The sequence below is a fragment of the Ixodes scapularis genome, unplaced genomic scaffold (assembly GCF_016920785.2).
Source record: "Ixodes scapularis isolate PalLabHiFi unplaced genomic scaffold, ASM1692078v2 PGA_scaffold4__175_contigs__length_147842914, whole genome shotgun sequence".
Lineage (NCBI taxonomy): Eukaryota > Metazoa > Arthropoda > Arachnida > Ixodida > Ixodidae > Ixodes > Ixodes scapularis.
Window position 1 is genome coordinate 112,260,145 of NW_024609879.1, and position 71,736 is coordinate 112,331,880.

General features: G+C 44.0%; 2 protein-coding genes and 1 pseudogene across 6 annotated transcripts; all 3 read right to left on the reverse strand.

Moving 5' to 3' along the window:
* Positions 1-544, reverse strand: part of LOC121837843 — a 7,701-nt pseudogene extending 7,157 nt beyond the window's left edge.
* Positions 545-11,179: 10,635 nt separating this feature from the next.
* LOC115324176 lies at positions 11,180-21,440 on the reverse strand. The gene is made up of 7 exons (XM_042293356.1): positions 21,322-21,440; positions 20,085-20,172; positions 18,192-18,350; positions 16,816-16,960; positions 14,828-15,045; positions 12,691-12,974; positions 11,180-11,490 (listed from the first exon to the last, which is right to left on the reverse strand). Exons 3-7 carry the CDS (start codon positions 18,321-18,323, stop codon positions 11,214-11,216), a joined length of 1,056 nt encoding a protein of 351 aa, XP_042149290.1. The 5' UTR covers positions 18,324-18,350; positions 20,085-20,172; positions 21,322-21,440; the 3' UTR covers positions 11,180-11,213.
* Positions 21,441-27,824: 6,384 nt separating this feature from the next.
* LOC8035031 lies at positions 27,825-55,480 on the reverse strand. 5 transcript variants are annotated; one of them, XM_040209218.2, is made up of 16 exons: positions 55,322-55,480; positions 52,849-52,866; positions 51,916-51,957; positions 49,375-49,486; positions 47,257-47,619; positions 45,998-46,363; positions 43,544-43,647; positions 41,492-41,603; positions 39,114-39,476; positions 37,906-38,271; positions 34,010-34,074; positions 32,225-32,288; positions 31,231-31,331; positions 29,062-29,174; positions 28,185-28,244; positions 27,825-28,004 (listed from the first exon to the last, which is right to left on the reverse strand). In XM_040209218.2, exons 1-15 carry the CDS (start codon positions 55,385-55,387, stop codon positions 28,232-28,234), a joined length of 2,268 nt encoding a protein of 755 aa, XP_040065152.2. In that variant the 5' UTR covers positions 55,388-55,480; the 3' UTR covers positions 27,825-28,004; positions 28,185-28,231. The 5 variants fall into 5 exon arrangements, with proteins under 5 accessions (XP_040065152.2, XP_029835566.3, XP_040065150.2 ...); XM_029979706.3 differs by having other exon boundaries at positions 27,825-28,080; XM_040209216.2 differs by lacking the exon at positions 28,185-28,244.
* Positions 55,481-71,736: the final 16,256 nt, after the last annotated feature.

The window sequence follows — 71,736 nt, forward strand, 5'->3', positions numbered from 1 at the left end:
GGCGGTCGGGTCTGGTCTTGATGTCTTCTATCGTGTAGAAGAGTGGGATGTCGTATATCACCCCCTTGCCACAATCCTCCGGGGTGGCCACGTAGGCAGAGATTTCGACACACTCCCCGTCGAGCATTATCTGCTTGATGCAGGCGTACTTAAGCTTTCGCTTCTCGCACGTGGTCCCGACGAGAATGGACTGTTGTTTCAAGTTCGGCGAGAATATATCGTCGCCCTCTTCCTTGAGATCGATCCCGGCTGCGGCTTTGATGACGTCGCCCAGGTGGGCCGTCCCATATTGGATCAGCTTCGTCAGGCCTCCGCGCGGCCTGAGCACGATCTTCGCCGCCTCCGTCGGTATGCGCATCTGCCTGCGCTCTATGGACTTCAGCGCCATCTTTCTACCCATTGCCTTTGTCGGGGCGTGGCTTTGGTCACTTTCCCGCGTAATACTTTCCAACGGGACAATCTTCGATTTTCGGCTGGTAAACCATTGGTTTGGCACTTCCAGCTCCTCGGGTCGGATGAGCTCACCCTCAACAGTGACCTCCATGTTTAAATTCTTCGACGGCGAGCGCCGATTGACCCCGGGTAGGGCCGCCGCGGACTCAGTCGACTCAGTCGGCTTAGCGCGGTGAGGCGCCCGTTAGGCTTAGATGCTCCACATGCGATGCGGATCTCGAAAAGCTGAAAAATGGCGAAGAAGTGGTCCACTTGCAAAATATTTTGGGCCTCCGTGGTCCTTGCGTACTCCACCGCTCGATTCACCGAAAATCTGGGGTGAAAACTTCGAAAAGCTACGGAAATCGACGAAAAATCGCAGAGCCCGTGTGAAATGCATCCACTCACTCGTACTTCGTCGTCGTCTCCCCCAACCACAAGAAAAAATCATTCAAACGAATGCCAAACATTATGACTACACTCCGTGTCACTTGAAGTTAGACCGCAGTCGTCACTACTAGTTGATAGAGCCAATGAAGCAGCACAAATACTGCATCGTCATGGCGCTCGTTGTTTTTCCGGGTATGCTTTCACCAACTGAACCAATCACGAAGGAAAAACAAAAGGCCAGGACCGCGAAAAAAAAAAATTGGGGTTAGGGGGATATTTATACAGTGTGTAGTTGGTCAGCCATTTAAAGTTGCGACGAGTCACACGCTGTCGATGAGCAATTGAGCGAGTGCAGTACAACCGCTAGCCTGGGGTCTTTAACGTGCACCACGCAGTAGTGATACACGACCGCACGCCGGTACGATTCTCTGGGTTCTGCAGCGCGAGCTTTTGCTCCACGCGCGTCGAGCTGGGTGTGCGCTTCAGCCCACTCGGCCACCGATCCCCCGCCAGGACCGCGACGCGACGTATCCACTGCGCGTGACTGGTTCAGTCGGCCATAGCAAACCCACATGCATGGATGGATGAATGGTGTGGGTTTCCCCTTTTATGGGGGTACCACTTAGAAACACAGAAGGTTCCTTGGGTCCGGATAAAGACGTGTTTATTGACTGCAATGCCAACACGCTTGCCCGAAGGCCAACAATGTTGGAGATGACGGCGCTGTCTCTTTTGACAGGATCACTAGTCGGAGTCCGCGCTGCCGCTATTTACAGTATCACGGAGGGGAAGGATCAGATAAGGATATGAAGGCTCCGTCAAGCAGAGCCTCCCCCAGCGAGAGTCCCGCCCGTTGGATTAGGGCCGTCTTATATACACCAACTCAACTCTCCTACGTCACGCCGCGGTGGTGGCGCGTCGGTCGCACTTCCGGTCTGGGGTGGTGGGCAGAAGTCGCGATGCAAGACATGCATTCCCGCGTTCTTTAGGGATAACCCAGACAATAAACCTGCCTTCTTGTCGAAATGCTGCGACGGGGGCTGTACCAAGAGAGGGAAAGGTTAGAAGATCAGTTTTCATGTGTTTCTGCCCCCTCCGTTCGTCCGAGTACGTGAATAAAACGTGGATAGACAAGGGCAAACCAGACGCTGTCGAACTACGATTGATTGTGCGGGCAACACTTTGTGGTCGCCAGATGTATTTGTTTTGTTCCAACATGAACGAGACAAAACCGCCAAGGTGTTCGGACCACCCGCGGGTTCAGTGCGTCTTCAAATACACACGGCCGCCTGATCGTCTGCTCTTTTGAACTTGTCTGCTTTTTGTCGTCTGCTCGTTCAAACAAAAGCGGCCCGTAGACCAAACTTTGACCCGGTGATTGCAATAAGCTGTAATCGCAGGCCTCAAAAGACTTAAGTTGGCTCGGTGTAAACAGTAGATACAAGATATTGATCATAGGTACCAATGGCCATCACCGACTTGTTAGGCTTGGTCTGTTCCCGCTTCCGATTTTCAGTATCGACGTCGATCATCGCCGCTACCTTCTACACTTTTGCAGCACGAGCGACGTTGGGACCGAAAATAGCTAGAAGAATCTTATCGTGGCTTTGGCGTCCATTCTGCGTTGCTCATGCGAATGAATTGCGTTCATGCGAATGAATCGCCGCACGTCAAATTATTTACGCAATGTTTAGTGGCGTAACGAACATTTATAATTTCGCTCAGGCGATTAAAGTGGTAAGCCATTGCTACGAGGACGTAAAATCGACAATTCCAACGCAAGAAAGACTATGCAGACTCACACAGACGCCGACAGCGTGACATTCCAATGGTTTGTTGTCGCGGGACGCGGTGCTTCTTGCCCGCACTCCATTGCGCATCCGTTTGAACTGTCGTCTGCTCTTTCAAACTTGTCTGCTTTTTGTCCTCAGCTCGTTCAAACGACAGCGGCCCGTAAACCAAACGTTGACCCGGTAATTGCGATAAAAAGTAAGTGCAGGCCTCAAAACACTTTTGAAGGGTGGTTGGGGTAAGTAGGCTAATTATAAACAGTAGATACAATATGTTGATCATTGTTACAAGTGGCAGTGGCCGTCACCGACTTTTAATGCCCGATTTTACTTGTGGTTTTCAGTATCGACGTCCACCATCTCAGCTACGGTCCACACTTTTGCAGCCCGAGCGACTTCGCGACTGAAAATAGCGAGATAAATTTCGTCGTGGGAGTCAGGCTTTAGCGCCCATTCTGCGGCGTCCACGTGAAATGAATCGCCGCACGTCACATTATTCACGCAAAGTTTCGCGGTGTAACGAGCCTCGTTAATTTTGCTGAAGCCGCTCAAGTAGTTAAACATGGTTAAGAAGATGTAGAATCAACGATTCGAACGCGAAAAAGTGCACGGGGACTCACACCGAGGCCGACAACAACGCAATTCAATGGTTTGCTTATGGGCGACGGCGAGCTTCTTGCCCACCGTCCACCACGCATGCGCGGCGCCGGTGGCGTCCGCTAGGGGCGCTCCGGTTTGTTTGTAAACATGAGTTGGTGTATAGACCTTTTCCACAAGGGCGCCGCCATCTTGGATTGTCGTCACTTCCAGTATGGGCGACGACAAAATAGTAAAACGTTTCAACCTGTAACTAGTAAAAAAATAGAGGCGAGCCAAAACGAGAATGTGTGACGGTTAGGCTTATATCCTAAATGTCTTCTATTGGCGTGGTGACGGCAAGTAATGTTTTCACCCATACTGGAAGTGACGACAATCCAAGATGGCGGCGCCCTCGTGGAAAAGGTCTATAGCCTGCGGGAATGGACGCGCCCGGGGTTGGTCGGATGTAGGTGGCTCCCCGGAGGGGCGGACGCGTCCAAGTCGTGATCCCGAGGGGTGTGCCTTAGGAAAATCACCCGAGAAGGACGAGGGAAAGTCGTCCACCAGGGAATACGGCTTCGCCCTCGCATCCGGGACGCGCCCCCACGTGGCAACGCCCCACGGACTGTCTGAGCTAGGCCTAGATAGAGATGCGGAGAACACGTGGTTCCCACAATGAATAGATGTCAGAGCCATGTGTAGAGAAAGTTTGGTCAATGGGAGGCGCGGACAGAGCCAGGGCGTGCACCAGACGCAGAAAGAGGGCTTGGCATTCTCTTTTAGCCAACTAGAACCCGAAAGGAATCCCCTTGCGGTGGTAGCGACAAACAGTTTTGGTCGTTTTAATAAGCGCATAAGAGTTAAATGTAGTAACCCTTTACGGTTGAAAATAGTGTGCACGTGATGTTTCGATCATGATCATGCAGAAATATGTAAAAAGCGAATGCGCCGCTCAACTCTGTTTTGCTCGGACAGAGTGTGACCGCTCGGGCGGCAGATTCCCTGCCCTCGGCGCATGGCGTACGGGTTGTGCCAATCGCTCCTCTAGTCGCACTCTTCCACCATGATTTTGGATGACCATAATTAAAACTTCACGTGCACCATATCTCAGTCACCGAGAGTTACTCCGATGCACTTATGAAGTTTGTTTCTCGTGACCACCGCCATGGCATTATTTCCGGCTTCTGGTTGGCCATATTCGAATTTCAGAAAACGCCCTAAAACACGACAGGGCCGCTTTCGGTCAATGGTGCCTCCTCATTTGTCTCCTATACTTCCCAACAAATGGCCTCTACTTATACACCAGAGACGTAAAGTCTCTACTTATACGTCTCTGGTGGATGTTACAGGCTATGCCATTTGGAACGGGCGGTAGCTTGCGCCACCTAGCCTAAGTGTAAAAAGGCAAACACGCAACAAAGGTGATGGACGCCATGACGATGCGCTTTTGTCGTTGGTTGATGGCCTCCGTCAGATCGACTCTGGTAGGACCTAAAGTGAAATGGAGTATGGATCCCTGTATAATGTGCGATTTCCGCAGAAACAACGAAAAAATTATACGTCATACTCCTCGTTCGTCCTGTCCACATTGCGTACTTTTTATTATTCAGTTTTTTTTTTGTTTTTTTTTACAAATTGTATTGCAAGCTTGGACATTCGCTGGGATTCTGGTATTGTTATTGTTTGACGGGATTCTTTGTGCCGTGTTCAAAGATAAAAAATGGCTCGCGGGCCTTTTTTTATTTTTTAAGGCGAAAGCTTCATGTTTTATTATGCGAAAATGCGTCGGCGTTGTGCCCGAAAGATGGCCATAAAAATATGTCATCAAGCACGCGCCGCTCAAGTCAAAGCGGGCGCGCCTCAGAGATAAAACAGAAAGAAAAGCCCAGCAACGCAGATGCTTTGTCACGGAAGCCATGAAGCCGGAGGAGGCACCGCGCCTGCGCAGTGGGGGAGCGTGACGTCAGCACCGGAGCGCCGTGTGCGAAAGGAAGACGTGCCCCACTGCTTGTAGGAATACGCTGCGTGTAGGAATGCTTTCGCATTCCTACACGTAACCAGTTTTAAACGTGTCCACAGAATCGTTTCTAGGATGCGTCTCGAACAAATGGTAAATCTAAATCTACCGAGTCGCTGCGAGATCCGTGCATCGAATGCCGCATGGCAAATGAGTTCAAGGAGAAAAACCCTGGCACGCGATATTCGTGTACCACGGACGTTGCGGTGACTCGTGTTTGCAGACTCTCCTTAACGTTGTGTATGAGCAGTGTGTGACCCCGGCTTAAAGAGATCGTCCGGTAAAATGTGGTCTTTCGGGACACAATTACTTTACGTTGTCCCTGCTTAGAAGAATATCATTCCCACAATATCCGAATTTTTAATCCTCCGCCGTACAACGAGTAATTTAATTTTAAGCATAGCCCAAACCACTAAGATTGCTCCTGCAAAACACACGGCGTTTGCGTTGGCAGCAACGGAAGCTCTCACGTAACATCAAGTCAAAGAGAGCCACCTCAGCTTTTGACCTCTGTCTCAGTAAAATAAATTTGTTCTAAGAAAAACGAGACTTACGGTGTTGAGGAGAGCTCAGTTTTTTGACAGTGATCTTTGCACGCACCGTTCTACCATGTTGACCTAAACCGGGAATAAGTCAACGCCCCCGAATCTAACGTTACTATGTCTGATGTGACGTTGCGACACGACCAGCCACGCACACTTTCGAAATTTGGCGTGAAGTTTCGTATTGATGTTCATAATTGATTTCAAGAATATTGTCGCGTCTCTTAATGAATCGAAAATCACGTACGACCGTAGTTAGGCCCTCTCCATGTGACCAGCGCAAAACTTAGTAACTTCCGGATGTCGCTGGACAATCCCTTTAAAGGCCTGTTCACACATGCAGCGGAGCGCTACAAGCATAGCGCTGACCTCGCGCTAAGCACGTGCCGATGGTAGCGTTCACCAGCTTTGTATCGCACCGTCAAAACTGTTGCTCATGGCAGACGATAAGTAGCTGACGGCACGTGAGCAGCGCTACATCAGCGCTTCGCTGCATCTGAAAACCGGCCTTAAGAGTCAAGGCCGGTTCACACAGCCCCGTTTTCTTGTGGTACGATACTTTACGAAAGCTTACGTCTGCCAACGTCATGAGTCATCGCGGGACATCTGTGCGTCATGTTTCGGCACGGGTACCAGTTCAAGGAGATAGCCAGGCACGCGGCGGTCGGAGACACGAATGTTTCGTTGACTTACACAGGTAACGAAGGAAAACTACCGGTGCCGCGTGAACCAGACTTTTCGCTCAAGATGCACGTGTTCCACAGTTTGGTACAAAGGCTATACGGAGAGCAAGTCGTCTGTTTCTTGTGCAGGGGTTGTGGTGACGCCAGAACAACGCAGAGCTCTGATTTACTTTGATTGGAAGGATAGTGGGTAGACCTCAATGCTAGATGCCTCGAGGTCTACCCACCAGTATTGCGGAGTTGCCACTCCGGAGTTGGAATGATTCCGGAATCATTCCGCATTTTCACGACCCCGGAATGGAATGGGAATGGAATGGGAATGGAATGCCGGCAACGTTGAGGGGAATGGAAGGGGAATGGAGTTAGGTGCCTTTTGCCCGGAACGGAATGGGAAGGGGATGGGCACGGTTCGTTTTTTTGTCGTGTTTACGGTCAGCGAAACCGAGCCAGTCAGCGAGTCAGTTGCTCAGAAATAAAATGAGCGGGAAACTGCTAGATCGCGTGGAGCACTAACAGACTTATATGCCAAAAAAAATATGCAATACAAAAAACAAACGTCAAAGCAAAAAGCAAAAAGGGAAAGGGGAGCAATGTGGCGCCTTTCACGGACGCGCAGGCTTTGAGCTTCGATGGCGTTACACGAGAGCGAAACACGAAACCAAGCACCAAGCAAAAGAAAAGGGAGCGGCAAAGAAAGAAACCGCCATGCACAACTCCTCAACGTCCTTCTTGTCATGCTTTTTTTGTTGTTGCGACGGTTTGTAGAATGCACGCTCGCGCACAGACTGAAATCTGGGAGCGGAAGCGACTCATAACTGGCAGAGCACTGATAACTCGTTGACTCGGGCGCCGTCGAAAGATGATCAGGTATTGTTTTCTTATAGCTCGAGGCGCGTTGTTTAGCAGGCAGCCAACCCCGCTGCCTTCCACGTTCATTCGTGCGCACTCCTTTGAAGTGCGAAATGTGGGTTTGCTTCGGCATTAAAACAAAGCGAGATTCACTTCCCTCTTCTCCTCTTGCGCTTTGCTCCGAGGCTTGTTTTTTTATACTACATTTGTAGTGTAAGTCCGCCTATTACTTGGTTTTTGTTCCGATGCTTGTTTTCTGTGTCATATGTATTAGTGGGTTGGGGTTACCAGCAAGCTAGCGGATTCCCGCTCATTTCCCTTGACTTTAGTCTCTGCATACTTCGTTTCACCTTGCGATGGACCGCTGCGGACGCTGCGAGTCACCCTAAGTAATCCAGCACCTTAAGCGGGACTGCAGGGTCACGCGAAACTCAGAAAGCACTGGATTGGTTTGGATGGCTCTCGTGCTCTCTGTTGAGGTCCATCGTAAGGCGAAGTAGACTATCGTCACCGCTCTTAGTGTGACGAACTGACTAGACCTGCAGAAAGATCGTCCTGCGCCAGACGAGGCGCGACCGTTGCTGCGAGGGCAACTGAGAAGGAGAGCTGGGTGCTAGCTGCCACTGAGGTTTTGGCTTCCGCGCGTCCCGGCTGTCCGGTCTGCATTCGTGCTCCTTGTCCCGGCCCCTATTTGAGGCGGTGAGAAGTCAGTTGAACGGTGTTGTTGAGAAAACACGGGGAATGTCAATTCAAACGGTGCGGTATTACCCCGTTAATTGTATCTTGATGTGAAGAGCTTTGTCAACGCTGACTTCCCAACCCGTCGCCACAACGCGAACAACCAACACCGAGGTAGAAGAATGAATCGATTGGTACCGTCTGCTGCCTGAACCCGCCACTCGATCAGCGCGAAGAGGAACATCACAATTTGGACGAGAAGACAAGATAAATAGAGATCGAGTCATGGCATCGTAGAAGACATTTTTCTACATTAGTCGCGAAGGAAATAAACAAGCTGCACGCTGAAAGTTGTGCAACGAAACTATACATGGTGCAGTCGGCGCATATCATCGAACTTTATTCGCTATCTGAAGAGAAAACACGAGAAGGAGTATGCGAAGGGTGGAAAAGGGCAGACGAACCAGCCAAAAATTGGATTGAATATGATGAGAAATATCGAGATTCGTAAAGCAAGCGTGAACTTATGCGTTTTAAAACAGGTTTCGTGACATGGTCTGTATGGTCACTCGTGCTGCGCCGCAGAGGTTGCATTTTCTGAGAGGATGTGGTCTTGCCGCTGTGCATGGAGTCGCTTCCAGCAGTGTACTAGCCGTGTTGCTGTATTTGAAGAATCTTATACAGTAATATAGCTTATTCCTGCGCCACGCACGAACTGGATATGCTGATGGTCTTATCAAACAAACACGCTGGCCGCGTATGTCTTAAAAGTCAAATGCAAAAAAGTTAAAAAAAGAAAAGAAAATGAGTAGATTTAAGTTTTGCTGTTTGTTGCGAGCCACGTGGTCGCGAGACCGATGTCTTAAACAAGCATCGACATATCAAGGGGCTTTCTCAATGTTTGCAGTACATTGTAAATAAACACTTTCTGCCACCAGCGGTCCACTTAGTAAAAATCAGTGCTTTTTTTTTAGGAATTTAGCTTTTTTTTTATTTGCAATTGTCTCTGCATTTGATAATGTCAGCTTTATGCTGCTTATGCCGGCAACAAAATGTAGCTGTCGAGTGCCAATTTTTACGTTTAGGAATTAGAGGAATGGAATGGAACGATTCAGCCATTCCAGGAGTGGGAATGGGCTCAGTGTCTCCATTCCTAGAAACTGAAAAAAATTTAATTATCGAAAACTCTAATTCCCCGGAATGGAATTGGAATGGAATGGGGGTGCCCATTCCGCAACACTGCTACCCACTATTCTGTTTTTTTTATTTTTTTTTATTTAGTCAGTTAATCCGAGCTCGGCGTTTTGACATCATCTGAACCCTTGTGCAAGAAGCAGACAAACTTCCGCTCAGCATAGTTCACTTATTTCCGTCGGTGGCGTGGCAAGTAACCGAGACGGCGATAGGAAATAGGGCCAGCGACAACAAATAGTGTCGCCAAGACAAACCGGGTTTTGTTGTATGCCGCCCATGCGGAGTGCAAGTTTGTCTGCTTCTTGCCGCGGTTGCGATGATGTCAAACCGCCGGGTTCTTATTGGCTGATTGAAAGAAAATAGTGGGTAGACCTCAACGCGTCTAGCATTGAGGTCTACCCACTATCCTTCCAATCAGAGCCAATCAGAGATTGGCGTCGTTTTGACGTCGTCACCGCAACTCCTGCGCAAAAAGCAGCTGCCATAGTTTTTGACAGCCTAAGAACTTCTGGGCGTGCTGTGTTCTGAGAATGTCATTAGCGCTCGGCAGTGAATCAGATTGCGGCATGGGCAAAGTAAAACGCCAAAGAAGCCAATCACGAAGCGAGGTGCATTAACATAATGAGCCGCGTCTTGTGTTTTCCTAAGTTGGTGCGCCTAACCGGCTGAAGAAAAGGGACTAGTGGTGGTGGAAATGGCCGTCCTTTTGCGACCTTCAATCTCAAAGAGTGAAAAAAAAAAGAAAAATTAATGGCGCTAGTTTTTTCAATATGGTCCGCTTCTCGCTGCTATGCCTTGATTCGGTTGTCCCAACTTGATGGGCCAACGACTGTTTCGGTGATTATGCCGTCGCTGTTATTTCAACCGCATTCGAAGTAATCCATGGAGACGTGAAAGCCTGACTTAGCTGACTGCATTCAGCGTAATCTATGTAGACGTAAAAGCCTGACTCATTTTTAGCTGGCTTAAGCGCTTTGTTTTCTTCTTTTTTACGATGAGCAGAAGGAATATGTTTATTTTGGAGAAAACATTGAGCGCGCACTTGTGTGCTTTCCCATTTCGCATGCAAGTCTGTGGTGGATATGAAATTCCTAATCTTCAAACCGTTGCTGCATAAAAAAAAATAGTTATATATATATATATATATATTCATGATAGCAACGTCTTTCCACGAAGTAATACAAAGGCTCTTATATAAGAATATTGCTTTAGCTTGCCTGCCCCGTACTTATTTCCCCTAATCTGGGCAAGCGTAGTAAAAAAGAATGTTTCCGGCCATTCGTATTTATTATGTCTTTCAAAGTATACTAAAGCGCCACTCGCAGCAATATAAAACATTCAGACGGATCTTCCTATCGAGTAAAAACTGGGCCGCCGCTCAATTTGTGTTTTCTATCTGCAGATGGTTTTTTGTAGTAACACAGAACAAACGACAAATCATTGCTACTAAGTGTCCGGATAACTATGCTTAAAATATATATAAAAAAAGACACATCCGTGGAATTCTTTAATTGCCGAGTGAGAAGACATCACAGTCTGTGCAACCGTCAGATTCAAAAGGAAACGCTATTCATATGAGCTTTACCTGCTGTACCGAGTCGGTGCGTTCTAAAAAGCACAACTTAAAAAAAAAAAAAAAAGAACGAGTGATTGTTTTATAATTACTTAGAAGATTAAAAAGGCAGGGTTCCTCTTTCGAACGCTCGGCCTCCACTACCTCCTCGTTGCCTTTCACCATGCTTTGGTCTAGCGTGGTCAGCTCTTGGCTCACCAGACGCCGGAAGCGTCGTCGAAGGTACGAAGCTTTCGCTGGAAGCGGGAGCGCTGGAACCCCTCCCTGACGTTTTCAGCCTGTTAGCCACTGGCGAGAATTTACGTCACAAGGGCCACCATACTTACAATCAGAATTGACCCCCCCCCCCCCCCCCCCCCCCCTTTAATAGTGCACGCCACCTAGTGGCTGCTCCGCTAATTTTCCCAGTCCGCCATGTGGCGACCTCCATTGTTGCTCGATGGGGTCTCGAAACGCGTCTATCGGGAAAACACGAAAACAATAGATTCAGCTGGGCGATGGAGGAGACGTTCGGATTGTGACTTTTTGTGAGCGAACTCTGTGCTGGCGCCGGCGTGAGTGTGCCGCGGGCGCGATCATCTCGGCGACGAACGCGACGCAGGACAGGACGAGTCCTATGAGCAGGGACAGGAAGGCGCCTTGCAGGTTGTCCAACCGGAAGGCGAACGCTTCTTCGGGTTCTTCCTGGTAGCACTTGGTCGCATTGAAAATGAACGGCTCCATCGGCCTTTGATAGAGTGCCATCTCATACATCCTCCTGCATCTGATACCAACAGAAAAAAAAAGGCAGAGAGAGGGCACCATACATGGTTAGGAACGACTGTTGGACCTAAAATCCTAGTACTATACGGAAAGAACATCAGGGAGAGGAGGAGATTCAAGCCCACGGGGAAGTCGGAGCGCTGAGCTCTGATTGGAGGGGTAATGCATAGGCGCCAAGGCTATAGACTAAGAAGCCTGGAACATCTGCTTTCCCTGAAAGCACTTGCTCCTGTCGAGTTCCGAACATCATCTGACTTTCACTTCACAGCCAATAAGACTGCGATATCAACCAGTTAAAACGGCGAAAACGAATCGCATACACAAAGAAATGGTACGGCAAATTGCTGGGCAATTGTGGTGTATACGTGAAACTTTCAAAAGCACCACGTGACTTGAGGTCATGTGACTCCAATATCCCCGCTAAAGTTAGCGGAAAAACTAAATTGGTGTGTAAGTCCCGCGACGTTGATTTTCCCACTAAATTTAGCGGGGAAACAGAATCGGTATGTAGGTCTGCGATGTCCCATAATGGGACGCTGCGAGCTTTGCATTACGGGACGTCACAGGCATATAAATTAATTAGACTTCCCCGCTAAATTTATCGGGGAAACGGAATTGGTGTGTAGGCATGTGGCGTCCCATAGCGCAACACCGCGCGCGTTGCATTGCGGGGCGAGGCAGGCCACGGCTTTACAAAATCCGGAGAAACTAGGGAAAAAACATTTCACGTTAAAAAAAGAGAAGAAAAAGATCGGACAGGAATAATAATAATAATATTACTAATAATAAAAATAATGATAATAATCTTTATTGGCTCAGGAGAGCCGTGGCACCGCAGAAAGGCCACACGAAGGCCCGCGGTGCCACGTTTGTAGTTATGGTGATTATGAGATGATATGTACAAGGGGAGAAACACAAGCTACGCCTTGTGGTTCTCAAGCTGTCAGAGACTAAGGGGTGTGTAAGTTCTCGCGCTTCTTGCGCACCTTGTGGGCTTGTTTACCCTTCAAATAATAATAATAAAAACAATTATTATTCTTATTATGAGCCCACGAGCTTTTGTCTTCCCCCGAGCTCAATCAATGGCGGCGAATGAATCACCCATTGATTGGCTTGCCCCTCCTTGAGTTCCGACGCCCCAAGGGCGCATTTTCGGAACACTTGCTGGCCGTACAGAGCCGCTTCGACCTGCGGAACGTACAGGGCTTTGATGACAGTCTTCAGACGTGGATCCAGGGTCCTGCGTATGAGCATGCTCACTGGCTGGAGGTAGAGGCTCTGTCTGGCCATGCGGAAGCTGCAGTGGCCCCGCTGGGCGAAGCGCCTCGCCAGCGTGGCGTCGTGAAAGTAGCGGTCGAAAAGGACCACGTGACCTCCGCGCTCCACGCGGTCGAACACTTCATCTTGCTTAGCCCCGGGAAAGATGGCTCCTGCCACGGGCTCCACGAGACGCTGGAGCCTCAGGAACATTTCTGTTTTCGGCTTCTGCGTGGAAAAACGTACGAGACAGCGATTGATTTTATGGGCTGTCTACACTCAATGACGGCTGAGGGACAGAGGGTATTTATTAGCTCAAAAGACGGCCAGAAAGAAAGTGCGGAAAAAATGTTAACACGAGTTTATCACTGGCTCCCAAAGGATTATGTATCCTCGGCGGTTGGAATTAAGGTGTCGTCGGTGAGACCATGTACATCGTAAAGCTGCTTCTACCCGTCTTGATAGGCACTGTGGTGGCTGACAGTTTAAGAAACAGAGGCAGTTTAAGAAAAGCCCTGCATTTAAATTGTCGGTGACCATGGAAATTTATTCACCTGACGCGAATGATTTATTCGCTTCCTACTTGCCTATCGTACAGAGCGCGACACTGTTAGCGCGAACAAGCGATCGCCGGTTTTTTCAGTTTTTCTCTTTGAAACCAAGGGATGTCATCCAAGTTATTATTGCTACGGAAGGAGCTCATTTAGTATTATAATGTAAGCGATAAAATTTCGTGCTCGCTGATACTATTTAGAAGTAAAATGCGATAATGCGCGACGATGTCGTGTTCGCCCTAACAGTGTCGCGATGTGCACGTTAATTTCTTTCTGAATTCAAATAAACTATGAATACGAGGCCCGGCCGCCCGTGGTATACTGATATTGACAAAGAAAAATACAAAATACAGACAGAAAAACACCGAAAATGCTTGCGTGCAAATCCTTTTAAAAAAGAAGAAAAACGAAAGGTGTCACAGCCATTCAGCATCAGCGGGAATAAGTCGCATAAAATGAAATTCGCAAGTTTAGTTCTTTTGGTCTATCTGATCGGAAAGAGCGACACTAATAACGGCGAAACGTTCATGAACACACGCTGTGTTTCCGGGGGAATTTTAATTAGACTCCCTAAGCGATGTCTTAACGTATATATTAAAATCCACTGATCAGACGTTTTGAATTTACATAGAGACTGAAATTATAAAAATATTTTCCTAAATATAGGATGATGTTATTGGCAGTGGGCGGGATCGACGGAGGAAAAATTTCGAGATATTTTATTCTTTCAAACTCTTTACTAGTAAAATTTACCCCCCCCCCCCCCCCCCCCCAAGAAAAAACAACAACAAAAAACAACATATATTAGAATTTATTCAGTCACTATATTGTAATAATATGACACGCTGCACATACAAGAAAGGGTTTCAGTAAAAGTGGAAAGTCAAAACAATTATAAGGAGTTTTAGCAAATTATTTCGGAAGGCCCGATATCTCCGCCAGTGCTTCCTTGCTATAGAATAACAATGTTAGCTTCTACTACCGTTATCGTTCTTTGAAAACACAATTTGATGATATTGCCCGTTGAAAATCTCTACAAAATTCGCGCTTTCCTAGAAGTAAGTGTAATTGCGGAATGCAAATAGTTAGCTGGAATGCATTTTAGGCTCGAATAACCATCATATTTTAGAGTAAACTTAAATACCTGCATGTATCATGCAACCCAGGCCTCGGAAAACATAGTTACAACGAGTTTCATCTTACTTGGTTCCGAGTGTTTTTATTATAGAAAAGAGTTTTATTGTCTCTGTGAAAGCAAATCAAAGGACGAACTAAGAAAAATATTGATTAATTCCCGTGGACGCTCCTGCACGAAGATAAGTGTCAATAGTAGGTATTCATGACCGTGTTTAGGTGTCAATTATTATTTTTTTTATTTTTTTTTTAGTTTCGGCATTTCTTGCGGTTTTTCGAGCATTACGTTTTAAGTAAAAACAAAACCAATATTATGTTCATTTTGCTTGTAAAATAACGAAGTGTATATAACCTGTAATATAACGAAGTATTTTTTTCTACTGGTTATCTTACCATTAAGAACCACTCAAATCCGGTCTTTCTTTCCACCAAAATCTTCAGCTTTGGAAATCTAAGAACATCGTGAAGCTGGTCCACGTGGTCTTCGGTGCTCTTCACCAGCATGGTGCTGACAAGGCGGCTGCTCAGCAGGGCGATAAGAAAGAACAGAAACAAGCTCCAGCTTCCCAGAAGAATTCTTCGATGAATGTTCGACTGCTTGGTTGGTGATACTGCGCAGAGTGGGATGAAGCAAAGGCCGATAAGAAAAGCAGTATGGGAGCAGTTTTTTCAACTGAAAATGCATTACAATGATGAAAGACCTGTACAGTCACCCACCGCTTCAGAAGCACAATGCGTGGCGTTACTCGAGCATCTGATTATAGCCCCGTAGCCAATGAGATTTCGACCTTAACCGTTAAGAATGTTTTTTTAGAGCGCAGCTCTTAAGCGCCCGTTTCCGGCTTGAGCGGCGTCGCCGTCGCCGTCGCCGTTGGCGTCGCCGTCGCCGTCGGCGTAACCGCGCGGTGCATTATGCATGGGTAAATTTCCCCGCTAAATCTAGCGGAAAAAATTTCCCCGCTAAATCTAGCGGAAAAAATTTCCCCGCTAAATCTAGCGGAAAAAATTTCCCCGCTAAATCTAGCGGAAAAAATTTCCCCGCTAAATCTAGCGGAAAAAATTTCCCCGCTAAATCTAGCGGAAAAATTTCCCCGCTAAATCTAGCGGAAAAATTTCCCCGCTAAATCTAGCGGAAAAATGTCCCCGTTAAATCTAGCGGAAAGAATTTCCCCGCTAAATCTAGCGGAAAACTTTCCCCGCTAAATCTAACGGAAAAAATTTCCCCGATAAATCTAGCGGAAAACCCCGCTAAATCTAGCGGAAAAAATTTCCCCGCTAAATCTAGCGGAAAACTTTCCCCGCTAAATCTAGCGGAAAAATTTCCCCGCTAAATGTCGGAAAAAATTTCCCCGCTAAATCTAGCGGAAAAATGTCCCCGCTAAATCTAGCGGAAAAAATTTCCCCGCTAAATCTAGCGGAAAACTTTCCCCGCTAAATCTAGCGGAAAAAATTTCCCCGCTAAATCTAGCGGAAAAATTTTGGTCACGTGACCCGGGGGTCACGTGACCTGGGGAGTCACGTGACACCCCGAGGTCACGTGACCCCCTCCCGAGGTCACGTGACCTCTGAGGGGGCACGTGTTTCCCCCACGTGACCCCACCAAGGTCACGTGACCCCCCACTGAGGACACGTGGCCCTCAGTACCCTCCCCTCCTCCTCAAGAGCTGCGCTCCAATTCGGCGTTACAGGGAGTGGTAAACGACTTTGACTTTTTTTTCTTCTCTCCTTTGCAGTGGAACCATGCCAGGCCTTCATTTTAATTTTATACCTGCGATCGCCGAGCTTACGGCGATAGACAGGGATAGACAGGCGCCGATCTCTCGAGATTGATTGATAGACTATAGCGTACTATTAGTCAAATTTATTTCTAGTTTGTACAATCTCGGATATAATGAAAAAAAGTAAGACTGTTCTATACGCTTAACAATATCAGCTTAGAATTCGGAACAAACGAATTGCAGAATTTTCGAATGTTTAGCAGTAGTGAGCTTAGTGTTGCTCACACGAGCGAACGCAAGCATTCTGCGTCTGCGTCAGCGTTACTTGCTCCACACTACGCGTGCGTGGAGCCCAAACTTCTGTCTCGGATTTGCGCATGGTAAAGTTGAAGCTAAAGTTGAAGCCTGGGCGAGTTGGTATGACATACTTAAAAGGTTAAAACAGCGCAAAAAAACGACCGACAGGGTAAAGAAGGACACGGACGGCGCATGGCGACGACGTGCAATGCGAAGCGTGGAGCACGCAAGGCTAACGGAAACGCACACCTCTTGCGTTTTCTTTTATGCACAACACTAAAGCTATCTTGCATATAAAGAAAAGACAAATAGGATAAAGGGTTACTCTAACGTATGCAAATTATTCACGCCTCCTAAGCGTCGTACCTGATGTGAAGAAATACGTGCAACACAGCCAGAGACTGTTTCCAAATCTCCGTCCCAGCCTCGCGGTGTCACCTTTGGCAAGGCATAGGTCAAGCGTCAGGAGTAGAGTCATTATAATCATGCTGATGAGTAGTCCACTCCACACCTGTTAGAAAAAGACTCGGTCTATAACCTAACCTAACCTAATCTAACCTAACCTAACCTAACCTGACCTAACCTACCGGCAAAGTGATCACCGCCTTTTTCTCGACTTCTTAACGTAAAAAGTGTTTAAGGACTGGCATCCCCAAAAAAGTGCGAAGAGAAAACCGTCATGCTCTTGTAAACTTTAGGTATCTTAGACCGCGCTAAATTTAGCGTATAAGGTGACGTCGTCAGCGTTACGGCCTTTATATGCGTCTTCGCGAAGTGGCAACGGGATGTTCCGGTATCCCGTGATACTGCGTCACGTAAGGTAGCGTCGCGTGACAGCATTGCGTAGCGTGGCCTCAGGTCATGTCGCGTAACGTGGGCACCTGGATATCACGTAACATCACGACTAGACACCGCGACGTCAAGTGACATGGTCATGTACTTGCTACGACATCGTGACTGTGTCACACTAACCCCGCACAGTTAAAAACACTCTGAAAGTTCTCCGACTCCTGGCTTCATCAGTATACGATCAAGATGTACTATATTTGTCTTACATAGGAAATATTCTAATTAAAACTCTTGGTGTAATAGAAAGTGCCAGGCTGGGACATTGTCAACCAAGACACTGAAAGTTGGGGATATGCAGCAGTAGCCTGTATTGGAGTAAAATGCGGAAACGAACCAATGCGTCTTCTTCGTGCTATGTGATTAAGGTAGATGGTTCAAGTATTTTAATATTATTTCGTGGTTTTATTTTGGTCATTTAAGACGACTTTAGACAATTCCAATGTTCGTTGCTGTACACGTCGAGATATATATATATATTTTTTTTTCTACTAACGATGTTAAACAAAGTTTAGAAAAGAAGAAAATCGATTTTCATAAAACCAACAAATGTATAAAACTCATGACCAGCCATAGCAATAGTATATATAATTAAATAAATAGTTATACCTTTGTTATTTTCGCCCGCAATCTTGTCTAAAATTAAGCCTACACTAATCTTATGTTAAATCTAGTGGCGGGAAGTAGGATGGCAGATGGCGTGTTAGTAACTTTTGCATCCCACCAAACGTAAAGTTTACATACATTTTCCCAATATGTCAGGTAAACAATTATGTCACTTAAAAACATACAACGTTTAAAAACACGAATAACACGAGTTCTTCATACTGCCGTCAAAAGAAGCGAATTTACACAGGTGGCGTACTATCTGCCAATTCGAGACAACAGATATTCACCTTTGTACTGAAAGTGCTCGCAAGTCCAAACGGGTCAATGTACTTCCCGGGTTTGGCAGTCATCAGATGCATCTCGGTGAACATGTAGGACGGCGATATCTCACCCATTTCCATTCGTTCCTGCGTCGCCATGACGGGACCGACGAAAACATCGCTTTCCTGAAACAGGTCGGCAGATCTGGCAAAAGTTTACACGGCCCGAGATTCCAACATTGAGAATTGCCAAGCATATTCCAGGTTCAATATAATTTCAAATGCGACTAGACATTCATTTCAAATGTTACTGCACACACCAAACCGCGTTTGTCCCACACCGGATCTGCGCAATGAGCGCGCGCAGAAACCAGATTCGCCTGAGGGGACCATCTGCGCATGCGCAATGCCGACATCAGCGCCACCGCAGTGGTGTGACGCAGGAGAGTTGAATTGGCCAATAGACGCGGTCGCATATTTGTAAGGGTGCATTTTAACGACAGGAACAAGATTTAGCTCGAGCGCGTTTTCGTCACGACGTAATTTTCTGAATATTATTGCGTAGCGCGTCACCTGGAAATTTGAGCGACCTCTATGCTTGGAAAGTGAATTAGCGTAATCATTAATCGGTATTCCTCAAGCACTGCGTTTTCACTTTGTCAGAACATTCAGCTTAGGGTTGCTTGCCCCTCCCTGATCACATCGGTAGTAGCAGAACACACGCTGGTACGGAGGAAGAGGATCCAGAGAGGCTTCAATTGCTTAATATTTATAAGGCTTTTTTTTTTTTTGTTTGACGCGCGTTATATAAACAACAAATGAGAAAGGATTCCGAAATAACGAAATCGATAGTAAAAGGGGGAAACTAGCACCATACGTTTTTACGGGGAAAGAGAAAATCCTTTTTTGGGAATTTTTATAAGAAAAGGTAAGCGTTGTATTACGAAGAATAAACGTCTGAGCCTTGAACAATTCTTGTTTGGGATCAAGCAACAACCCGTGTTGGTAAATATTGGCATTATGCGCGTGTGTTCACTTACGATGTCGATAAATATGCTTTGTTACCCGGGCTTGACAGATTTTGCAACATGCTTTTAAGAAGAGCAGTGGTTTTTTCTTGAACCGTGAACGAAAGGATGCCTCAAAAATTGCCCCTAACCGCTGATGTTTACTGTTTCCAAAAGCCACTCTTCTCAAGAACGCAAACATGACGCGATAGGATTATCGGGCCCCTTTCGTAGCGCATTCACATTCACGTCTCATGCTCTTCCTACGTGTGGGCGGGAAGTGCAGCGGACATGTCCTTGTCAGTAACGTGTCTGGCTCGCAACAGAAGGGTCATGGGTTTGAAGATCTAAAATTTTTCAAATTTCTTTTTAAGGCAAATGAATTACTTTATAAAGTAAAATCATTCGAGATATTCGGCGAACTTTCCTTCGCATTACATGTCATGCTTTTAAATCACTTTCATTCCATGCGTGACGTTACGCTTCACATTAGCGTTGGAGGTTGTTTGAAATTCCCGCGTGAGGTCATGTGGCTTTGATGTCATGACCATATATCGACCGGTAAGGATTTTGCCGTCACTAAGCCACCGACGCCGACGTCGGCTTTTCTGCGACATGAGCCCCTTAACGCTATCGCGTTAAAAAGTGATCGTACTATTACCATTATGTCTTGACTAAGCAAGTCTGAAGCTACAGTAGAACACGATGAAATGCTACGAAGTCTGTTAATCTAAAGCGCTGTCGCGGACAGCTTAAACGCAGTGCGTCCTTCGTTGTGATTCGATCTTTGGCGTTCTTGTCACGTAAAGCTGCGTCTTTTACTGTTTGCGCAGCGATAGTTATATGCCAGGGACTCCCTACGTCTTCCGTTTTTTGAGTTGCTAGAGAATACAAGAGACAAGGTCCTACGCACCTCACGAAAAATCAGTCCAACGAATCCAGTGGAGGTTCCGTTGCTTTTAAATCCCCATGTTGTTTCTCGACGGTTCACAACCAGTAACCTGAACGTGGAAAATATGGTGTTCTTTAGCAACGAAACGCACATCATTACACTGATGTACCATATGGATGTGGGTGTCACTGCCTCACTGATTTAATTTACACCGTTTTGAGAGGTATTCACTGTGATTAATCGCTTTTGTTGCATTAAGTTCATCTTGGAATTCTATAGATATACTTTATTATTACACTCCTATGTAACGGCTTAGGGCCAATATTTATGTTTATCATCAAATAAATAAATAGAAGATTCGTTTAAAGAAGAGGCAAATTGCACACCTCTCTATATAGGGGCGGATACAGCGGATCTTGCGCTGTAAAGAAAGCAGGTGAAATCGGCGCAAGCACATAGAAAGCTCAAACATTCTCCGAATGTACCTCAATAAGTTTGATATTGTGGAATTTGAAGACGGAGTTTTCTTCCTATATTTAATAAGATCAAAATCTTGCCTAAACCGACGCTGTCGAGTTCGCATACGCCCAAATTAGTGATGGGCGTGACTTGTAGCGCCATCTCCCGAAAAGACGCAACGAGCAGAGGAGGCACTCTGTAGTGTGCTCGCTGCGCTAATCGGTAGAGGGCACCACGAGGAAATTTCGTCGCTAACTCTGTCGTCTGTAAACGCGTTCGCTATTGACTTTGGCAAGTTTGTAATTCTTAATTTTTAGAAATAGAACTGTCCCTTGAATTTTCAAAACGCAGACCTGTCCACCTCAATGCAGATTAAGCGAAACTTCGAGATTTTATGATCAGTCCACGATTTTTCCGGCTCGTTTTCCAGCATAAGCTCCACTTTAGCCACCCTTTACACTACATAGCTTCGAAAGGGAATATGTACAACTTTTGTTTTGATTTTGTACAATTTGCTATGCCTGGTTACTTAAACCTGGGTGTGTGTCACTACTTTTACTTTATTTCTGTGAAGGTAAAAGTGAATTGTCGGTTCGTCCTCTCCTGATGTTAGTTAAAATGATCGTCTGCACTCAGCATATGATATAGAACTTTGAGTTTCGACTCATATAAAGGCTTAAGGTAAAGGACATACGAAATTTGAGTTATTTTTCGATAAAAACTGACATCGTTCAACAATGAACAGTAGTTCTTACAGTTCTCTGCATTTGTCACGTGTCGAGTTAAGCGGGATTGTTACCTTCGCTTTGTCGCTCTGGCGATGAGCTCAAGAAGAGTGGCGATCGGTCCACTGAGCCGAAATCCTCCAGGTACATGTTCTCGAAATATAAATGGCGTCACCTTGTCATTAAAGAAGAAGAAGAAAAAAACGTACAAAACCCCCGAAGAATAGCGAGAAACACGAATTAGAGATCAGCGTGTCACATCCATAAACCAGCAGTGGGTGCCAAGCAAACACTTACTACAAAGAGAAAAAAAAAACATCGTCATTGTTGATATGGCAGCTGAAGAATTTAATCAGAAACACGAAGGGAAGAAGGATACGACGGTTTCACATTAACAAAGAATGAAAGAACTAGCTCAACTAAGACCGGTAATGTTGATATCAATTTGAGTCTCAATCAGTTTGATCAGATAAGCTGTTTTAATGACACTAAGTTTCTCAGAAGAAAAGCACAGAAGTGTATTTTCTTCAACAAACGTAGTACCATAATAATATTGGTTATATATGTAGTTTTGTGTGACGTGAAGGCAACAATGTTTAACGTAAACTTTCGTATAATAAGAGGAAACACACTAAAGTATTTTCATGTGTCCGAAGGTGTTTTTTTTAATGTATTTATTAATATTTGCTCTCACATTTCTTTCAGAAGCAAAGGGAATACTTGCCATATTAAACTCTTATAGCTAATAAATGTCTCTATACCTCAAAATGCAAGAAACAATTTATGGCACAATTATTGCAAACGGAGAAAGGCCAAGGTTTTGTATAGCTAAGGCAAACACGTACATCTCGTAAAATAACATGTCACGAGAAAATCTGTGGATTTTCGAATTATATATTTTTCTGTATTGCATTTCACTTTGTTATTCAACAAGCTTGAGTATTTAAGAATAGCTTAAAAACAATCCTGGCAGTCTTATTTAAAAAAAAAAAAACACTTTCGCCGAAGTCAATATATATATATATCTTTTTTTTTTCTCTCAGAGTACCTTGTGTAAGTTTATTAAACGTAGGATACTGACCTATTTGGGAAACCGTAATATTAGAGTCTGAACGCTGACTGATATGCAGTAAGTTTGGTTTCATATATTAGTTTCTATACACGTCGACATCACACATAGGACAATAAATGGTGTGTTCTACGTCATAGAGTATTGTTGCTCATTTCACTAAACTTAAACTACTTATTACCCTTATCCACAGCTGAATTACCATGGGTAGGGCTAATGACGATGGCTTTCGTCGTGTCTCGGTTGTTTCTTGATTTCTCCAATCAAGAGATGCAGCGATAAAACAGACCCGCCAATTATAATTACATCACCGTCGTGGACACCCCACTATAGTCAAACCATCACATCATAATAAGAAAGACATTCCTTTTGTCCCCCCCCTATACCTCAGAATCGCCTGGGACGTTTATCAGGGAGAGCTGTTTTAGCAGCACCCTTTCACAATTTTGCCAGCATAAGGAGCTGTAGATTAGTATGCGGAGCGTAAGCTCGTCTGCTTCATGCGCACTCTCCTTGGTTTTGACTGGAAACCAACCGAACTCTGGTTGGTTTTGACTGGAAGGATAGCGGGTAGGTGTAAAGGCAGCTAGCATTGAGGTCTACCTACTATCCTTCAATCAGAGCCCATGAGAGCGCGGCGTTCTCATGTCACAGCAACCCCTGAGCAAGAAGCAGACGAATTTGCGCTCCGTATTAGCGCCGAGATGTTTTGGCGGCGCCCTCTTACGGTTTTCTTTCGTGACGTCACGAACAGGATATGCCTAGCCAGGCACGCAGCCAGGGGGGATGGCATGGGGCCCGCCCCCCCCCCCCCCCCCCCCGAAATCTTCCATCTCGCTTGGACCTGCTCTCCTCCTCTCCCTCCCCCCCCCCCTCCCCTTATGCAGCATTTTTTCATGGGCGGGCGGCCCCACCCCCCTCCCGAAACAAAATCCTGGCTACGTGCCTGTGTGCCTGGCCGCGATTGGCAGGATTAGCCTCCCCGTGATTCCCAGGATTTGCCTCGCCGTGAACGGGCGATAGGCAGGGTGTTTTCGGATAAATCCGAAAAGCTCCGAAAAACACCCGCCGGTAAAATTTTGGTCAATTCGGATTTATCCGATAAACTCCGAATATTTGTCTCAATGCCACACTCCCCCCCTCTCTCCCCTCAATAAAAAAAAAAAAGTCTTTTTTTTTTTTTTTTTTTTTTTTTTAGGGTTTGATCAGCACAGGGCCAATGGACCTGGGAAAATTCCACCATAATTATCTTTTAAATCTCGGACCGTTGTCAAAAGGGGTCTTGCCGCTTGTCTCTTCAAGGTTGATTCAGGGCAACAGGTCATTCTACGTTCAGGTCACGACAAAAGCCACTCTTTTGGTTTCGGGTTTGGGCCATGCGATTTGTGATTCAGAGAAAGGAAAGGGTATGTATTAGTAACAGTGAAAGCTATTGACCATAGGGATTGTATAAAATTGGGAAGAGGGGCAGTTCAAACTCTCTATTACCTCATTAACCACTCCACCTCACGCGGCCGCGGGCTTGATTGATGAAATAGGATGGGATGACTACGAGCTTCCTAGCGACTACCTCCGGGAGTTTATTGATTTTAAGGTATCGGCGTTTATGGAAGTGCCACTTGTGTGTGACATTTGTCGTGGATAAACAGCGCTACGTCCGTGGCACTTCTTTGTCTGGTCCTCGTCTTTTCGCGCTGTTTTTAAATCCGATGGATAAATTAGTACTGCCAATGGCAATGGCACCAACGTCAAATTCAACTGAAAATATTTCAATTGATACAAGCGCGTGTTTTTTTTTTTTTTTTTATCTGGCATACGTTTACATTTAGTTATTATTTATTTATTTATTTTTAATAGGAAACACAGCGAAATTAAACTCCGAATTTTGGAGATTTGGAAATAAAAAAATATAAACTCCGATAAACTCCAAATCTTCGGCAAAAATAAACTCCAAAAAACACCCTGCGAATTTGACGAGAAATAAACTCCGAAAGCACGGAGCCCTAGCGATAGGGCATTCATTGTCATGATACAGGAAGCTAAGGCATGGCTAATCACGAGCTTCAACCACAGCAACGCTTTCAGTCGCACATGTCGCTAATAGCCCCTGAGGGCTCAAGAAACTCCGTGCGTGACTTCTTATCGTAACGCTTTGCGCTCCATGATTCCTTCTCTAGAGCGACAATAAGGTGCTTGAGACCTTACACGCATCCTCTTTTTAAGGTTTCAGCAAGTGTAGTTCTTCGCCTAAAACAATTTATTTTTGCTTAAAAGGCCACTAAAAGTTTTTTTTTTTTAAGTCAAAGTTGGAACACGCGCGTAAAAAAAGATTTTCGCGAGAAAAAATTAGAGAAATATTGGCGGCGAGAGATTTATTTGAAATACTGCGCGGCGAAGTCCATGACGTCACTGGTCATTCCGCAATTGTGAAGCCGCTCCACTTCTCCTCCACGCGCCCGAAATGCCGAGAGAGAAAACAAGTGGAAAGGAAGAGGCTGCCGACTAAATCGCGCCTCGGGCCGTCAAAATCGCTCTAAATCATTTTTCTTTTTGCGTAAAATTTATATTTTGATACGCGTGACCCGAGGAAACTGTTATTTTCTTTTTCTTTTCAGGGGCCTTTTAAGAAACTGAAACAATCATATTTTGACGCATTAGACTGTAGCCTCGTTTCTTCAAAAGGGAATACTGAGCTCAGACCGTAAAGTACCGTGAATTATAAAGTACTACCAAATCAGCGACAAAAAAAAGAAAAACGTAGACACTAAAACAAATGCAGTCTGTCTATTTTTTTACAAAGTTGCAATCAACCTTGGTGGAATTATGAGAGTAAATATACTTAAAATAATAAAAAAAAAACAGCATGTGACGTGAAACTGAGCAGGATGACGTAAGCGCGTGAAACGTCATGCTCCGTTTTGCAGCGCGGGCTGCCATTTTTGGTCTAAATCATATTTCCAGTCTCATCCAAGGCTCTCCCAAATGATGTACGGGAAAACAGATTCACCGAACTGTTATTAAAGTGCATTAAAATGTCTCGAGTACTATAGCCCGCAAGTATACATTGTGCAGGTCAATACATTTAACCATTATTAAAGAGCGGGAATGCTTTAACCTACGTGAGGTACCGTCACCCGCAGAAGGTCCAAAGATGCGTTCACCGCGTCCAGGGTGCTCTCGGCGTACATCGCTCACGCAATATACGAACCGTGTTCACGCGGACCATGCACACAGGTGATATATAGCCTTCCCGAACAAATTAGCCTGAAAAAGCAACCTGAAATGACCACCCCCCCCCCCCCCTCTCCGCCTCCTCCTTTAGGGAAAAAAAAAGCAGGCAAATAACGCTGAACGCCACGTGACCGCGTTTAGCAGTTGGCTTGCCGTAAGCGCTTAATGACTCGCTCTGACAAATGATGGTGCTTATTTGCATAACGAGACATCGGTGCAAACTACGTTCGAGCGTGCGACGCCTCGTGTTCCCTCTGATGCTTTGGCAGAGTCATTAGGGAGGCAGCGACGGACCGATGAAATGCAGCCGCGAATCAATCCCGCATGATAAGAGACATTCGCTGCCGTAAAATTAGCGGGGAAACACTGAACCAGTCTTGTTTGAGTTGTGAGTTTCGAAGGTAGAGAAGAGAAAAAAAAGAAACACAAGATTGGTATCAGTAGTGCTCTCTTTACACCGTTACGAAAAAATAATTGTTTGCGTGTGTCCCAACTGGAAGATTATTTTGTTTTCAGTAGGTTCAGTGCTGTGGATGGAAATGAACGGTTTGTTTGTTGTAGAGTAATGCATTTTGTACGACATGGGTCGAATCCGCGTATTCAAACCACGGAAAAAATACAGCGTTATACTCCGCGACAACTTTTCTTGGCAATGCAGTGGAAGGTACAGGCCCGCGTCCCCTCTCCCATTTTGAGTGTGCTCGGGCTCTCCTCCTCTCCCCGGAAATGGGGGAGGAGGATAGCCTGCGTTCACTCAAAATGGGAGAGGGCACGCGGGCCTGTACCTTCCACTGCATTGCCAAGAAAAGTTGTCGTGGAGTATTGTACACATTCTCGTTAAATGACCAGTTCGCTTGCCCCGTTTCATTATGCTGAAGGTTAAAGTTTTTGTGTCCTTTTAAGAAAGTTTAGTGGGTTAATTATGCAATGTAAGAACTGAATGTTGCGGCAGCTTTTTGCAGCACTGGCAAGTGAAAGAACGGCGCGCATTAAACCAAAACATAAAGTAGTGTAAAACAATTCAGCAATAACAATAATGTTAAAAAAAACTGTTAACAAGCTGTTCTCACGAAAATACATTCTATACTCCTAATCCTTGAACAAAACACGAACTATCTGTCTTTCCTCTGTTTATACAGAAAATGAATAAATCTTGGGATCAAAAACACGTGTGAAACAGTTTTGAGGTTTCACTAACTGACCCAACTTGCGTTTCAGTTACCTGGAATTGAGCTTTAATTGAAAGCCCACCAAACTACTTTATAAAAACTGAAATCCAAAAATGGAAGAAATGTGAGCGTATGTTTTATGAGTACCTTGATTCGAAACGATGTAATGGGTTGGTGTCGGTGAAAACATCTTTATTGTAAAAAAAGAGAATAGAGACCCCCGGGTTTGTGACTGTGCCGTCTGGCCAGACAATTGATTGATTATACTGAACACCCCGACGAAATATTTTTGCGGGCGGTTTGGTGTGTATATTTATAAGTATGCTATGCAAAAATCAAAATCCATTCTGTCTTTTTTGAAGATGCCTATGGTATTTTGTTTCATATGTGAGCTGTTACATGACTGCGACGATTGAGAAGGACTAACAAATTCATTACATTATTTATAAGCGGCTATGCCCATACGTACGAGGTAATCAATAGTTATGTGACAAGATAAAATGTCGTTTTCATCTTTATACACCACTCGTCAAAGGTATAATTTGCAAAGGGTAAACTTATTTAAAGAAGTGTTTTTCCCCAGTGCACCAGACCTGAATGCTAAGGTTTTTAGGCATCACTGTACCAATCGATTAAATAAATTTAACAGAATATGGCGGACCTGAATCTATAAAGCCTCGTTTCAACCAGCAAGAAGCAGTTTGTCATGCTGGATTTAAGACATTCACAATTTATTCCTCCATAAGCGTAAAACATATTACAATTGAATAAAAGATTGAGTAACTAAAATGTAATAAACATAGGAAATTACTGAACAATAATGTTCAATCCATTAAATGAAAGCGGTATTCGATAAGTAAGTTGCATGTAACCATATCTAGGATTTCTTTCAACTTCGTCGATCCACCAAACAAGAATAAAAAATGATGGTTTGGGGCATCTCTCAACCTCGTGGTTATTTATGTTGAGGCCTTGATGGCATCAATCAATTGAGCGTGTTTGTGAGGACAAACCTTCCGCTTTTGCATAATATAGCTGTCTATATCTCGAATCCTTGTCAGGATCCTACAAGAAAACCATACGTTTTACCGAGGTACTCCAACACCTCTTAACATCTGAAGCAGTTAAATATTTTATTAAACGAGATGTCGGCCAGATTTATTCATCATCTTCCGCCCCTGCTCGCAGCTGAGAGGCTGGAAGATTCTAAGGTCGGTGTTGCTCATCAACGTTGCTCATCAGTGTTGCTCATCAATGTTGATCATCAGTGTTGCTCAGGATCCCTCTCCTGCGAAAGTGATTTCAGCACCATGAAATAATATATTGCATTTGGGGCCTCTCCTTATTCAATACTCGTGAAGTACCTACAAGAAAACAAAAAGTAAATTCAGTAATAAATAAGTTCAGACAATCTGCAAATTATATTTGTAGCTGTCCTTTAAATAAGCAATTTCAATCACTACAATACCTGCTCATGTTTTGGCCTGGACTTTCCACTGCCTGCATTAGCCTGCTCTAGCGAGACCATCTAAAAGTAAAGAACGTAAAAGAATAAAAAAAATTACTCTGGTCGGTAGCTGATCATTCGAATCAAATAGGACATTCCTAACACCTAACATAGCAAAGAAAAAAAAAAGTAACCGGAAAAACACGCGAAATACAAAGCACACGTTCGAAAACCGGACACCAGTTTTGAGGTCATCAAGTTCAAAAACCAAATGTTGTAGAGTTTTATCCGTAAATGAAATAACGAAGACAAACATGGACCACGTTCTGAATTAAGAGTAGCAAAATTTTAAACACACAAACACAGGTATGCACGCACGCACGAACGCCCACGAACGCGCAAGCACATGTACACACACACACAGACGTGCGAGCGCGAGCGTTAATATATCCAGCAACACGTTTGCAAAAAAAGGTTTGTTTATCTATTTACACTCGTATTCCACGCTCCTGCTCTATTCAGAAGATGGGTAACTGAGGACAAGTGTGCATACTATTTCTACTCGTTGAATGGTCTCATTGTGATCCTAAATTAACCATCGATAATGATACCGGCAAAAACTTCACTCGGCGACATAGCATTTGTAATTAAATAAGAGCCCGAGGTTTATTGGGCTCACACATTTAGGCGTATGTTGAAATTAAAACTTGCCCCAAATTTTAGGTAGAAAGGAATTAGCAAATCACCTAAAACCTTTATCTCGTTACAGGAGGGAGGTCTACTCCGCCGCCATTGCTACTACCAAGTGGCATTACATGGAGGTCCTTCAGTTAATCAGTTAATGCGTTCATGCTGTTTTTTGAAACAGTTATTTTGGTGTTTATCACTGTTTACTCACTCTCTGCCTCGCTGAGCTTTCTTGTACGCAAAGAAGCCGGCTACTCCGAGGGCAATCAGAGCCAAAGGAATCAGCACCATCATAAGAATCTTCGAAGTCGACATTCCAGCTTGCTGTTAAAAAAGAAAAAAAGGATAAATGCAAACAATCAAATTTAAAGTATAACGCAACAAAAGATTCTAACTTTTTTTTTTGCCCGCGAGATTGACGATTAACTTGATAAATTATTATAAAAGAGGGGATGGGGTAATCTCACGAAGGAAAGCGGCGTAAGACAATTTAATCATGACTCGGGATGAACCACCTGTTTCATTATCAGTTGTGTCCGGGCCAGGCTATACACCAACTCCACTCTCTGAGGTCACCCCGCTGCGGTGGCGCTGCCGTCGGTACTGCGCATGCGTAAACGCTTCCTGCCACGCGAATCTCGTATCTATGCTCGCGCAGTGCTCGCACCTGATGTGGCTGCAGAAGGCTTTATTGGGATACTAGTCTGGCGAAAGTGGGCATGCCCTAGCGAGTTCCGAGTATCACACTATGGTGGCTGGAAGGGGAAGTGTGCCAGATGCCGTATGCGCGCAACGATAAGGGAGGGCGCGATACGCGATGAAAATTTTGAGAGAGCCTGGATTGTAGAGAGGGACCATCTGAAACCGAGGGGAGCGTTTGCAGTTTAATCGCTGCCCACTTTATCATTGCGCGCGCACGGCACCCGTCCCATTTCCCCATTCTGGCCACCATAATAAGACAGTATAAAGACGCCACTAGCAAGACGGCGGCGCCCAGATACCGTAGTTTGAACGTGTGTAGCGCGCCATATTGCTTCGCTTTGAATGAAACGAAAACTGAGCATATATCTGTTGTGTGGGGTTTGATTTGACTGTGCTTCTGGTTACGTTCACAAAGTAGGTCAATTACTCGGACGTTAGTGCTTGTATCCATAAAACAAAAAGTAATCAGGAGGAGAAAGTTGGATCTTAAGTTTTCGAGTGTGTAATTATGGAAGTAATGGTGTTAGGGGTATATAGCTATTTTCAATAAGAAGCCTTTGCCCTCATAACAAATATACACGGCTAGTGGCAATAGCATAGTTTATATAAAGAATTAGGCCGTAAACCATGGTTTTCCTGATATGTATATATATATATTTTTCCATTTTACCTTAATGGCGGCCCTCTATGTCATTTGTTTATTTTGTTAAATACGTGCATTTTTTTTTCTTACCTCTACAATTGGAAATTGTACTCTTTGCATAAGACAAAACAGTAAATCATCTGTCCAGTCCAGCCTTATTGAAAAATAGATAATCAAGAATATACGTGAATTCCTTAATTAAATGCAAATGTACACGCAAAAAATAGCGTCCATACTGGAAAACAATATTCTAAATTTGTGCCCCACACGCGCATGCGATATATTTCATTTTTATTCAGAATAAAATAATGCTACGAACTAGGAGTGCGAGGAACTGGAGCCATCAATTCGTAGGGCGACTAAATTGAAATAAATAAAATTAAAAAAAAAAAATCTTTTTTCAGTGAACACGTTCGACGCTCAAGTTGCACGAGCTGCGCGCCATCTTAGGTGGACGTTTTTCATAATTTTTTTTGTTTCTTTGTTTTAGTTCAAATATTTTGGAAGGAAAAACTTTTATTAAATGAAAAGGATTCGTGGCTTCAATTTGTTTATTCTCGAATACATTTTCCCCACGGTGGAGACTAATCCTAAATTATTTTCATATAATCTTTTCGTTTCTTTTTTTTAAGATCAAGTTTGATTTTAAGCATATTTCTCTGGTATCTTCTTGCTAAGTGTTCCTAGGATAGCTTGCTTCATCGCACTGAAACAAGCACGGGCACGGGGCATTGCTTATTACATATGTTTTCGTTGTCTTTTTCGCGGTTCATTTTAAGGCGTTATTATCAGCTCATGTAGCAAGTAGATTGGTCATGCAGCTATAATGAACTCGGCCGCAGTCACTACTCCCCGAGTTTTTTTATACTGGCAGTGGACAACGAACTTAGTTGATGATTTTGCGTTTTTTCAAAGACTTTCGTATGTTTCATTTTTGTCGCTACAAGTTTCAGTTGCCGAGGAAATCGGAAGATTTTTTTTTATGTAGATGTTGTATTTTGCGTAATACAATAAAATGCTTTAGACGGGGCTTACCTTTGAACTAATTTCATCTTTGTGTGGAGCGCGCGATACATCCGTGCTGTTGGACTTGGACGTTTCGGTTGTGATGCTGACTCCCACGTGGCTGGTCGTCTCTGTGAGTGAAATGAAAAGGACGTGGGAACTTCAGACTTGCCGAATCTTCAATCTCTTCAGTTCCACACGGAACAACTCCATCGCGCCATAGATATGATGGCTTGACAATTTGCTACGAGTGTTGCTACTAACAACGAGTGTTTAGGTTTGACGGCTAAGCCCTGCTCACGCGAAAATAAAGCTTAATTGAAAACGCATAACTGGCATTTGAGATTAGTGACAAAAACTCCCTCGTTTCTCGTTGCTTAGCCTTCGAGAGAAGACACATCTGAACATCCACTTCGTAATAATTCGTAACCATCTTCATCTCGCATCGCACTAGAGGCGATTACAAAAAAAAACAAAAAAAAAAAACATTAATGTTTTGGAATACACAAAACGTCAAGAAGAAAAGAAGTCAAAACTTAACCGCAAATCAAAATAATATTCCAGTACCAAAAGTCAGGAAATACATAAATGATTAAATAAAGAGGATATGTATAATACACTGATTCGCTGGGAGTAGTCTCAATGTAGAATGCATGGTTCTTACTGGCCATTTGTGATTGGCTGAGGAAGCTTGAAGCCTGCCATAGCTCTTCCAATTGGGTGGTCTCGTTTGATCGTTTTGTTTTTATTTTTCTAATGCATTTAACGTCGAGTCGATTTGGAATTTACAATTCAAATGATTATTAAATTTAAAATGATCCTATTCACTGAACGCTCTGTAAACATAAATAGGACTTATCATATTCACGATTCTTTCTTAGTGATTGGTTCTTCGACGTTCTGATTGGCTTATGGCGCAATCTGATTGACTGCGGAACGATGATAAGATGCCTGCAACTCGCCACATCCTCTGTTTCTTAAGTTGTCAGTGACTGCAGTATGCGTTTACCGTGAGTCACCTTACCCTGTGAGTGGGAGTGTCCGCTTGTTTCACGACCCGGATGCGGAGAAGAAACTCTATCAGTGACCTGATTCAAAACCAAAAACGAAAACAAAAAATAATGAGCAACAATTGTGTGCGGACATCTCTGAATTGCAGTTTACCCCACCTAACCTTCAAGAAGCTATCGGACTAAGCAATGCTATAGACGCGAAGATAACTGAAAAGGTGATCAGATTATTAGAAGCACAAGGGAAGGAATCACTAAAGAACCCGAACTTCAAACAATTACAGTGTCAATGCGGAGGTATAGCTCGAGTTCTGTTGCGCACTTTGAAATACTGGTATTGATTGTCTCATTGGTATTCATATCGGCCGAGTCTACATGAACTACCAGGTATGAAATACCGACAAAAAAAAAAAAAAAACCAACATGATAGTTGAATCAGAAAAGCACAGATTGTGACTAGTCTTTCGATCTAGCTGTCAAATTAATTATGCAGTCACCGATAGTATATAAAAAAAACACAAAGTGTGTCCAGTTATTCCCAAAAATCTTGCTTTGTGATTCGTTCTTTGGTTTTTGTACCTGCTAATGAAGCTCTCTCATGGCTTTGAAAGGATAAGATGTTTGAGACTTTATCGAGACGCACTGCGTCTGACAGCTTAAAGAACGCCACGACGTGGCCATTGCCGAGCATTCTATCGCTGGGCAGCCAGCGATAGAATCACAAAGCAAACACTACCAGCACATTAAGCCGATCCCTGCGTTTCTTGAGCCCTCAAAGATTATAGTAATATGGTTGTTAAGCGTGTTGATGTCTAAATTACGAAAAAGAAAGAGGGAAATAGGAGACAATACAGACCGACACGGGCTTCATCTGGCTTCTCGAAGGTCGAGGGGAGCGCGTCGAAGAGGGAAAGAGTGAGGGCAGTGGCGTGAGTAAAGCAGGGGGAGATATGGCAATACCACATTAGAAGACAAAGCCTGCGCCGCGGTGGAAGAAGCGATAGGTTGTCTGAACGGCACCGCCTCGCCACAGAGCAAGTTTGTCGAAGGTTCGCTCCCATATCTGACAAACGCCGTAAGATGGTGCAGCATGACAGGAGCTCGAGGAACCGTCCTTATTTGCTTACACGTTTTTCAAGGCCGCGAGGCGCGCGATCGCACCTGCGCACGAAGACAAGAACCCGACCGTGGCCCTTACCAGGGGGATGCGCATATAGCCTCAGTAAAATTTTGGCTCTCGCCTTGTTCCCACACCTTTCGCCTGCGCCTCTCCGCCTCGTCTCCTTTCTTGCCAACGTCATCACTAGCGAATTCGCGCAACGCTGCCTAGCTGGCAAAGAAAGCACGACGCTAAAGCACGCCCAACGCCAGCAGGCACGTTTCTTCCACTTTATGTCGTATTCTCGCCGAGCTTCATTCTAGGTGGTATGCGGAGCGCCATTTCGTCTGCGTCTTTTGCAGGGGTTGTGGGGACGTCAGAACAGTGAGCTCTGATTGGCTCTGATTGAAAGGGTAGTGGGTACACCTCGAGGCAGCTTTCCTTGAGGACTATCCACTATCGTTCAATCAGAGCCAATCAGTGGTCTGCGTAACGGCGCCACCACAAACCCTGCAAAAGACGCAGAAAAACTTGTAGTCCGCATTGGCTTATGGGGGATATGCCGGCAGCTCTGCGTACGCGGTGAAAAGTGGGGGTCTGCTTCCGCATCCGTGAAATATCGGTTTTCCCAGGAGAGTGGTCCGGTCGTCGCACTTTAATCGTGATAAGTTGAGACGAGTTCCATTTGAGGTTTGCTTACATGGGCCGTTGTAGGTGCTCTTGAGGAGACCTCCGGGGTATAATAAGCCACAGTGGTCAGTTCATCTGAAAGACAGATCTCCAGATCATCAATCAATTTTAACACGAGGAAAACACTGGATTTCCTGCACTCTACATTAAATCTGGAGCGTCCGCTCTCCCGCAAAGCACTTGGGAGAGCCAATCGCCGGAATTGACGGTGGAAGGTCGGCCAGTAACAGGGCTAAAAATATAATTGGACCTAAAAAAATATGGGCTGTGACAGCATGATGAAACGTCGTGCTTATACCGCAACATATATTTTTTTTTCTTAAAGATGCTTAGTATTGTTATGTGCTGAACTTCCTCTCTAGATTCCAGCAATTGACCCCCTTCAAAATCGCGCGCCGTCTAGTAGCTGCTGCGACAACTTTCTGAATCCGCCATTTGCTTGTGCGCGTAATCTGAGCGTGTATTGGACCCGAGGGTGACGTCAGCGGTCGACGAGGGCTCGGATCCAATCACACGCTTCGTACCCCCAAAAATGGCGACCGCCAATGTTGCTTGACGAGGTATTGAAACTACCGATATTCCAAGTGCTTCGGGAGAAAGCAGACGCCGCAGTTTCCTTACCGGGTGTTAGACAAAAACAAATGCGTCGTTCGAAGGGGCAGTTAGCATAATGTTTCGCTCGCTCGTTTCCGTAGGTGTATACGGCGAGCAAGTGTTCCGAAATGCGTCTTGGGTGCATCGCAACGCAAGGAGGAGCACGCCAATAAGAGGGCAACATGAAGAAGCCTCAGGTAACGCGCGATGTTGAGGCAGTCAAGTGCGCACCGTGAACTGTAGAGGTCGGGGGAAACCAAGGTCACGTGGGCGCGTTTGGGGGCCAAACAAGCCTAGGAGGTGCGCAAAGAGCAGGCCATCTTGCACGCCGTATAGCATTCTTTAGCTATAACCGCACTCTTTCTTCATTCTGCCGTTTGCATAGAACCCTTTATGTTTGCCGTGATTGGCTGCCTATACGTGTTCAAGAAGAAAATCCACTCACAGACCTTTTTGTAGAGGATGGTATACGTGTAAATTAAATGCACCGCCCATCCTACATACTCTCCGAGGTGTTTAATTTTCATTTGTATCGCTCGTGGAAACCCGGCGACTATCTACTCCGTTGAACCGATTTTATGAACAATTTTAATTTTGGCGTTTATCTTAAAAGCAGGGGTAAAATTTGTTTACAAAGCGACTATTGAGTGATCTTTTAAGCTGGCGGAGAACATCAAACTGATGTTACACAAACAAGTGCCCAAACAGTGTTCTCCGATCCAACTACTATCGAGCCCGTTTTGGGTTTCTTTGTCTACTTTTATAGATAATTCCGGAGTCGGTGTTTTGCTCCCTTTTCCTTCCAATGCATTATGAACAATTCTGATGAGATACATTAAGTTGGCTTCCCTAACTGGCCAGAATTGCGCCATATGGTTCTGCACACTGACGCTCACAAGTTGCAATGAGGCAGGTGTGTCATACATACCCTGCCGCATAACACACGCCATACCTGTTTGGCCCAATGCACTAAAACTCAAACTACTACATACATTGAGTAAATATTCCAGAGTGCACGCTAGGGCGATAAATTGCTCGTTTCAAAAGATATGTTCATACAATAGTCTCATAATCCCAACTAGAACGCGTCTCCGAAAACAAAATCGTTTCTTTCCGTCGCAAAAATTAACTATGCATCACCGAACGCTCAGTGTCCACCCAAATGTAGCGCTAGCGGTCAGGACCAGACGCCAAAATTCCAAAGCTAACAATATAAAGGAAAAATGATCAGCCATTTTCAACGCGATGCGCTCCTGAGCGGTTAAATGGGCGCTAGGTGCCGCCCCGGGAACGAAGATTCCGAGAGCCTCGGTCACCGCTCGGGACGAGCTGGCATGCTCCGCGGCACGCGCCGTTCGCGCAAATCTTTCCCGCGACTCGGCGACGCGTTAAAAACTTTCGCTTATGTTGATGCAGCCGCAATGAATTGTAGAACCTGTTTTCGCGTACTCGAGGCAGCCTTGGGCTTCCTTCCGAGTGATCATGCACGCGCGGTAAAGTGGTGAATGACGAGCAAAAAGAAAACGCCAAATAAGAAAGAAATATTTTGTCAACCCACCTCCCAAGAAAAAAAAAAAAAGAAACAAAACGGAAGGAAAAAGAGGCGCTGGCTCAGTTTGGGTGGCTTGTAATTTTTATATTGTTGATGGCGTCAGAAAAAATCGAAAAAGCATCACTTTCCTGCAAAATGTTGCAATTCTGTTGTGTAATCGCAAAGCAGAAATGGAAAGATTTTCCCCTCTGCAGCCGTGCGCGGCGGCCATGGGAAACGCGTCGTGGCGGTGACGCGGGGATCGCTGCAGCTCAACGCCTCACGAAGAGCAGTAGAGAGAAAAAGAGTAAACATCATTGGGGAGAGCGCACGGAAACCGGTGCATCCTCACGTCGACGTCACTGAGCACGTCATTCGGAGAGTTGAGGGGTGCCGGAAACCTGAATCTTTCTTATTGTTTAAAATTATAATTAGGGCACACAGACTAAATCGCTTTTCTGTTCTTTACTTTAGAAGTGTCGGAGGACAACTCCTATAATTATTTGGCCATTGTCTAGAAATTGTTGCATAGCCGCTTTATTTTATGACTTCCGGTACGAGTCATTACAGCTGATGTCAAACTGAACATTTTAAGGTCACTTCGCGAACAACCATGCTGAGAATTTGTGGCCAGTACCATGTTTTTTTCTCGTTGTTTTCTTGACTTCTTGACCCTCTACAACGCGTGCATAATAAATTGAGCAGCAGCTGTTTGCATTGTAGCCGGGGCAAATATAGGGGGAAGCTTAAAAATAACGAATGGAGGGAAGCGAGAGTTTTTAACGCGTCGCCGAGTCGCGGGAAAGATATGCGGGAACGGCGCGTGTCGCGGAGCACGCGAGTTCGTCCCGAGCGGTGAGCGAGGCTCTCGGAATCTTGGTTCCCGGGGCGGCACCTAGCACCCATTTAATCGCTCAGGAGCGCATCGCGTTGAAGCGAGCGAACGAGTGGGCCAGCAGATAAGAAAGGACGCGCGTGCGCATTGCGCGGGTCTCGGCACCAGGCGCCGCGCCGTCAGGGAGCGCGGCGATGCAATTCGGTCGGCGCTCCCGTGTTATCCAGACTTTTGCTCACGACAGTACGCACAGCCATGTTGAGGACTATCGCCGCCCCGAGGAACCGGAGGAAACTAGACACGCGCCACGGGACCGCCACCCGTCGGAAGGAGAGGAAACTATAGGCACGCAAGCGCAAGCTTGGAATGGCGATAAAAAGCCCTCTCTGAGTTTTTGTTGACGCACACGAAAAATCCACTGAACACTAGCCATGAACTGCTTCGCTGTAAAACATGCTAATTATTGGGCGAGTACGTCCTGAATCTTGAATACACGGTAGCGCAACCGTGTATTCTAAACGTTATCTTTCTCTTCGGGATCTACCACGTATTCTGACCGTTAATTTATTCATACGTTGTAGCTGATTTTCACAAACCTTCGTACGAAAAAGAGGGCACGTTTTCGGTACTTCACTCCATTTATCCGCATGAATTTGTGGACTTCGTCTGCCTTATCTTTCTATTGAAAAAATTATAAAATAAGAAAGTTTGCCTATTACTTTTCAAATAAATAAGGTTAGTTCTGAATGAACTTTGGCATCTGACCACAACTGTTAACGCCACATATGGGCGGAGGCTGAGCGCCCAGAGACACGTTGTTTAGTTTCGCGGTAAAAAAAAAGACTGTCTATTTTCCCCCAGATTTTTCCGGGCGATTTCGCCAGACTTTTCTAGATATCCCCAGATTTCCCCAGATTTCCGCAAATGACGTATCGGAAAGACTTACCACCTTCTCCAATTGAGAACTTGACGGTACTTGGTGAGCTCACGAAGGTGTACTGGGTGAGTTTTCCCTTGATGGCGGACGTGTTGGTCACCAGATACCTCGCTCGTAGGGTGAGGATGTACCTAGTGCCACAGTGGAAACCTTCGAATTCCTGCTTCACGGCCTTCGGGTCGTTGATAATTATGTTCTTGTCGGTCCTGCCGTCGTCCACGTTGATGGCATTCGCGATGTAGCTGTGCACCGGAACGCTCGTGTTCTCTGGCGGAGTCCACCGAAGCATGATGCTTGCGGTTCTAATCCAACTCTCCTTACCACAGGATGCATAGACAACTTTCGCCTCCAAGTCTCGCGGCGCGTAGATGTCGCCTGCAAGGTAAATGAGCGCACAGCGCCAATGTAAAAAAGTAAATGTATTAAAAAAATAAAGAGAAATCTTCTTGCTTTGAAGGTAATTTTATCACACCTTTTAGGCTTTCATTTTGATTCTATGCCTTACACTTTTGTTTGTAAGATCGCCTCGAAGCTGTGGCTCTTGCGGTGAACCGAGAGAAGCGCAGAGTGTGTTTTCTCTTAAACAAAAGAGTTACTGTGCATGTACGGAACCTACACATGCTTTTGGCCAAAAGCACATCCCTCTCATAATTATTAATGTTTTTCTTACTGCATAGGTATTCCAGTCTAATATTTCTAATAACGATTACCTTAATTTTTTTTTAAGGGGAGGCAGGAAAGGGGGGAGGGGGCGGTTGCCCAATAAGAGCTTCGACGGACGCAGCGTCAAAGCGCGAAACGAGCTGGTGGCGATTAGACCTAGCAAAATCCTCGGATCTGCCGGTATGCAATACATATCAGCTGTTTTTTTACACATTTTCTGTATACGTCGTCCTTTGTCTATCTGCATTCTTGGGGCGGTGTTGTGCCTAAAATATGACGGCCTTTTTCTTTGATGAATCAAGACAAACATACGAAAGACAGAAGAAAATAATTAAAAACCCACACTTACACTTAAAAAAAAGAAAACTTGAGACAAAAGCAAAGTTGAAAAACTAGGAATATAGTGTGTTGGATACACTGTGGATTTATACTTCTTGAAGATACAGACCACTCTATCAGAGGTCACTCTATTAAAATCGCTTTTAAGTTTTCGGACTAGATCCTCACTACCATTATAAATTGATCCCTCTTTGGATGAATCGAAACTAACTTACTCCTCTTGTCGGTGTACAGTGTGGCAATTTCTTTCGGCGTGCGTACGTAGGCGAAGTCTGTCTTTCCCTCGGCGGAGTTTCGTTCAATCTTGTACTGGGCTTGCACGTTAAAAACGTAGAGCTGGCCGCATTCCAGGTTCTCGGTAACCTCGTTGGACTCTTCGCTACCGTTTATAATAACCATGTAGTCTTGATCGCCGTTCACGCCTCGCACGTGCACGACATAGCTGTTCACTTTGAAGGTCTTGTTCTGGGGAGCAGCCCAAGAGATACGGACGCTGGCCGTGCGATTCTTGGCAGTCATGTCTTCACAGTTTTGTTTATCTAGAGCCGCCGTGAAGTTTCGAGGGAGAAACTGAGGCCCTGAAAAAAAAAAAACGATTTTGAGAATTGATGAGGCAGAGTCTCATTTTCCTGTTTTTGGCTATTATATGGCACATCAAAATAAAAATATACATAAATACAGTTGAAAAGACACTCTGGAACAAACGCCTTGGAGCAAAACCGTATTAGGCCGATATGATGTTCCTGGGATTGCCAAGGTTGTGCGAAAGTTGTAACTTTCACAGAGGACAGGAAGAAGGTAGTACTGAAAGATGGCCAGGTAACACACCAAAGGAACACCTATTGGCGTTCCTCTGGCGTGCTACCTGGACATCTTTCATTTTGTCAGAGAATCCGTAGTTTTGGGACCTCGACTTCGCATTTTATCTCGAGTTTGGACCAGGCAGCATTGTCAAAAACTAGTAGGTTTGTAGAATAAGAGTACGAAAGATTGCATCGGCTCATAATGGACGCGATAGTACGCTTACACTCCGCGACACAGTCAACGCGAACACGGCATCGAAACTTCTTCGCATGTTACTAAAACAATGTGTCGGCGAGTGCAACACTTTACTGCGTAGGTTGGGGCGTACAGATAAGTACTCTCTACCTTATGATAAAAAACAGCGCGCAGAGGAAAGCGCTGCTCTTTTTTTCTCTGTCGTGTCGTCTTAAATCCAACTGGCCCAGCTTTCCAGATTAGTCTCTAAGCAAGTATTTTTTTTTTTATTTTTTTCTACCGAAAAAAAGTAATCTTATGAGGAAAACAGGGAATTTTCGCGACTGCTTGTTTGTACTAACAGTGTCGTCACATGTGACACGAACCTCTATGCGCGTTTGCTATTGCTTTCGTGGGCAATAAGTAATATGTGGCGGTTTATTCTGAGCTTCTGATCACGCTCAAACGCAGTGGTTTCCAAACAAAAAGGAAATAGGTAGAGAGAGTGGGGGAGTGGGGACGGGAGAGACGCCCCGGCGAATGTAAACCTGTGCTCCTATTGACGAGGAGATCAAACATAAGAGGCGCGTTGTCCAGCTTTCTGTTCTCCAGAGCTCAGTCTTAGCCCAATACAAGGCCCGTGGACTGGATTGATTGCTTCATCTATCTCGATCGATCTCTAAACTCCGTCTCACTAGTTGCGTGCCTTACAGGCGAAGGCAACGCCAGCTGAAGAGAGGAAGGGAGAGCACTAGGAAGGCGGGACGGGAGGGGAAGTCAATAGAGAAAGGGAGAGGACAAAGAATGTTAGAGAAGACACGAGATATCGCCTCATTCCTAGCCTTCCTAGTGCTTGCCTTATCTCTCCTCGCCTGGCGTTGCCTTCGCCAGTACTGCACGCAACTAATGACACGGAGTGTAGGCAGAGACTTGACACGAGTGTCGCCTCAGCGTTCGGACGGGACTCGAGTGAATTCGGACTTGACTTAAGGCACGAGCCGGACGCTGGACAAGCGTTCGCGTATACGTCAGCCGAGATCTCTGTCAGGAACGCAAACAAACAAATTGTGTTGCCGCTGTTCCCTTGGGTGTAGTTTTCAACTTAGCCTCTAGAGACGCGACGGTTGCACCTCCTCCGCAGTATTGCTACAAAAGTATATTTGACGCCCTAGAAGTATATAAAAAAATTTAAATTGTTTTTTGTGATTATCTTTTGACTGAACTGTAAGAGGCCGCAATACATATCCCTATTTCGGATGAAAAAGTCCTTAATTTTGAACGAGTTTATAGTAATATCAATCAATCAATCAATCAATCAATCAACCAATGAATTAATAAATTGTTTATTTAACATCAGGCACTGATGCGCAATAGAATATTGTTCTCTTGCCTCAGTTGTATCTTCTTACTTTTAACATTTTAGTTCATTTTTTTAAAGATTCTGTGTGAGGGTATATCAATAACGATTCTAATCGAATATCACTGCGTCATTCATAACTTTCGCAGTGGAAGGGAAAGCCAGAGTTCTCTTAACGGTGTTAAAGCTATAGGGACGACATTGCGCGCTATTAGATTGCAACCGGTGTTCGCACACCTATATTTACGCGTCTGATACCTTTGATGTCGTTTACGGATGGGTACGTATGCTTCGGAGTTGGTGTTGGTGTTGGCGACGTCCACGTGATGGCTTCGGCTGACTTTCGGGTTTCCTTGTCATGGAGTCCAGGCTGGAAAAGGCCATTGATTGACACCACCTGCCATTCCTCGGCTACAGTTAAAGCCGAATTAGCGACAGAAAGAAGCGTTTTGAATGGATATAATTTCTGGTGGATATACACGTCTGCGGGTACAACACACAGCAGGCGCCGCCATCCTGTTGTCTGTCATTGTGCACCCCTAATCTCTATTGCAGTAAGCTGGATCACGGATCGAGGTTTGTCTTGCTGGGGTATAGCGGGACCACCGGCAGCCGTCGCGTGAAACCGGCTAATGCATGGGACTCTATAGTAGAAACTGGGAAGACTGCAGTTTCTTACCTTATTAGGTTGTTCTTCACTATGAAACGTTTATCGTGTTTTTTTCGGGAAAGACTGTTAATGTTCTGGGCGCAAATATCGAAAGAGTATTTAAAGAATATACGTTAATTATTCATTATAACGACAAATACAGCCATCAGGCTCAAAAGACAAACGTGCGATTGTCATTTACGGATATTGTGGATCATAAACAGGTTATTTCTAAACACGACGGGTATATTTCAAATTTCGTTAAAGTATCCCTCCAAAAAAAAAAAAAAACGGAAAGAAAAAAAATTAAACAGGCTAATTGGGACACGCGTGTCGAAAAATAAATTTTACGCGAAAAAAAATTAGAGCAATATTGACGGCGAGAAATTTCTTTTATAATCTGCACGCGAAGTTTATGACGTCACTGGTCATTCCGGAATGACCGGTCGTGAGGGCGAAGCCACTCCAGCTCTCCTCCACGCGCCCGAAATGCGAAGAGAGAAAGCAAGTCGAGAGGAGATGACTGCCGAGTGAATCCCGTCTCGCGCCATCAATATTTCGCAAACAATATTTTTTCCCCTATAATTTATTTTTTGACACAATTGTACAACCAGTCTGCAAAAAAAAAAAAAAAGAATATGGACGACAGGGTTTTTTAACTTGCAACAAATCGTTTTACTGGCTTCAACTGACCTCCCGAAGGTCGACGGGAGCGCGTCAAAGAGGGAAAGATAGAGGGCAGTGCGAGAGAGAAGCAGGGGGAGGGGGGGGGGGGGGCGGGATATGGCAGTTGCACTTTAGAAGACCAAAACCTGCGCCGCGGTGGAAGAAGAGAGAGGTTGTCTGAAGGGCACCGACCGCGGAGCGAGTGTGTCGAAGGTTCGCTCCGATTTCTGACCTACGCCGTGAGATGGCGCAACATGACAGGACCTCGACAAACCGTCCCTATTTGAGTACACGCTTATGGAGGCAGCGAGGCGCGCGATCGCACCGGCGCGCGAACACACCAACCCGACAGCGGCCCTTCGCGGGGAATACGCGTAGCCCGAGTGAAATTGTGACACTGGCCTTCCTCCGACACCTCTTGCATGCGCCTCTATGCCCCCTCTCCCTCGTTGCCTACGTCATCACTACTGAATCCACGCAACACCGCCTACCTGGTGTCAGCGTCACCACTAAAGCGTCTTTAAGCGTCTCACAAAAAGTGCGATGCTATAGCACGGCCGACGCCAGGAGGCACATGTCTTTCACTTGCGCCATATTCTCGTCGAGCCTCAACGCGCTTGCCGCTTGAGGTGGGTCGGAGATCCACCAACGATGACGTAATACTCAGGCCTTGTCTTCTGGGTAGTACGCGGAGCACACGTTCGTCTGCTTCTTTTGCGGGGGTTGCGGTGACGTCAGAACGCCGAGCTCTGTTTTTCTCTGATTGAATGATAGTGAGTGTGTATAGACCTCGAGGCAGCTTGCTTTGTGGTCTACCGACAAAACTTCAATCGGAGCCAATCAAAGCTGGGTGTTATGGCGTCACCACAACCCCTGCAAAGGAAGCAGACGAACTTGCGGTCCGCATTGGCTTATGCCCCATAAGCCAATGCGGAGCGCATTGCTGGCAGCTCTGCGTGATAAGTTGTGACGAGTTGGATTTCAGGTTTGCTTACATGGGCCGTGACTTTTGTCTGGAAAGACGTGCGTGCAGACGAAGGCGTTGTAGGTGCTCTTGAGGAGGCCTCAGGGGTATAATAAGCCACAGTGGTGAGTTCGTCTGCAAGACAGAGCGCACAGATCATGAATCATTTTAACCCGAGGAAAACACTGGTATAACTACGCACTAAGTGTTGGAGCGTCTGCCTCCGGCAAAGCACTTGGGAGAACCAATCGCTGCAATTTACGGAGGGAGGATGGTTCTGACGGTGTTAAAAATATATTTGGAATTAAAAACAATATGGGCTGTCACACCATGAAGAAACGTCGAGCTTATACCGAAACATATATATATATATATACATATATATATATATATATAGATATAAAGATATAGTATATATATATTTTTTTACTGAAAGATGTTTAGTTTTTTTATTTGCTGAACTTCCTTTCTGGATTCCAGCAATGGACCCCCTTCAATATCGCGCGCCGTCAAGTAGCTGCTGCGCCAATTTTCCGAATTCGCCATTTTGTTTTTGATCGTATTCTGAGCGTGTATTGGACCCGAGGGTGACGTCAGCGTTCGGCGAGGACTCGGATCCAAACACACGCTTCGTGCCCACAAAAATGGCGACCGCCGATGTTTCTTCATTAGGTATTGAAACTATGAATATTCCAAAATGCTTCAGGAGAAATCAGACGCCACAGTTTCTTTAGCGGGTGTTAGACAAACATAAATGCGTCGTTCGCAGAGGCAGTAAGTATAAGGTTTCACGCACTCGTTGTCCTTACGTGTACACGGGGAGCGAGTGTTCCGAAATGTGTCTTCGGTGCATCGGAAGGAATGGAGGAGCACGTTAATAAGAGGGCAACATCGAGAAGCCGCGGGTAACGCGCGATGACGAGGCAGCCAAGTCTGCACCGTGATTGGTTGAGGTTGGGGGAAACTAAAGTCACGTGGGCGCGTTTGGGGGCCAAATAAGCGTACGAGGTGCGCAAGGAGCGGACCATCTTGCACTCCGTATAGTGTTCTTTAGTTATAATCTTACTCTTTTTTCGTTCTGCCGTTTGCCTAGAACCTTTTATGTTTGCCATGATTGGCTGTCTACGTGTTCAAGAAGAAAAGTCAACTCAAAGACATTTTTGTAGAGGATGGTATACGTGTAAATTAAATGTACCGCCCATCCCGCACACTGTCCGAGCTGTATAAGGTTCACTTGTATCGCTCGTGGAAACCCGGTGACTATTCATTCCGCCAAACAGATTTCGTGATCCATTTTATTTCGACGCTTATCTTAAAAGCTGGGATAAAATTTGTTTACACCAAGCGACTATTTAGTGATCTTTTAGGCTGGCGTAGAACATCAAACTGGTGCTACATGAAAAAGCGCCCAGACAGTGTTCTCCAATCCAGCTACTATCCAGCACGTTTTGGGTTCCTTTAAACACTCTTATTAGATATCTCCGGCTTTGATGTTTTGCTTGCTTTTGCTTCCAGTGCATTATGAACAATTCTGACGAAATAGACAGAATCTCAATACTGTAAACGACGTATTTTTTGCGAGATCAGTGTTTCGCGATTTAGGTAAAAGCCCATGTTTTGAGATAATTCGCAAGTTCTACTTTTCGCGACATGGTAGGATCTCAATATAGACTTCAATTTGTTTACATTTCACCAGAATTGTTCGCGGGACCTATTTTTCGCGAATTGTAAGTGATCCGCGAGAATTAGGACCGCGCGAATATTAGTTCGTTTACAGTCTATCATTCTGCACACTCACGCTCGAAAGTTGAAGTGAGGCAGGTGTTTCATACATAGTGTGCTGCATGACACACGCTAAATGTCTTTTGGCTTAATGAACCTAAAATCACACTACGTCGCAAAAATGAACTATAGATCACAGAATGTCCATATCCACCGAAATATGTAGCCCCAACGGTTCGGGCCAGATGCCACAGTTTCAGAACTAACCGTCATCATAAACATTGTAAATATTCGGCGACTTTCTGCTGAATCTTAAAAAACAAGGTGGCGCTACCATGTATTCTAGCCGTTGTCCTTGTCTTCGAGATTTGAAATACATTCTAACCGTCACCTTATTCAAAAGTCATAGGCGATATTCAAGAAATTTCAACAGAAAAAATGGGGCCCTGTGTTTGTAGTTGACCCAATTCATCCACATGTAGTTGTGCACTATATCGGCCCAATTTTCCTTTGAAAATTTGTCAAAATTGTTTATTACTTTAGAATTCGATAACGGTTATTTCTGTAACTTTGGTATCTGATCCGAACTGTTAGTGCTACATTTAGGCGGAGGCTAAGCGCCTGGCGACGCGTTGTTTAGTTTTGCGGTAAAGGAGGAGGCTGTCTATTTTCCCACAGGGTTCTCCAGGCGATTTCGACAGACTTTTCCAGATATTCCCCGATTTACCCAGTCTTCCCCAAATGACGTATCGGAAAGACTTACCACTTTCTCCAATGGAGACCTTGACGGTACTTGGTGAACTCTCGAAGGTGTACTGGGTGGGTTCTCCCGTGAAAACGGACCTGTAGGTCACCAGATACCTCGCTTGTAGGGTGAGGATGTACCTAGTGCCACACTTGAAACCTTCGAATTCCTGTTTCACGGCCTCGGGGTCATTGATGATTATGTTATTGTCGGTCCTGCCGTCGTCCACGTTGATGGCGTTTGCGATGTAGCTGTGCACCGGAACGCTCGTGTTCTCTGGCGGAGTCCACCGAAGTATGATGCTTGCGGTCCTAATCCAACTTTCCTCGCCACAGGAGGCATAGACCACTTTCATCTTCAAGTCTCGCGGCGCGTAGATGTCGCCTGCAAGGTTAATGCGCGAACAGCGCCAGTATTAATAAAAGGGTCAATGTATTAAAAGAAATGGAAATACTTTTAAGCTTTCATTTGATTCTATGCCCAATACTTTTGTTTTGAGGTCGCCTCGAAGCTGTGGCTCTTGCGGTGAAACGAGACATGCACAGAGAGTGTTCTCTACTAAACAAGTGCTACGGTGCATGTACGGCCCCTACAAATGCTTCTCAAAGAAGCACACACTTGTAACAATTATTATAATTATTAAGTTTTTTTTCCTACTGTATGGGTATTCTAAACTAATATTTCCAAAAACTATTGCTTTTCTTCTTTTTTCTTGTGTGTGCGTGGGGGGGGGGGGGGGGGGGAGTGGGGGGCGGGGGCGGGTATGGGGGCGGGGGTGCTCATTAATAACTTTGACGGACGGAGCGTCAAAGCGCAAACAAGCTGGTGACGATTAGACATCACAAAATCCTTGGGTCTGCAGTTGTGCAATACAAAGCAGCTGTTCTTTAAACGTTCTGCATTTATGTCGTTGTTTGCCTACCTGCACTCTCGGTGTTGTGTTGTGCCTATACTACGACGGCTTTTTTTTTTTTTTTTTTGTCTTTTTTCGTGAATTAAGACAAATATACAAAAGAGAAAGAACACAAATAAAGAAATCCACACCCACATTTAAAAAAGAATACTTGAGACAAAAATAAACAATAAAACCTTGGAATATAGTGTGATGTATACACTGTGGGTTCATACTTCTTGAGGATACAGTCCACTTTATAGGAGGTTACTCTAAAGCCGTGGATTAAAGTAGGAGTTACTACAATCGCTTTTAAATTGTAGGAGTAGAGCCTCACTAACCTTCGTAAATTGATCACACTTGGAATTAATAGAAACTAACTTACTCCTTCTGTCGGTGTACAGTGTGGCAATTTCTTTCGGCGTGCGTACGTAGGCGAAGTCTGTCTTTCCCGCGGCGGATTTTCGTTCAATCTTGTACTGGGCTTGCACGTTGAAAACGTAAAGTAGGCCGCATTTTAGGTCCTCGGTAACCTCGTTTGACTCTTCGCTACCGTTTATTATAACCATGTAGTCTTGATCGCCGTTCACGCCTCTCACGTGCACGACATAGCTGTCGACTTTGAAGGTCTTGTTCTGGGGAGCAGACCAAGAGATACGGACGCTGGCCGTGCGATTCTTGGCAGTCTCGTCTTCGCAGTTTTGTTTGTCTAGAGCCGCCGTGAAGTTTCGAGGGAGAAAATGGGGTCCTGAAAAAGAAAAAAAAAAACGATTTTGGTAAGCAATGAGACAGATTCTCATACTCCTCTCCTTGGTATTTATATGGCGAACCAAAATAAAAATATACATAAATACAGAAGAAAAAACATTCTGGAACAAACGCCTTGGAGCAAAACCGTATTATGCGGATATGAGGTCCCTGGGATTGCCAAGGTTAGTCGTCTCACTGGCGGGCTACCTGCTATCTTTCAATTTGTCAGAGAGTTCGTAGTTTGGGACCTCGACTTCGCATTTTATCTCCAGTTCGGACCACGCAGCTTTCTGAAAAACTAGTAGATTTCCAAAAAAAAAAAAAAAAAAGAGTATGAAAGATTGCATCGGCTCATATTGGACGCGATAGTACGCTTACACTCCGCGACACAGTTAACGCGAACGCGGCATCGACACTCTTTCGTTTGTTACTAAAAGAATGTGTTGGAAAGAACAACACTTTACAGCGTAGGTTGGCGTCTACAGCTAAGTGCTCTCTACCTTATGATAAAAAAAAAAACAGCTCGCAGAAAACTCCGTTTTTTTTGTCTTTTTTTATTATGTTGTCTCAATACCAACTGGCCCAGCTCACCACATTACTTTCGACCTCAGCAGTTTTGTTTTCTTTTTTCTACGAAAAAAAAAAATTAGGAGGAAGACAGAGAGAATTCGCGGTTGCTTGTTCGTACACATGTGTCACACGTTCGTGTCACATGTGTCGTCACATGTGACACGAGCCTCTAGGCGTGTTTGCCTAGAGGCTGGTGGCCAATTAGCGGCCAATTAGTAATACATATGCGGCGGTTTAGTTCGTGCTTATGTTCACGAGCAAATGCTGCGATAAAAAAAAAATAAAGAAAGAGAGAGGGGAAGAGAGAGAAAAAAAAAAAGAGGGAGAGGGGGGACGGATCGAGATGCCCCGGCGATTGTAAATCTATGTTCCCTTTGGAGAGGAGATCAAACATAGGAGGTACTTTGTCCAGCTTTGTGTTCCCCATAACTCGGTTTTAACCCAACACAAGCCCCGTGTACTGGATTCGTTGCGATCTCTATCTCGATCGATCGCTAGGCGGAGACTCGACGCGAGTGCCGTCTCAGCGTTCGGACGGGACTCGCAGTGAATTCAGACTTGAGTGATAGAACAAGAGCACGAGCCGGACGGTATACAAGCGTGCGGGTATACGTCAGCCGAGATCTCCGTCAGGAACACAAACAAACCAATTATGTTGCCGCTGTTCCCTTGAGTGTAGTTTTCAACTTCGCCTCTAGAGGCGCGACGGTTGCACCTCTTCCCCAGTATTGCTACAAAAGGTTTTTCGACGCCCCAGAAGTATTTTAGATTTTTGTTTAATATTTCTTTTGATTTTCTTTTGACTGATAATACGAGGCTACATTACCTATACTTGTTTCGTATGAAAAAGTTATTAATTTTCAATGAGTTTATAGTAATGCCAATAAATCAATCGATCAATCAACCACTGAGGCGCTTATTTAACAGCAGGCACTGATGCGTAATAGAATATTGTTCTCTTGCCGCAGCACTCTCTTTTTTGTTTCTTATTTTTTTAAGATTCTGTGTAAGGGCGTGCAAATATTGACCCGAATCGAATATCACTGCGTCATTCATAACCTTCGCAGTGGAAGCGAAAGCCGGAACAATGGGTTTCCTTAACGATGTTAAAGCTATAGGGATGACATTGCGCGCTATTGGATTGCAACCGGTGTTCGCACGCCTATAATTACGTGTCTGTTACCTTTGATGTCGTTTACGGATGGGTACGCTTGCTTTGGAGTTGGTGTTGGTGTTGGCGACGTCCATGTGATGGCTTCGGCTGGCTTTCGGGTTTCCCGGTCATGGAGTCCAGGCTGGAAAATAATGCATTGGTTGACACCTCGTGTCATTCCTCAGCTACTCCTAAAGCCGAGGTAGCGACAGAAAGAAGGGTTCTTAATGGACAGAATCTGTGGTGGATATACACGTCTGCAGGTACAACACACAGCCTATAGGCGCCGCCAGTCTGTTGTCTGTCATTGTGCACCAGTGATCTCTATTGCAGTAAGCTGGATCACGGATCGAGGTTTGTCTTGCTGGGGTCTGGTGGAGTCGTCACCACCGGCAGCCATCGCTTGAAACCAGCTAATGCACGGGACTCTATTGTAGAAACTGGGAAAACCAGTTTCTTACCTTAGTAGGGTGCTCTTGGCGATGAAACGTTTGTCGTGTTTTCCGGGAAAGACAGTTAATGTTCTGGGCGCAAATATCAAAAGTGTTAAAATACTAATCCTTTTTGTATTAATGTTTTGTGGTTGAGGGTCGAGGGTGGCGACTTTGTTGGGCGTAAACTGTGATGCGGTTCAGTGAAATAACTGTTGCCGAGAGTCAATGTGGAGTTGTTATTGATCTCGAAGTCATCAGAGTTTAGCACACGTTAAGTTAGAAGGCCTTTACCGGGAACATGCGCATTGTTTCAAGAGCTTGTACAAAGCACTTCTGGTGTATGCTTGTGCTTTGAACTGCAATGAGGGATTAAGTGACAAACTAAAACTCGGAGCGCATCATCTATTTGTTGAACATGTCCTTATTTAGCAACTGAAGCAAGCGACGCGGGCGCAATCCGTGGTGCTCCGGTACATTTGATTTCTTTAATCGGCGATTGAACGCTTGATAAGTACCTATTCGATCCCCAAACACCTGATGTAAGGATCGCAGGACCGATATAATGACCCCGAGGATTGTCAAGGTGAGTAAGATACTCGCCTTTTAGCACCGCGAACAAGCTTAAATAATCATACTTTTGTGTGTTTCTCGCATTGACTTGCATGTATTGCCTGGTGTCAAGCAATGGCAGCCAGTGGTGGCATCAACGGGCTCCTGATCCAGGATCTAGCCTACTGCAATTGAGATCAATGGTGTACACTGGCCGATCTCCAAGCCCGGATGGTTGTATGGATCGACAGTATTTGCTATATACACTTTGTATGGGGTGGCGGCTTTCACCACCTTGCCTAGAAACATTGGCACCTCTTTCCTTGTAAAGGCCGAGCCTATCTGGGAACCATGGTTCCGGCCTTATCGGTGTTTAGCATTTAGTGTTTACGCTAGGTGGTGCAAGTTACCTCCCGTTATAAAGGATACAGCTGCTAAGATCTCTTTAATAAATCTGGGCCCGTAGCTGCCAGACAGCCAACCCTCAGATAGAACCATATCGACAAAAGTCAATATATTTTTTTAGTTCCGGTGATGGGCTTTGTTTTGTCAATCAGGGTGGCTAAAGTCCTTCAGAAATGCGATTACTTGCAACCGTAAATTGAATAATATAGACCTTCTCTGTGTACTCTCGTCCCCAGCCCCCTAATAGGCGTATCCGGTATGGGTGACGAAAAAATAACCCAACGTTTCAATCTGCAAATAGTAAAAAAATAAAGGGGAGGCAAAACGACAAAGTGTGACGTTTACGCTTATATTCTAAATGCATTCTATTGGCGTGGCAAAGGCAAAACAATGTTTTCGCCCATACTGGAAGTGACGTCAATTCAAGATGGCGGCGCACTTGCAGAAAAGATCTATAGGGTGGCTCAAGTGGATCCGACGCCGTAAAACGAGCCAGAAAAATCGGAGCTTGTGCATATAAATTTTAAACTTTAACCGAATGTGCAGTGAGCAGGTCAGTTTGCAGTGTGAAATAGCAAGGTGTCTTTTTTTTCCCCGCTAAAAATAGAGCAACAGTTTCGCAAAGTCAACGTTAGGCGCGTTCGCAAACGACCAAATTATCGACGCTATCAAGTTGTGGCGCCATCTCTCGATAGGCGCAGCGAGCAGTCAACAGAGTGCGTCGTCTGCTTGCTTTGCTTATCGTGGGATGTCGCCACAAGTTAAAACCGTCGCCAACTCTACCATCTGCGAACGGTCCCAACGTTGACTTTGGCAAGTTTGCTGCTCTCATTTGTTTACAACTTTACAGGAAGAAAAAAACGTCTTGTAATTTTTCACAGTACAACTGTCCTGTTCAGTGCACATTCGATGAAAGTTTAAGCTCTCAATGTGCAGGCGCATATTTTTACGACTCGACTTACAACGTCCGATTCGCTTGAGATACCCAATTCATGTTCATGTTAATATCGGATTGACTCCAGCGTTGCCACTAAAGTTACTTTATTGCTAATCGGTGACATATGCAGTCGCAAACCGCATTGGGTGAATAGTAATGGTTTTAATTACGTCTGCATTTTTATGACTTAAATTTTACTTTGATTATGATTGTTGTAATAGGAGCAAACCATCCCATTGAACCCACGTGAATTAGGTTCGGGTCCACCGGGTTCAGCATGTAGTGATTCTGTTTTCCGAGATTTGCGAAGAAAGAGACACACATGCATATTAGAGAAGGGAAATGTTGAGATCAAAAATATCTGCACCCAACTAGCACAGTTCTTTGGATGAAAATTTATTTTTGTCTGGGAACTTAGGGCCTCAAAGAGCCCGAAGAAGCCAAGACAGAGCCAAACTTGACTTCCTTCGGCCAGAGTCCGGGTATCTTGACCTTAGTTCATCAAACAAATGCCAAAGTTATAGGCTTCATTGATGGTATAGTTTAGCTGGCATCTGGAATGTTGGGGCCTAAATCGCCAAAGAATTGTCCCGATTTAGGCTTTAGCTCTGCTCGTTTTCGGTTCACACGTGACAGACATAGACCGGCCCTGCGGCAATTATGTGACGAGCCAGAGAAAAGTCATAAAAGCACCAAATAAAGCTATCCCCCCCCCTCCCCCAACTAACGAGCCGAACATCTCATTAGCGCTCCGTAGCCAATGACATCGTGGTATTAGCCGATGGGAACGCCGCAGGACAAATTACGAAACAAGATGCGTGAGCATCGCAGGCCACGCTTAGCGAATCTTAAAATCTCAGAGGTTATGTACAGTGTGTAGCTCAATGGAGCTATACTATATTTTAAATCAACGCGTACAAATCTCTTTGTTTGGATTTACTTCGCGAAGTCTAGAAATGCAAAAGCTTATGTTGAATGTATGACAGCTTTGTAACCGTTAAAACTACCCTACCCATGAGCCCAATTAGTCGGAAACACATACAACAAACAAGGGTGCAGGACGATTGAAGCTGTATTTCCCCACCGAAGCAAAATAATCGCTATTAATTTTTGAAATTCAGAGGTACTTTCGTCGCGAACGTGACTTCTTTTCCCCAAGAAACACGGTGAAACACTTACCTCCATAACCGGAACGTCCTGTGGTTGGTGGTTGGCATCCGTTTTCCGCACGTGGTCCATGTGATATGAGGCACACAGAGTTAAGATTGAAATACACTTGTTTATGTTCCACAAAACAAAGCTCAATACAATACTCACATTTTGAAGCGATAATAAAAGAAGCTCACTCACCCTCTGGCGTGCAACTCGCTTGTGCACAAAAGTATGTGGAGCGCAAGTTCGTCTGCTTTTTGCACAGGGGTTGCGATGATGTCAACACGCCAAGCCCTTATTAGCTGATTAAAAACAATTGTGGCTAGACCTCAAGGCATCTAGCAATAATGTCTACCCACTATCCTTCCAGTCAAAACCAATCAGAACTCGGCAGCGTTCTGACGTCACAGCAAACCCTGCGCAAGAAGCAGTTGACTTGGTCTCCGCATAAATTGAACGAGGTAAGACAAATGATAAACAAAGTAAAACGAGGGGCAAAACCAGGCGTGCTTGTGTCATATTTTGTTTTATGTATTAATTTTTGTTTTGTTTTACGTAACTGGCACCAATGCGTTGATCGCCGCGTTTATTATACATTAAATGTCAACCCCTTAAAGCGATGTCCGAGTATACGACCGTCGTCGGGCTGGTGGGAAAATAAGTTCTCATTTTTGTTTTTGCGGTTAATTCAGAGTCCGTCACTTCTGTTCCGGGTCACAGTCTAAACTTAGCAGATCCAAGGTTCTTCATATTATTAACTAGCATAGGACATTCATAAAAATTATTACTAATCGTGGCACTCACATTTTTTTCTACTTTTGGTGTTGAAACATGGTTTTATATCATTTACTAATAAAAATAAAACCACGACAAGAAGACATAATATAATACATACTTCTGTCCAAGAATCGAATCTTTAAATTTACACCTTTACATGCTCTCTCTCCTGTAACGTTTCATAATTTTTTTGTACTTATCACCATAACAAAACACATACTCATATACATAGGCCCGAAAAGGAAAAAGAAACAATTGTCATTACTTGGATGTCAAGTGTATCTCTTCAACGGAGCCTCTTTTCTATTTATCTCGTAGATTCTGTACTCCAAAGAAAAGAAAAAATGATACTAGAGGTCTAAACTATTATAGTCACCATTAAGCCACCATACTTCGTTTCAGGTTAGGCCTGACCGCGGTTAAAGCTTGGGCTTAATGTGCACAGTCCAGCAGCGCTAAAACTGCATCTTCACGAGGCTCGTTGTCTTTGTATATTTGCTCTCACCAACTGAACAAATCACGCACAAAAAAGGTGCAGGTTGGGGGTGCATTCAGTGTGCATGATTGGTTTATAGTCGGCAATAGGAAACAAGCAAATGCCAAGAACTCCATGACACTGCAGTTTTGGCGCTGCTCTGTTGGCTCCACTTAGGCCCGTTCACACTCTTGCAACCGAGTACGACCGAGAGAGACGAGACTTGGTGAAACCTCTTATACTTTCCTAGAAGGAGAGAACACACTGGCACTCTGGTGTCATCTATGCGGTGACCCTGGAACTGCATTTCACAAGAGCGAAAATTTTGCGGGATTTCCGAGGTCAAATATGCGTAATACCTATAAGAAAGGCTCGTCTATAATGTTGGCAAAAGTTTTTCGAGCCAAGAAAGAAAGCATAATGCGCGAGACAAATAGAAAGTATGCCGGACCGCCAAGTTTACACTGCTACCCAATAGATGGCGCCAGTGTGTCCTCTCGTTGTTTGCGTGTCTATTGTGGACTCTCGTTTTAAAAGAGAGTGCGCCACAAAATACATACATACATTCATACATTGGAAGAGATATTCCAAGGTTCCAAGGCACCCAGTTCTAAGAGGTCGCAAGTGTGTGAACGGGCCTTTAGAGTGCCTCAGTGTTGCTTGCTGGCCGCGTCTTGCTAGGGTGGCGACATCTTCTGGGGAAGCAAGTGCCGCCTGTTCGGCCGCGGCCGCCATTTTTCCCTCCCGCGGTCTGGTGAACTCGTATACGCGAGACCACTGGATCGGCTTGTGCTCACGAAAATACCGAATTATAAAGTACTCCATTGGTTCGGGATATAAGGTATTTCAAGTAAAGACGCTTTCCTCGACTCGGTAATGCAACGAAGCGTTGCAAAACCCGGCGATCTTTACAGTGTTTTCGAAATATCGTTAGAAGGCATCGGCGCAAAATCAATCGCGTAGTTCACCGAACACATGATTCGCGTGTTGCCAAAGTCATCCCTCGTTGTTTCACGAGTGCTAATGCTGAAAACCTGCGTAAACCGTCCACAAACGGCTAAATGTGAGCGGGAGGTAAGATGGCGGTTTGTCTAGCAGACGACAGAGTTAAAGTGCTCACTCTCGGAGGGCAGTCAGCTCAACATCGAGACAATCTAAACTGCATCAGTTCCTACCGTCGGCTGCGGTCGTACGTATAGCGACATTGAAAGTGAACCACTAAATTTCGAGTAGAAAATTCAAACTTACGCCATACGAAAATTCGGGGGACATCAAAGACACCAAGCACACGAAGAACAAGCCGAGGTCCTTCATGGTGACGAGCGCCTCGCGGTCGTCTCTGTGGCAATCCTAAGAGAGAACGACTGTGCCGTTCAGCTGCTCTTGACGTTATGAGTGTTCGCGATCTTCGGAATATATCTTATGAGAGCAGCTACGCCGAGATCGCTGAGAGGGCAAAACCCCAAAACACGTGCAACCGAACACACCGCGACGGTATGTGCGATTATACAAAAGAGTTGCAGGTTGGCGGTTGTCCGATAACGCTTCCAAAGCTCTAAACTTGACTCTACGAAGTAATCGAGACGTGGGCGGTGTCTGTTCGGCAAGTGATAGGGTTCAGACCGCTGTCCCCTTGAAGACAATAGAAAACAGGCGAGCCGTCTCTAAACTGCGGGGCAATAGCAGATTGCTTTCAGACGATCTATACTAGGAACTCTCGGTAGGATGTGAGTGCCGGTATTGTCACGTTAAAGGGATTGTCCGGTCTAAACTGGAAGTACTTAAGTTTTTGCGCTCGTTAGGTCTAGGGAGCCTTCATATAGACAAACGTCATTTTTTATATTGATATATAATGTCCGGATATTAATTGAACTAGTCGTGAGCGTCTGTACGAAACCGCACCCCGAATTTCGCCAGTGTCAATGACTGACATCCTGCTGTTACGCGTGACGTAACATCAGGCATGGGATCGTCGGCTATGCACGCACTTCGTGTACGCGGGGGTTGGAACATATTCTTCGATGAATGTTTTGTATTTTGTTTCCTCTCATAGTACTCTATTTTAGGTTGTTCTCAGTTCAATAACTTCTCTTGTCAGAGCAACAACAAAAAAAAAAGAAAGACAGGACTTTTATTGAGATGTCATTCCAAGACGGCCGTGAGCTTGTAGAAACTATCCATGCGTTCCACGGATTGTCATATCACTCCTTGCAAAGAGTAACCACACCTTTGCGAAGATGATTGCCGAGGCTGTCTATGTTTCTGGCGGTATTGGTGACCGAGCATGGTCATGAATAGTAAAGGTAATCCGGAATTCAAAGCCATTATATGTCTGGCAGTCTCAACGCTGCGGCACGGGTTCAGGGGATATTCTTTAACTATGCCTTGGGACATGTGGTCTCCAAACGCGCGCGTACCCGCCTTTTATTATTCTTTCTTGTTGAGACAAAGTTTTGGAACCGGTAACCTCCAAAGGAACCTCATTTTTGCAAAGTACACGTTATTCACGCGGCACTTGCGCGATGTCCACCGTCGCACCAACCTACTGCACTGTTTACACGGTGATGTCGCTGACGAACTCTGGATTGAGGAGGGTGAGTTCTTGGCTTGAAGGTTTAGGGGAATGTTTACCGACTAATACTTTTACTTTTCTTAGGAACTGAAACCTTCAAAATGTTAGAATAAGAAGTGCTCTCCAGGCCTCCGGAGAGCACTTCCCTTACTGTCCTTTGGAACTTGAAAAATAGTTTCCTTTGAAACTTGTTGGTTACTTAATCGTTCCACGAGAAAGTTCTGAAATAAACTTTGTCAGCACATATTTATGTCGTTAGAGGACTTCAATCTTTAGTTAGTTATAAAGTTAGACAGGGGATGATGATCATAAAATGTTTTAGCTGAAATGTGCAGTGTTCCAGCTCTAATGAGTTGTATCAAAAACAAAAGTGTTGAAACTTGACAAATATGGGGCTCCCTGCTGGATGGTTCAAAAGACGTTTGAAATCCGGGATAAGAAAAAACACTGGTTGTTATAGGACAGACAGGGGCCATGATCCCTCAAGCGCATCGGCGGGTAAATAAAGGCACGAGATGCGCCAAAAATATTTCCTTCGCCGCTTGCTTACTAGCAGGCGTACTTGCACGCAATATAAATTAGTGTTAAGGTCAAAGCTTGAATCCACGAGATCAATCACATAAATTCGAGTCATTACTGTGGGAGACAGATGATTGAAAAATATGCTCTATTGTTAACGCATACATTTGAAGGCAATGTCTTGCGATATCATGAGGAAGTGAGCGTAGAGCAGCAGTTACACACACACACACAAAAAAGTCTATGCGGCGCCACTGAAACCGAAACCAGTTTGATTACAAATAGCATTAAAGGTAAGCGCTATTGTGAATTTACACGTTTAGACTTTTTGCATGTCTTGCAAGATCATGAAAAATTGATGCCAGAGGAACAGTTGGATTTTCAACATATATTTACGCCGCGAAACCGAAACCATCCTGGAACCTGACAGGTCGTGGCCGCATTCGCAAGCGGATAGCTCGATTATATTTCACACGGCGACAAGACATCGTTTGTCTGCAGTCCGAGGGTTCTTTCAACCAACCGCAACACGAAAAACCCCCTAAATTTACGAATATCTGGTCTGACAGAGCAACAAGGTTAAACGAATAAAAAACGAAAAGTTACAGTACAGCAGTCGGGAGGCACCCCAACGCAGCTCTTTACCTGATGTTACGTCAGACCTTGCGCCGTCGCCATTGTTGCCGACAAAAATGCCGTTTTTTGAAGACGGGTTTTCAGAAAAGTTTAAAATCCAATTTCTCGCGCGGAGGAGGATCAAAAATTCGGATATTGCGCGGAGGGTGGTCCTAAACAAAGTTGAAACAAAATTTAATTTTTTTCTTGAAGACGAAAATTGACCGGACAATCCCTTTAAGAGTTTAAGCTACCCCCTTAAAACTTCCCGTGTGACTAATTTCCCGCAAATCACTTGGAGAGTTAACTTTGATTAACAAAGGGAGATTGAAAAAAACGACGAAGCCAAGAAAGCATTGTCGTCGGAGACGAAGCCTACGATGCGACCCGGAGTGTTACGTTTCATACACCGCTGTTATGATCACTGAAACATTGCTGACTTCCGTCGTGTAGCACGTCAGAGAAACGCCTAATTTGGCACAAGCTTTAAAATTCCAGGGGCTTTATTTAAACCCAATTTCGTTTTACTCTACGGCGTTAGTCGGTGCCATATCACTATTATTTACGTTTCAGTGGTTTTTATCGGGCTCGACAGATCATTCCGAATATGACAGACTTGAGCCAAGTATAATAATAGCTTTATTTACCATACAAATGGGGTGGGAGCTGAGGAAAAAAGCTTTCTAAGCAGCTTGACTGGTCCTCAGCCCCCTCACAGGTACACAGCGGTTGCAAAACCATACACAAGAAATTATATAAAGCAAAAAAAAAAAAATAATAATAATAAAGAAAAAGAGCAAACAAGAAACCCTACGAGAGAACAAGTGTAATCAGATAATTACTTTAAAAGATAAAGAATCTCCTAATATCAAAGCAAAGAACAAACAAAAAAGAAAACCACGTACGAGGGAGTCAGTGCAATCACACAAGCACTTTGGATAGAAAATGTGTCCTAATATCACACATGCTACAGGATTCTATATCAAAATGACACCGGATCATTTTGTTCAGAAACGTTGGCAGTGTTTTTTGAATCATCTACAAACCTTAGTCACTACGAGATGCATCTACTACCCAGAAATCAAAATGGCGAGTAGAATAGGTTACAGGTTTGTTTCTGAGGGATACTAAGCGTATCAAAAAGCTGTTTATATTTTTATATTCCTGTTTATATATTACACACAGTCTAAAATCATAGTATCGAAATACATTCAAAACATCCAGCCCAATAAAAATTTCGTTAGTATGAAAATCATATGACACGTTGCGCATGATCCTTAGCACTCTTTTCTGCAGTAAAAATAGTTTTTGCAGGTTATTTTTTTGTGGTGATACCCCAGAATAGATGACAGTAGTTAAGTTGAAATAAAAGTAATGAGTTATATAAAATCAGCTTAACTCCAATAGGAAGAATATGACGATGTCTATGTAACATGCCTGTTAATCTGGCAAGTTTAGGAATTAAATAGTCCACATATTCGGTCCAATGAGAAGATTGCCCCCAAGATTTTAAATGTGTTTATTATTTCGATTGGAGAGGAGTCTAAGAGAATGTCGCTCGTTAGAATGGTATTCCTATTTTTGGAGCTGAAAAAGGTCGCCTTAGTTTTTTTCTTATTTAATTATGATAAGATTATTCGAACTATCCCAGGTCTCTAGACTTTTCATGGTTTTATTAGCAACACAAGAAATTTCGTTGCAATTTTTTTATGAAAAAAAGAGGCTGGGTGTTATCAGCGTAAATGATAAACTTTACGTTTTCTGCCATATTACGATATCATTGATATATGTAATAAACAGTAGTGGCCCCAGTATACTGTCTTGGGTACTCCAGATTTAATTGATTCTGTATCGGATAATAAACCGCTAATATTAGCCAACTGTTGGCGACTTTCTAAGTATGATTTAATGAAAAGTGCTGCATGTCCTCTGATACCATAAAACTCAAGTTTTCGAATGAGTAACTGGTGGTTAATATAATCAAATGCTTTTGTAAAGTCTATGAAAATGCCTAGGACTACATTCCTATCTTCTATGTTGCGTAAAATATATTCTTTCTCGTACAGTAAAGCGAGTTCCGTAGAAAGTTTCTTGCTAAACCCGAGTAAGACGATTACGTGTTATCTTTTTCTAAGCCTTTCAAGAACACTGGGAGAAGTGACACAGGCCTGTAGTTGTTTATACCATTTCTATCCCCTTCCTTATAAAGTGCAATACCATGGCTATCTGCATTTTTGGGGGGAATGTGGCGGTTTCTAAACAAAGATTAAAGATATATGCCAGATAGCAAGCGATGATGTCTAGAACGTGCAGAACTGGACGTCTCTGTATACAATCGGCGTCGCAGCTATGAGTAATGTTGACGGTGCGGAATACTGAGGCCACCTCTTCTTTAGTTACCGGGTTTAAATAGATCGTTTCATCTACGTTTCGATGGATATAAGAACAAGCATCGGCCATGTTGGGATGCCCCGTACGAACCGAACTACCAGCAGTGAAGTTTCATTCTGAACCTTAAGAAAAAAAAAGAAAAAAAAGGTCCCAAGCTGCCACATGAACCGCGAACAACCAGAAGTGAAGCCTAAATCCGACAATCTTTTGTAATTTAGGCTTAAGGATACCAGATGCAAGCCATATAAAGTCGCCAAGCCTTACTTAGACACGTGTACCGGCAAATTAGAGCCTAGATAACCAGTATTTTGTCAAATAAGACCAAGTAGTGCATTACTTTGTGCTACTTCAGGCTCTTTATGACAAAAAAAAAAAAAAAAAGAAACTGCTAACCGCGCATGTTTTGGTCCTTCGGGCCCTGTGATTTACCGAGCTTTCTTTGATCGCGGATACTCGCTCTTTTGAGTGCTTCAAGACAAAGGAGACCAGCGGGTGTCATTTTAATTTATAAAAGCTCAAACTCATACACCAGGGGGTGTCATTTAAGGTATAAAGGCTAAAAATCCTACGTCTATAATTTTTTCCTCATTTGGATTCTCCGTGTGTAGTATAGTGCTTGTATTTCTCGTATCAACGCTGTCGTCAGGACGGGAAACTCAAGAAGCGTCAAGAATTCTTGACCGATAAAAGTTAAGACAGTTCCCGATCGCTTCACTCATACAGACCAGGCTATACGTCGTTCCTTATTTCTTAATTGTGAAACAAAAGCGCGACTAAAAAAATAGTTCTAATGCCCATTAATTGTTATTGTTTGCATATCAGCAGTGTCTCCAAAAGAGGTTCCCAATGAATGGAATGATTTGTTCTAGCAAACACGAGCAATTACGACGAGGATAAGCTTGCGGCACAGTTTTGATACGTGCATAGCGACATCTACAACATATATCACACTACGCCTACCTATTTACTTGACGTACGTCTGACGTGCTACGTTGTGTTGCCTGCAGCGCGTCGTGGGTATGCTCCGAAAGCGTTATCTGATATTGTGAATGTCAGGTTACATAAAGGACACGCCAAAATAGAGACATTTATGACCGAGCCCTAAGATTTTAAGCCACTGTTTGCCATTCAGAATTAAAGAAACAAACTGCAATATAAATGAAAAAATATTGAAAGTGCAGGTTTTGAATTCACGCGGGGAAGTCCGCAAATCGACGCATTGGGAGCGTCAATCAAACTTATTTCTTAAATAATTATAAACAATAAATATAATTGTACTGTCTTCGAATAATCCTGTACCCTTAGTGGCAAGACGGCATCCATGTCGTTTTCTTTTTCACTGAGACGGCACGGCCATTAGAGCATTTTACCGGTAGCCCCTCTGATCGGCTGAACTATTCCCGTCTAATTGTAATACCGATTCCGCTGCGAGAAAGTATACTTGATTAAGGAACTTTTGAGTTTGGATATCCTTACTTTTAGAATTATTCTTAATCTACAAAATTGCACCTCGTGTATTATGAGAAACTGTAAAAAAAAAAAAAAAACGCATGTCTGTAGCACCTGAATTAAAAGCTCGTGCCCCCGACATTGGTTCACCTAGCATGCCTGCCTGATTAGATATGAACGGCCACTGCGCCTGCACCCAAAAATAGCTGTCCATATCTATACAAACATCGCGCCGTTTTTTTTTTTTTTTTTTGTTTTTTTTGTATACACTGGATGCGTCACGTAGCTTCAAAGCTGTTGAAGGTCGCTGCGCATTTGAATCAGACTTGCATGAGATAGAATAAATACCACTAGTCGCTGCTCACAGAAACATAAACTAAGTACTTTACTCGTTACTGCAATCCAAGGGGACCGTGTTACCTGAACTTGAACGTAACGTGTTTGTTTCTCGTTACTCTGAAGAGGTATTCTATTATATATATATATATAAAGCAGTAGCCGTTTTTACTATTTGGCGTCGGTAATAATTTTTTACTTTTTAGCGCGTTAACGTAGGGATAAATGTGACTTTACTGGCATACCTTGTGCACACAGCTTCAGTTCCTCTCTAGCGTTTTATTGTGAAAATTACATTCAAAAGCAAAGGCGAGAACTGGGTTAGGCACCTCTGTGCTACTCGCGATCCCCTCCAGAAGTAACTAAATATCTTTTTTCGTTACTTCATGAAAAAGTAACAAATATACATTACTCGTTTTTTTCTTTCAGAAGTAACTAGGTTGTTACTTTGTTACATAAAAATATAGTAAGTTCAGATAACTCATTACTTGTAAAGGTAGAAATTTGACCTGAACGCATAAAATACATTTTAAATTCAGCTGGTTCCGGCCCACGACAGCTGATCTAGGAAACCTTTGTGCGAAACCAACTCAAATTAACTTCTGTCATTCGGAACCCCTTGTAGGCATTTGAAATCAGTCACATAAAAGCAGTGTAAAGTAGGGCACTCCATTTCATTAGATCGTCATACCCGTACATATTCACGTTGACAGCACTCGAACCTTCTCTCGCCCTGCCGGCCCCCCCCCCCCCCACCCCCCCCCCCCCCCCTGCAATGCCAGAGTAACATCGCATCCAGGGATGGGCAAAATACATGCAAATATGTATCGTAATACAAATACAAAATACTTCGTCAAAATGTATTTAATTACAAATTTAATTACATTTCCAAAAAAGCATTTAAGTACAAGATACAAATGCAACAAAATGTATTTGGTCTCCTCCAAATACGTTTCCAAATACATTCCTCAAAATTTACGTCAGCGACTTCAGGGAATCTGCAACGGGTTTCTGGGTATCTCATTTTAATTTTGCATCGCACACTCGGGAGTTAGTGTGCGAGGCTCTAGTAACGTAATAGAAATATAATCAGAGAAAAATGTAATCAGCTTGGACGTAATAGGTGAAAATGTACAAAGCTTCAATCAGCTTTTTTGTCGATTACATTTTGGTATAGACCAACAAAGAACCGAGACGACCAAGACGCGCAGCACTAGCTACGCTCTAAAAAAAGCCCGTGCGTCTGCTTTTCCGCACAACACTCGAAGAGTCAATCACCCCGACTTATGGAGGCAGCTCAGCGAATGACTACGCCGAAACATATGTTTAGACCGAAAAACACTGTCTGAGTTGTGACATTAAGCAATACAAAACGTCACGCTTGCATTGCTCAATGTCACAACTCAGACTGCGTTTTTTGGTCTAAACATATGTTTCGGCATCTTCATTCGCTGAGCTGCCTCCGTAAGTTGCGGTGATTGGCTCTCCGAGTGTTGTGCAGGAAAGAAGACGCACGGGCTTTTTTTAGAGTGTAGAGAATTTTTTAGTGTTGCTACTCGCACCAGTTACGAAAATTTGGACGACTCGCGCATTTAGAATGTTCCAGGCAAAAATATGGATTTAAATCAGGCTGGAAAGCATCACAAGTTGTCACAGGTACTTATTTAGCCAGTCTGCCTGTAAACATCGATTTCGTCACTATTCTTGCCCTGGACTAGCATCGTAATCACGAAGTCACCAAACGCTTGTGCTTGATTGAGAGACACTGCATTTGGTGCAGAAAGCAGTTTTCTTCCTGCTCTGGAGAGTGCTTTTAAATTAAAGCAGGAGGAGAAAAAGAAAAAAGCCCCATGGCCAAATAAAGGATGAAGACTATATCTTACAACAACATGCATAAAAACAAGATGTATTTTTGCCCACAAAATTGTATTTAATTACAATTGTATTTGAAATACCCACGTTTTAGTATATAAATACACACGTCAAATACATTACCCAATTTGTAATTAAATGCAAAGGCAAAATACACAAAGTATTTGAAATACGTCTTTCAAATACTTGTATATAAAATACTGCCCATCCCTGATCGCATCGCTATGTATTTTACTCGAACTTCATCACAATGTATCCTGTTCGCATCAAGTTGTGCGAGCAAATCTGTGTAGACCCCATCGCGCATCAACCACAGTTATAGATTAAGAGTTCAATCAAGTCCTCTATCCATCTTTCTTTTCCCTGGTACAATTTTCGCAAGGATCTACTTCTCCCGAATCATTTGTTGTCATCGCTGATGTTCTTTCGTGAAGTGGTAGCAACTTTGTTCAAATTGTTAAGGTATTGGGTATCGCTTAGTTCATGTTAGTATTTTATGTGCTCGTATTTACATGGTGTGTTCAAAACTTTAATGTGTATTTTAAAGAAGTAAATGCGCAAAACATGGCACCAGTTTTGTAGAAATGTACGGAGTCAATTTAAATCATTGTGCAGCTGTCATTAAGGAAAATAAGGCGTGTTTTTTATATAAACATCTCGTACACGTTCCTGCACTTTTACGGGCCCTTGCTATCCGAAGTTCCCCATTCACCACAGAAAAACCACCTGTTATCTCTCCTATCAATTGGGAAGTCGTATGGCACTTGCGAAGAAGTGTTTACATATCTGCGAAAGTGTTTGTGCAGACTCCTTTGTTTTTAGCTCTTCTAACAGTTGTCTGCAATGACATTGTCCTTTCGTTATTTCCTATTATCAGGTTAAACTTTTTTTCTTATTCAAAGGTCATACGATTACACAAGTACAGACTCGAGCCACAAGGCAAAGAAGACACAAGGAATGTAAAAAGAAAACAGAAATACAGCGGCTCTGGGCAGAAGTTTACAGGTATCTACTTTGTGTTCACTCGTGTACAAACCACTCGTGACAATTGTGCACCTAGAGCAATTCAGTGAGTAAGTCCGTCAGTCAGTAAATCTTGTTTATTAATTTTTTGTTCGCTTTCAAAAATTTGATGGCCGTCTGGTATGGTTCCTACTTGACAAGGCCAATCTGTTATCGGAAATATTACCCGAGAAAGTGAGAGTTCAAAAATTGTTTGCAATTTTAGCAAATATATATAGTTACGCGATGGCTAGGTTGCTTGGTCGGACATCAGCCTAATTCGGCGAAATTTCATGCTTTAATTTAAGGGCACTTTCATTTCAGATAGAGGAAACAAAATAATACTACTGAACTATTAATATATATATATATATCTTTTTTTTTTTTGCCGTGGGAAAGTAGTGTATTTTCAGCTCCCATTGCAACATTAGGATCTCATAAAGAGGAGTTCCCGCTCGGAACGTCGTCTAATAGGAAAGTTTTACAGCCTTTTCCTCCTTTCTACAATATATGCTTCGCTAACTGTTGTCTAGATCGAAACTGAGAGCTGATCCTGCGGTAGATTCTTAATTCTTGAGCTTTTAGTTCTGATATGACTAAAGGAGGATTTTGAAATTTGGGCGATCTCCCTCTGATCGCGATCTTGTGTGTTTAGTCAGACTCAGATACATTTTGCTCATCAGGAAACCTTTGTACATGGTTTTCTGGACTACAATAAAAAATCCAAAGGGCCATAAAGTTATGGTTTTGTTTTTAATTATCTGAAAATTAATTTCAAATCTACTCTCTCTGACGATAATTTACGTAGCTTCGATGACACTAACTCTTATTTTGTATGGGTATAAATTTTACACAAAAAATAAAGGTATAAACATATGTCTATTCAACAATGGCAATATTGTAATGGACAGTTAAGGCTATACTAGAAAACGTAGGATACAAGAGGATTCTCTAAAAATACAAACTCTCACATCAGTTGTTTCCTCTTCTTTAATAAATTAGTAATTTTGGACATATTCAAACTGTCTGTGCAGTGCCGGTTTTTTTGCTTTTTTTTTTTAAAGACGATTTGAATTTTTTTTTGTTCTTTTGTTCAAAGACTTCTTTTTATTGTCTTCTGAAACATACAGTAAACTTCAGATCTCATATATGATTTAGAGATATAAATCCATACCTTAGAGAATACGATATATTTGAAACTGGATTCTAAGATGCTAAGCATGAGTCCTCCCCATTTTTTAGCGTGATAATCATATATTTCTTGGTACCTTGTTTCACTATTTTTCGGCTTCAATCCAACACATATTTAAGTAAAATAAAGTTTATGCGTACTTAAGATGTTATGCTTTATATATTTACACAGGAGATATATATATATATATATATAGTATATTCACAAAAACAACCTGCAGTAGCCAAAAATGTAGAACGTACAGCCTAGTATCAATAAAACAGTCGTTTGTGGAACATAAAGAGCGAACAAATCAGTAAAGGCAATCAATTAAACATAAAATCAAGTTATTGAACAAGCAAGTTAAAAATTGAAATCACTTCCTGAAAGAAGCGATTCTATGTTAAAGGTAAAGTCCGGTCAAAACTCAAAATGAAATAAATTACTGGTATCGCTGTAGCGACACAAAATATGACCCCAGCCAAAATATTACGTCCGGGGGACGCCGCAGTCTCAACTAATGCCGATAATAAAAATGCGACCTTAGCGGGCGGCCAGCGGGTTGCCCATCGCTAAAGCAACATTGGGCCGTGACGTCCGTATCGTTCTCTTTTTTTTCCTCCGGCCCGGGCGTTGAGCGGAGTGCGCTTTTTTGAGGCGCTGCCACCGCTTCTTCGGCTTGTGATTGGCGTGTTTAGCCGTTGCTTTTATCTGTAGCCCGTGTAGCTTCGGTATAGCCTTTTGTTTATTTGCCCTTGTGAGAACTCCAAAACTCGCTTTAGCGAGCAACTCGGCGCGCCCAAGACTGCCCGGCTGTTCCTCGAAAGATGCCGAGTAGAACTTGTAGCGCTGTGGGCTGCTCACTCAACCCGCTTCGCAACCCGGAGGTGCTTTTTCACAAGTTTCCAACGGACCGGAAATTGGAGAAGGTACGGGTGAACGCTGTTCGACAAGTGGACTTCGGCTTTTACGCGCCCGAGGAAAAAATAACGAAAAAACAGACGTGTACAGCCCAGCATACATGTGTTCGGGCGCCGCGGCCCACGACGGGGAGCCTCAAAGCTTCGTGTCTGAGACTGACCCGCAGCGGGAAAGCGAGAGGGTCCCCAATACTGTACGTCACTGGCAGCGCGGCGTAGAGCAACGCCGCTCCATCGACGGAGCCCCGATGACAGTTTAGCCCTAGCAACGAGTACGGAAGACCGTATGCACGGCGACAACCGCCGACTACGGCACCGAACGAGTTCACTCGTTTTCCAGTCGCTAACTTCTGGGTATACAAGCGACGAGTACGGCATAGCGCACGCACGACGGCGGCGGCCGCCGAGTACGGCACCGAACGAGTTCACGGGTTCTCCAGTCGCTAGCTTTTGGGTATACGCACTAACTCTTGCTACATATGCTGGATAACTATTACGTATACAGAATTAAAATAAAATCAGCTGACCTTCTATCTTTAGACGGCTAGCGCAACAGAGTTAGGTGCCGCTCGGCCTGCGTACTCGTTGAAGGAGAACGATCCTGACGTCACGTTCACGTTGCGGCAGATTTCCAGTGTTGCCGGGGCCTCGAGCGGCTAGTTTCAGTTTTGTTGGCGGCGCCCCAAACAAAACTTTGAGGCGTCATATCTTTGAAACTACGCACAATAACGAGAAAAAAATACACTTTGCAATTCAGGGACGCTGACTGCACTAAAAACTGTCACAATCCCAAAATCGAAAGTATGGACCGGAGTTGCCCTTTAATACTTACGGTGGCAGACTTTGTAAATACATTGCACTCCGTTATTGTGAAATCAGAGCAAACGCAAGAGATATGCGTTTTTATTTGCATTGCGTGCTCCAGGCTGCGCATGCGCGTCGTCGCCACGCGCCGATCCAAGACGCAGTTTGGGCTCCGTGCGCGCACAATGTGGGTCACGGAACGCTAAAGCAAGAAAACACAGTGTTTGCGTTCGCTTTTGTATACGCAATACTAAAGTTCACTGATATGTATTCTAGAAGGCTATATCACAAGCATCGATTTTGTTAACATATGACTCAAAGAAACAAAAAAAAAAAGAATTCCCTAAATTATTATTTTTTTCATTTAGAAGCAAAAGCTTAGAAATTATTTCTTGGATCATGATCATTTTTAAACACTCTTGACCCAGGCAAGAATGTTAGTTACAATTTTCGCAGGAAAAGAGCTACGCACTGAAATTTTACAATGTGTAATATATACCAGTAAAATGCACCTTCCATTAAAATTTGAGATTGCAATGTGCAGGTACGAACTTTTCCTGTAGTTTTTAGAGAAAGCCTGAGTGGGGAAAATACTCTGTTCACTGGCCTTAAGCCCTGCTAGCTGCTTGTCTTAAGCTATTACATGAACGTACCAATGCATCCGTAAGAAGGGTATGCTGCAGCGATAGAGAAACGAAACGCGGTCTTTGAGCCGGCACAATTACACTAGGTATTGCATAAAGCTGAAACTTCGTCCGAATGCGATGCTTGGAAAGGGAATAGGATGCAAAGGATTGAGAGCATGACCTTACCTAGATCAAAAAATAACATGAAAATAAAATATTTCTTTAGGAGGCGATGTTCTAAACATAATTTTGTGTAAAGGAGAAATTATATCCTCTGCACTTGTGGCACTCATTTCAGTAAAACAACCATACCTGCAAAAAGGAACACAATATTCTATTTCTTACTGAGAAGTTGACATCTGGAACATTTGGTACATTTGAGTGGACACTGAGTGCTTGGCTATAAGCAAATTTTTTGTGCGATGTTGGTCTTAAATGTCCCCGGCGTTCCATGAAAAAAAAAAAATACAAGACGTTGTTATTCCTCTTGTCGTGTGACAAAGTACAGGCCCAAGTATGGTCGTGTTGACCAAACACAAGTGTCAGGCTCTTCGGGGAGAAATTCTGGTAATCGGCAGTGCAAAATTACTTTAGATGTGCCTACGTATATGTAGAACGGTACTTCCAGTTTGGTAAGAAATTTCAACATCCACAAAGTGCGGGTGGCGTAGTTGCGATGAAAGCAACGTCAATATTCCCACTAACATCCACTAATCGTCCAGGTTGCCCTCTACCGAACACTCGATCAAATACTATTTCCGGAGTTGCATTTTTTCAAATATAGATGGCGCGCCATGTTCAATGAGGGGGATATGTTCGTGCATACCGGTCACCGGTGTTGAGTGCTCCAAATACGGCTTGAAACCAACAATTTCTGATCTTGGCACTAATTTATGTTGGACCTAGTCAATGGAACTAGTGGTAGTTTTAAGGAAATTTCGCTTGATAAAGGATAATAATACTGACGACCTGGGGATCATTTGGATTATAACACAATAAACAGCCTTCCAATAGTACCTTCCAATTAAATATTGCACCGCTGAGGACACATTAGTATATGATAAAATTAGTATGTATATATAGATATATATATATATATATATATATATAATCGAAAACGTGCAGATGAATTAACTTTTGCACCACTGCTTCAACTGCTATAGCGGTTTTCTGCAAAACAAAACCAGAGGCGATTCAAAACGGTTTCAAGCTCATTGTTTTGCGTTTGCCTCTACATACTTTTTTGCGCCTACTTTCCTGCAGAGCACTTGGCACCGAAAAAGAGGGGGGGGGGGGGGGGGGGGGGGGGGGGGGAGGTACAGAAACGAGCAGGACGTGGCAAATTATTTGTGCTCACATCGGTGGTTCGAGTACCCGTCAGCTTTATTTGTTTTCATGCAAGGTGCGGCGTCAATGTTGTTTCTCTTTGTGCGAAATAGAGCTGGGTGTTTGCAAGTCAGGTCGTATAAAGACTTTACAGGCCATATTTTTTATATGTCTGTAATAAGTATATATAAAATCTACCTTCTTGGGAGGAACATTCAGCTACATGTGAACGCCGCTTGAGTTTCGAGGCAATCTTCCATTCATACAGTTAACAACTTCCGGGGTGGCGTCCGCCGAGACTCATTATTAAATAACAATTGGGGGGGGGGGATTAGGAAGCAACACAATGTAACATGGGAAACAAAGTTAAAATTTGGGACAGTATGACTTCCTGAAAAGTGAACGCGCTCAAACAAGCTGCTAAGAATACATCATAATCTAACACCCTGAGATTAGGAAGGTTGCAGATTCTCGTAGTCTTGGAGATTATCTTTGCCGGCGCATGGCGGCTTACGCTCATTGTCGGAAGCGTGTCTAGTGTTGTAGTGATTTAGCATGGCAAGCCACGTCTGGTCAGAACTTCGCGACGTCATGTTCTGTATTCTTGGCCATTTTTTTTTTGTGTGGTTTGGTTTGATAAACGCAGCTGCATATCCTTGAAATTTTTTGTTGTGTGGTCAGTTTTTTTTATTTTTTATTCTTCCTAGTCCCATGGTTTTAAGTTGACTTTCTAGGCTCTGCAATAGAACTGCACCGTTGTACACGCTTTGTCAGTTCTGGAGGACCTCTCTTTCGAACCGATGTCGTGCGGCAAAGTCCGTATAACGAAGACAAGCTAGCTCAATTTCAGTGAAAGTTCGTTGTCGCTTTTTTCAGTTGTAGGCAATGTACTACTCAATATTTTATCATTACGGGTTAATTCAAGGTACTGCAGGGCGTTAAAGAGAATATAAAAAAAAATGAAAGATGGCGTTTCTTGTTTTTGTTTTTAATATTGACGAGCAATTTTGTTTTTAGAGAAATGACATACGTTTCTGAATTACAAACAAAACTACAATAACCACTAAGCAAAGATTCTTTATATATTCGTAAACTGCATTGCGAGGCGCAGATTTGGATTTATTTGGCTACGTTTTACATAAAGTACGTTTGTAAATAATTTGTGAATGTGTTTCTAAAACTGATTGACTTTTTTTTTTCACCGATATAGATATAGTTATATATTAAATATTTGGTGGGCATGTTGTAGATTGTCTATAAAATGAATGAATAAAAGTTTAACCCCGTGCCTGCTTTAGTGCGACAGTGGCGGCTGTGCAAATTACCATAGTGAAATATCAGCAATGCCCACGCCTCGACCTTCTCAATTTTTATATTTCTGAAAACAACTTAGCTAAGATGTTCACATACAGCTGAATGTTCCTACCAAGAACACAGCTTTCAGATATATTTCTTTCAGAAATATAAAAGAAATGTGACCTAGAAGTCATTGTACGATTTAACGTGGACACTTCTAGGTATTGAAAAGGCGCTAGACACATACCCAAGTGATATTTTTCTGCTTCTTTCGTGTATAAGTGGGCGTCCCCAGGAATATCGTAACATCGGGACCATCCATATCCACGTCTACATATGTTCCACCGTTTTTAAAGGGCCAAAATGCATGGGGCACTTCACAGGTAGCACAGTCTTTAGGGCCAAAATATGGTTAGTGCCTGGGAATCCAGAGCCTTGAAAAGACGGAAGAAGCCGAGAAAGAGCCAAACCTGACTTTCTTTGGCCACAGTCTGGGTTTCTTGGTCCTAACTTGCCAGGGAAATGCCAAAGTTAGGCTTAAACACGGACAGTGGCTGTCATCCGGTATGTTTCAGACTAAATCGTTAAGAGAAATTTTAGTCACAATTAAGACTTTAATACACGGACGTCTCGGAAAGAGTCATTCCTTTCTCTCCGTGTTGTACACGCTGAGAAAGGCCAAACTCTTTCCAAAACGGTTGTGTATTAAAGTCTTCAGACTAAATCGCAAAAGAAATGCCAGATTTGTATTTAACGTTTCGTTG

Coding starts and splice junctions, on each gene's coding strand:
- LOC115324176 (XM_042293356.1), bottom strand. CDS start 18,323: ATGGCGACGCAGGAACGAATGGAAATGGGTGAGATATCGCCGTCCTAC. Junction 15,046..16,815: donor CACGTATTTCTTCACATCAG/GTACGACGCTTA, acceptor CACTCTGCGCAG/TATCACCAACCAAGCAGTCG. Junction 11,491..12,690: donor AAGACTGTCATCAAAGCCCT/GTACGTTCCGCA, acceptor TGTTGGTATCAG/ATGCAGGAGGATGTATGAGA.
- LOC8035031 (XM_040209216.2), bottom strand. CDS start 55,387: ATGAAGGACCTCGGCTTGTTCTTCGTGTGCTTGGTGTCTTTGATGTCC. Junction 43,648..45,997: donor GGTCTCCATTGGAGAAAGTG/GTAAGTCTTTCC, acceptor TCTGTCTTGCAG/ACGAACTCACCACTGTGGCT. Junction 28,005..29,061: donor AAAGCTCAGCGAGGCAGAGA/GTGAGTAAACAG, acceptor TCACTTTCGCAG/GAGAGGGATCCTGAGCAACA.